Raw genomic sequence first — 72089 nt, forward strand, 5'->3', positions numbered from 1 at the left:
GCCCCCTTTTTATTCCCTTGCAAAATAGCCTCCAGTTATTTTTTTCTTTCAATTAGTTTCAATTTCAATATAAATAGATGCATTTATATTTATAGTCTGTCTTCCAACATAGTCATTTTGTTCACTTTTCTACCCAGCAACCAGAACAGTTTCTGACTTGTAGCAGACAGTATTTTTTGAATGAGAATGAATGAGCTTTGTTAACTGAAGAGATTTTTATAACTTTTTTTTGCTCTGTTCTAGCCAGGATACCACTTTGATTATGATTTTTCTTCCCACATAGCTTGATAACTAGGATAGAATGCACTGATCACTTGAGAGATAGATATCTCTGAGTTTAAAAAGTGATCTTCACAACACCTTTTCAGGATAAATATACACACACACAAACTAGGAATAGAAGGAATTTGTCTCAACATAATGGAAGCTGTATACTAAAAACAGGGTTTCCCAGGTGGTGTTAATGGTAAAGAACCCGCCTGCCAATGCAGGAGACTGAAGAGACAATGGTTTGATCCCTGAGTTGGGAAGATGCTCTGGAGGAGAGCATGGCAACCCATTCCAGTATTCTTGGCTGGAGAATCCCATGGACAGAGGAGCCTGGTGGGCTACGGTTCAAAGGGTAACAAAGAGTCTGAAGTGACTCAGCACACACAATGAACATCATCATGAAAACTTGAAAGCTTTTCCCTTAAGATCCAGAGCCAGGTAGGGATGTTTGACTAGAATTAGGAAGTTCTGTTGTTGTTTATTCGCCAAGTCATGTCCGAATCTTTTGCGACCCTATGAGCTGTAGCTCGCCAGGCTCCTCTGTCCATGGGATTTCCCAGCCAAGAATACTGGAGTGGGTTGCCATTTCCTACACCAGGGGATCTTCCTGACCCAGAGATTTAACCTGCGTCTCCTGCATCTCCTGCACTGCAGGTAAATTCTTTACCCCTGAGCCACCAGGAAAGCCCAGGAAGTTCTAGTCAGAGTAATTAGGCAAGAAAAAGACACAAAGGCATCCAAATTGGAAAGGAAAAAGTAAAATTATCTGCAGATTATTTGATTTTCCATGTAGAAAACTCTAAAGATTTCATACACAGAAGAAAAAAATTTACTATAATTAATAAATGCACTCAGAAAAGCAACAAAATACAATATCAACACTCAAAAGTCAGTTGTATTTCTATGGACCAACAATGAACAATCTGAAAAGGAAATTACAAAAACAATTCCATTTACAATAGCATAAAATAGATTTAGGAATGAACTTAACCAAGGAGGTGAAAGGCTTGTGCAATGAAAATTATTGCTGAAATATGTTGCTGAAAGAAATTAAAATAGATGGAAACACATCCCATGTTCATGAATTGGAAGGCTTAATTAAAACGTCAATACTACTCAAACCAATCTACAGATTCAATCACTATCAAAATACCTTTGACCTTTTTGCAGAAATAGAAGCAACTATCCTAAATTCATGTGGAATCTCACAGCATTCTGACTAACCAAAACTATCTCACAAAAGAACAACACTGGAGGATTCAACACTTTCTGATTTTAAGAACTTACTACAAAGCTACAGTAATAAAGGGTGATACCATATAAAACAGACATATAGACCAATGGAACAGAATAGAGAACCCAGAAATAAACCATTACATACGTGGTGATATTGTTTTGGACAAGGGGTTCAAGACCACTCAATGGGGAAAGGACAGACTTTTCAATAAATGGTGTTAGGAAAACTGGATATCCACATTCAGAAGAATGAAGCTGGATCCCATCTAACATCATATATAAACCTTAGCTCAAAATGAATCAAAGACCTAAATGTAAGACCTAAACCAATAAAACTCTTGGGAGAAAAAAATGTAGGATAAAATGTTTACAACTTTGGATTTGGCAGTGATACCATCTTGGATATGATACCAAATGCACAGGTAACAAAGGAAAAATCAGACACATTTGACTTCATGAAAACTGAAAATTTCTGTATACCAAAAGACTCTATCAATAAAGTAAAAAAGTAACCCATAGAAGAAAATATTTGCAAATCTTATATCTGATCCAGGATTAAGACCCAGAATATACAGAAAACTCATAAAACTCAACAGAGAACCAAACAACCCAATTTACAAGATGGGCAAAGGGCTTGAATAGACATTTTTCCACAGAAGATACACAAATGGCTCAGCAGTAAACAATTCACCTGCAAGGCAGGAGACACAGGTTTGACTCCTAGATCAGGAAGATCCCCTGGAGAAGGAGACGGCAACCCACGGCAGTACCCTTGCCTGGGAAATCCCAAGGACCGAGGAGCCTGTTGGGCTATAGTCCATAAGGTCCCAAAAGAGTCAGACACGACTGAACACGCACACACAACACACACAACAATAAGCACAGGAAAAGATACTTAACATCACTAATCAGTAGAGAAATGCAAATCAAAACTAAAATGAGGTAACACCTCCCAACTATTAGTGGGAGTGGTAGTATGACGACTACCAAAAAACAGAAAAGACAAGTGTTGGCAAGAATGTGGAGAAATTGGGACACTTGTACAGCACTGGTGGGAAGGTAAAATGAATATTCACTGGAAGGACTGATGCTGAAGCACCAGTATTTGGTCATCTGATGCAAACAGACAACTCAATGGAAAAGTCCCTGATGCTGGGAAAGATTGAGGGTAGAAGGAGTAGAGGGCATCAGAGGATGAGATGGTTGGACAGCATCACTGATGCAATGAAGATGAACTTTGGCAAACTACAGGACGTGGTGAGGGACAGGGAGGCCTGGTGTGCTGCAGTCCATGGGGTTGCAAAGAGTTGGATATGACTGGGCAGCTAAACAACAACAAAATGGTATAGCAGCAATGAAGAGTATGCCAGGTTCTCAAAAAATTAAAAATATAATAACCATATGATTCAGCAAATCTACTTTTGGACTTATGCCCAAAAGAACTGAAAGCAGGGTTTTGAAGAAATATGTGTACACTCATGATCATAGCAGCATTATTTACAACAGCTAAAACGTGGAAGCAAATCAAGTGTCCATCTACAGAAGGACAGATAAGCAAAATGTGGTATATACAGACGATGCAGTTCTCTCTCTCTCTCTTTTTTTTCTTTTTGGCTGCTCTACACAGCATGCAGAACTTTCCCAACCAGGGACTGAACCCACAGCCCCTGCAGTGGAAGTGCAGTCTTAACCATGGGATGGCCAGGGAAGTCCCCAGACAATGCAGTATTATTGTTTTACAAAAGAAGAAAATTCTAGATAAGTGAGAATTTATCATATACAGTTGAACCATGAATGACTCGAGTTTGAACTGTGTGGGTCCACTTACATGTGGACTCTTTTCAATAGTAATCACTACGGTACTATGTGACCTGTGGTTGGTTGACTCTGAGGGAACAAAACCATGAACATGGAGAAACCGAGTAGACAAAAAGCTGACTACGCAGATTTTCAACTGGGTGGAGGATCAGTGCCTCAGCCCCCATATGGTTAAAGGGTCAGCTATATATATTTTTTACATCTGCCCTGAGGTAATAAAGGAATAAAGAAATGATGCCTATACACAGATGTGACAAAAAGTTTACAGTGAGTTTTCAAAAATATTTGTATACAAAAATTTTTAACTAAAGTAAGCTTTTCTACAATGCTCACAAATTCTGTGCTTGTGAAATAGCTTGAAAAAAATTGTCATTTTTTTTTTCCTGTGTTGTCTGTAGAATAAAAATTGGCGTAAGTAGTAGAAATTGTTATTGCTCTGATATTTTGTAATTTCATACATTTTACCAAATTTCTATAATTTAAAATTTCATAAAATAATCTTTTCCCTCTTGGATACTTATAGGCTCATTTATTTTATGTTGAAGACAGCTCTACTTACATAAACTTATTGCTTAATAAATTATGTAACCTTACAAATAGAAATATAAGAATTCACAAAATAGAGAAAGTCAGAAAGTAAAAGTAATATCCCATATTAGTGGAATACATATAGTAAATTATGGAATATGAGGCACCAAGAATAGCAGGTTTTGAAAGTCGAATGTCAGAAAGAAGGTGATTCTCTTTAACAATCCTCAGTGATGCAATTTATAAGTTTTCTCCTTGATTTTATGTTGTTTTCTTAATTTTTCTTCCTTCAAATGTAAACCTCTCAGCCTATATAACATTATGGATATTGAAAATATTAACAGGTGTGAATAGCTGCAAATGACATAGGCTACCAGAGAATACATGTAATTTGTGGATCTCTGGAACAATATGTAGAAAACACTTCAGAGTAGTAAAAGTACACAGAATACACAGTTATTTCTAATTCAAAATACTTTACAGTTTTAAACCTGGTGTTTCTTGCATTAACACAGTAAAGAAAAAAAATGTGAAGTTCTGAGTGCTGACTTTCTCAGGGCCCAGAAATGAATGTTTATCTGAAACAAGTATAATGAATTATGCTATAGAACTGGAAAATCTAAAATCAAACTTTAATCAGGTTACAAGGAAACCCTGATGCTAGTAAAAAAAAAAACATTTTTTTTCTATGTAAGTAAATAATCCAATTATTCTTTAAACACTGCTTAAGCATTTTGGTAAAGACTTTTTCTATTCTTCATAGTATTTTCCTCCTTGAGAAAACTTATGGTTTCATTTTTATGTTTTCTGTGTTTTTTTCCATGCGCTAAAATGATTTTATTTTTTAAAACCCACTATTTCTTATTAGCAATATAAATGACTTTGTGCTTTTCGAGGACACCAATGTCGTGCTCCAGCTGCTTCATCTCTTCTTCCAGCTTCTGCTTGCGAATCTTCTTTGGTATGGAGTCAATGAAGACTGAGAGGGACTGAAACTCCTTATGCACCTCTTCCCAGTTCTTTTTCAGCCCCTGCAAATGGTAAAGAAAACTGTATATACCAAAGCAAACCACAGGGGCAGAGTAAATCACAAAGAAAATCGCACTGGGAGGAAAAATGTAAACAGGTAAAGAAAACTGACAAAAATAACTAAAAAATGATACGTGTTTATCAAGTTCTTGGCCACAGTAACAAAACAGACTGTATAGAGGCCAAACCCTGTCCTTGATTGTGTGCTCAATTCCCATTGGGAGTATTTATTTTCTTTGTTTTTCATCTTATTGTACTTGTTTTTGCCATCAAATACATGTATGTGGAATTATAAGTAGTATGAAACTAAGCTCTTAGCGTATGCTTTGGTAAAAACAACTTAGAACTGATATCCCCAAGCAAAAAAAATTTTTTTTTGAACAGGAAAATATTTCTTATAAAAATTTTAGTTTTTTTCTTTAGAAAAAAATATTATCCTTATTTTTCAACAGAGAAATCATCAAAACACTAGATTCTGACATACATGGACATGTTTTCTTGTCTCTGCCTAAATGCAATCATATAAAATGATGAAATTCAAATTAACAAGAGATGATCTTTTATGTGCTTTCAATATCAGGAGGAATTCTTCCCCCACATAGTGACGAGATCTATACTCCTCATTAATCTCTTCTATAAATGACTGAAATGTCATGCTAATTCAATAAGGTATGCGTGTGTGCCTAGTTGGTCAGTCAAGCCCAACTCTTTGCGACCTCATGGACTGCAGCCCACCAGGCTCCTCTGTCCATGGGGATTCTCCAGACAAGAATACTGGAGTGGGTTGCCATGCCCTCCTCCAGGGGATCTTCCCAACTCAGGGATTGAACCCAGGTCTCCTGCATTGCAGGCAGATTCTTTACTATCTGAGCCACCAATTCAATAAGGTAGTTAATGTTTAAAGTTCTCAGAAACCAACAAATTCAAATTTAGGAATCTTTTTAGGAACAATAATGGTTATTTCCATCTCTGCTTAGTTATTATTTCTTACCACAATGCACTAGAAGCCCCACTGACAAAATGACAAAACTAACTGAACTCATGCAATGAAATTTTATGAATTAATACTTTCTATTGTTCACAATGGGTACACTAATCATGGTATTTACACAAAAATGGAAAGTAAAACAAAATGGAATATTGCCTCGAAATTATGATCCCTGACACACAGATGGAAAAAGATATCTCATTCAAATGTAAACCAAAAGGAAGTTGGGGTAGATATACTTATGTCAGAAAAATCTGACTTTAAAAGTAAGACTGTAATAAGAGAAAAGGGGCATTACATAATGATAAAGCAATTGATACAACAAGAGTATAACATCTGTAAATATTTATGTGCCCAACATGTGAAGTGAATAAAGTGAAAGTCACTCAGTTGTGTCTGACTCTTTGCGACACTATGGACTATACTGTCCATGGAATTCTCCAGGCCAGAAATCCGGAGTGGGTAGCCTTTCCCTTCTCCAGGGGATCTTCCCAATCCAGGGATCAAATCCAGATTTCCCACATTGCAGGCAGATTCTTTACCAGCTGAGCCACAAGGGAAGCCCAACATAGGAGTGTCATAATATACAAAGCAAATATTACAAATTTAAAGTAAAAAACAGACAGCACTATGATTATAGTAGGGGACTTTTAATACCCTATTTACACTAATGAATAGATCATCCAGACAGAAAATCAGTAAGGAAGCATTGACTTTAAATGACAGGTTATATCAGATGGATTTTACAGAAATATAAAAAATTTTCCATCCAAATGACTAAAAAAGCACACTCTTCTCAAGTGTACATAGAATATTCTCCAGAACATTCTCGTATATTAGGTCACAAATCAAGTCTTAATAAATTTAAGAGGACTGAAATCATATCAAATATATTTTCTGATCACAGTGGTATGAAACTAGAAACAAATCATACAAAAAAATTAGAAAATTCATGAATAGGTGTAGATTAAACAACATGATACTGAACAATCAATGGGTCAAAGAAGAAATCAAAAGAGAAGTTTAAAAATACCTTGAGTCAAACTAAAATGGAAATATACTAATATTTATAAGATTCAGCAAAAGCAGTTCAAAAATGGAAGTTCATAGTAATAAATGTCTACCTCAAGAAACAAGAACAATCTCAAATAAACAACCTAACATTAAACACCTCTAGGAACCAGAAAAAGAACAACAAAGCCCAAAGTTAGTAGAAGGCAATAACAAAGATTAGAGCATAAGTAAATAAAATAGAGACTAAAACGACAATGGAAAAGATCAGTGAAATAATGACTGGTTCTTTGAAAGGATGAACAAATTTAACACAGCTCTAGCTAGATTCACCAAGAAAAAAAAGAAAGGACTCAAATAAATAAAATAAAAAATGAAAGTGGAGATATTATAATCAATACCACAGAAATACAAAGAATCATGTTGTCTATTATGAACAATTATATGCCAACACAATGGAAGCTTAGGAGAAACAGATAAATTGCCAGAAGCATACAATCTACCAAGGCTGAATCATAAAGAAAGAGAAAATCTGGACAGACCAATTACTAGTAAGAAGATTAAATTCATAACCAAAAGCCTCCCAACAAATAAAAAGTTCAAGACCAGACAGTGGATTCTACCAAACACTCAGAGAAGAATTATTACCACTCCTTCTCAAACTCTTCAAAAAACAGAAGAGAAGGGAACTCTTTCATACTCATTTTATGAGGCTAGCATGATCCTTATACCAAAATCAGACCATGGTGCCACAAGAAAAGAAAATTACAGGTCAATATCCCTTGGAACATAAGTGTGAAAGTCCTGAACAAAATATTAGCAAACTGAATTTGACAATCCATTAAAAGACCCATACATAAACATACTTTGGAGGTATATCAGGCTTGGTTCCAGACCACCTCAATAAAACAAATAACCTGCCCTGGCTCGGGATCTAGGGAGGAAGAAATGACAACCCATTTCAGTATTCGTGCCTGGAGAATTCCATGGACAGAGGAGCGTGATGGGCTATATAGTCCATGGGGTCAGGACATGGAGTCCTGAAAGAGATGGACATGACTGAACGACTGAGCACACACATGCACACTATATCATAATCTATTAAGTGTGCAACAGCATTATGTCTTAAAAAACAAATACTTTAATAAAAAAATACCATATTGCTAAAAAGTGCTAACCATCATATGATAGTGCAGGGTTATCACAAACTTTCCATTTGTAAAAATTTTAATGTCTGTGAAGCACAGTAAAACAAAGTACAATTAAACAAGGTATGCCGGTACTGTAAGCAAGTGGGATTTATTCCAGGGGTGCAACATCCACAAGTCAGTCCACGTGATATGCTTCATTAATAAAATAAATGACAAAAACCATATGATCACCTCAACTGATATAGAAAAAGCATGATAAAATTCTGCTCCCATTTATGATAAAAAAAACTCTCAACAAGTTGCACATAGAGGAAACATACCTCAACATAATAAAGGCCAAATATGAAAAGCTCACAGCTAACATCAGACTCAGGGTAAAAAGCTAAAAGTTTTTCTTCTAAGATCAGGAACAAAACAAAGATTCCCACTCTAGCTACTATTATTTAACATAGTATTGGAAGTCCTAGCCAGAGCTCAAGAGTGGCATAATTTAAAATTATTGATTACTAAAAAGAAAGAAAATGTAGTCCTTAGAAAGCATGGCTATACATTTAGATTTATGAGGGAATTAGAACTGTCTTCTATAACAATACCTTCATAATAAGCCCTCAGAGTACAATCTTGTAAACTTTCAGAGGATAAAGTGGTTTATTTCCATGTTAAGATAAAAATGACTACAGGATTGGACACACTTTATAGAGAAGATTCGTTGAGAAAAAAGGCTACTGATATTGAACATTTCATAGAAGGAAAAATATCTTTTAAATTTTAAGAAGAGGGGGATGGGTTAACACAGTTATTAATAGTGTTTGAGAAGTATTCCAAAGAGAAGTCTTCAAAAGAGTTCTATTTTTCCATAGCCTTTCATTATGAAATGGGAAATGTGTTTCCACAGTGCTCTACAGGGGTGCCCACTGCAGAGGTGAAATCTATGTATTTATACACTTTGAAATATCAAAGGTTTTTCAAAGCTCCTTGCATGATATTTTCCTATTACTTGTGGTCACAGCAGCTATACGTTAACAATATTTCTTTTTAAAGGAGAGTTTGTTTTATATTCTAGTTTGTACAATAACATTTGGATCAAAGTTAACTGCTAGGTATGGGAACTAAATGTGATTAATATTTCAGATTATATTGAAATAACCTCTTTGCTGTTTTTTAGATATTGCATCTAAAAAAATCTTTTATGCACTGCAGCAATACTGATTTCTCCTTATTTTTATGTCTTAATTTTTCTCCCTTCTGGTCTGATACTGAAGCAATATTGTTAATTTTGGAAAAACTTCATATAGGGAGAAGCTGTCATAAAATAGTGAGAAGTGTCTTCAGCTCCAGGCTCCTCTGATGCCACCCCACCCCCATCCATTTTTACCTTCCAGTCTTGCTCTGTAACTAGGGGGCGGGGGTTAGGGGTGGCAGTATTAATCCCTATGGGCTGCTCTTTCCCCAGTGTTTGCCCCAGCCGTTGCCTGAGTTCAGCCAAGGAGGGCACGGGTGGGAAGAAAGTGAGCTTGGGGCATTTCTTCCCCCTCGCTCGATGTCACCTGGACACGACTAGCCCTTCCATTTGTGACTGCAGTGCCCGCCAGGGACCCCTCTCTTCCAGGCTCCAGCTCCCACCTGGCTCTGGTAATGCTGTTTCCAGCCCCTGCCTTTCCAGCCTAGGGTGGTGGTGATTCCCACTGTCCCTAGTCCTGGGTGCCTCAGTGTTCCCCACTGGTTCCCTTAGCGCTGCTTCACCTCTGTAAATAGCTCCTTTGTAAATTCTCTTCAGAATCCCTGTCCAGCATGTTTTCTGAATCCCTGGTGGATAGAGCTTCCATCTGTTATACTCTGTGCACGTGTGTGCTATGTGGTGAGAAAACACCTGCCCGGGAACTGGCTGATGTGAGTTTTCGTCCCTCGTGTTGTTTAGTTGCTCAGTTCTGTCTGACTCTTTGTGACCCCACGGACTGTAGCCTGTCAGGCGCCTCTGTCCATGGGATTCTCCAGGCAAGATTTCTGGAGTGGGTTGCTATTTCCTCCTCCAGGGTATCTTACTGACTTAGGGACCAAACCTGCATCTCCTACATTGACAGGTGGATTCTTTACCACTGAGCCACCAGGGAAGCTGTCCCTCTTTAGCTAAGTTGATAATTTTTGAACCAGGGCAAATGTAAAACAAACTCCAAGCTCCTTGACAGTAAGGACCACATTTATTTTGCTCACAACAGTATCCTTTGGGTTGGGTAGAAGGCCTGGAACATGGTAGATGTTCAGGAGATGAATGGATGGATGGATGAACAAAAGAGTCCACTTAATATATTTGCATTTTATATCCTCACCTGGGAAATGAGAAGTTTGGAATCTTTAGGCTAGATGATTCCTTTCAGGATAATGGGACTGTAATTCTAAAGAACAAGCAGGGTGACATGATCCTCTACATAGAAAACCCTAAAGACTCTTCCAGAAAATTACTAGAGCTAATCAATGAATATAGTAAAGTTGCAGGATATAAAATTAACACACAGAAATCCCTTGCATTCCTATATACTAACAATGAAAAAACAAAAAGAGAAATTAAGGAAACAATACCATTCACCATTGCAACAAAAAGAATAAAATACTTAGGAGTATATCTACCTAAAGAAACAAAAGACCTATACATAGAAAACTATAAAACACTGATGAAAGAAATCAAAGAGGACACAAACAGATGGAGAAACATACCGTGTTCATGGACTGGAAGAATCAATATTGTCAAAATGGCTATTCTACCCAAAGCAATCTATAGATTCAATGCAATCCCTATCAAGCTACCAACGGTATTTTTCACAGAACTAGAACAAATAATTTCACAATTTGTATGGAAATACAAAAAACCTCAAATAGCCAAAGTAATCTTGAGAAAGAAGAATGGAACTGGAGGAATCAACCTGCCCGACTTCAGACTCTACTACAAAGCCACAGTCATCAAGACAGTATGGTACTGGCACAAAGACAGAAATATAGATCAATGGAACAGAATAGAAAGCCCAGAGATAAATCCATGAACCTATGGACACCTTATCTTTGACAAAGGAGGCAAGGATATACAATGGAGACAAGACAACCTCTTTAACAAATGGTGCTGGGAAAACTGGTCAACCACTTGTAAAAGAATGAAACTAGAACACTTTCTAACACCATACACAAAAATAAACTCAAAGTGGATTAAAGATCTAAATGTAAGACCAGAAACTATAAAACTCCTAGAGGAGAACATAGGCAAAACACTCTCCGACATAAATCACAGCAAGATCTTCTATGACCCACCTCCCAGAATATTGGAAATAAAAGCAAAACTAAACAAATGGGACCTAATGAAAATTAAAAGCTTTTGCACAACAAAGGAAACTATAAGTAAGGTGAAAGACAGCCCTCAGATTGGGAGAAAATAATAGCAAATGAGGAAACAGACAAAGGATTAATTTCAAAAATATACAAGCAACTCCTGAAGCTCAATTCCAGAAAAATAAATGACCCAATCAAAAAATGCGCCAAAGAACTAAACAGACATTTCTCCAAAGAAGACATACAGATGGCTAACAAACACATGAAAAGATGCTCAACATCACTCATTATCAGAGAAATGCAAATCAAAACCACAATGAGGTATCATTACACGCCAGTCAGGATGGCTGCTATCCAAAAGTCTACAAGCAATAAAGGCTGGAGAGGGTGTGGAGAAAAGGGAATCCTCTTACACTGTTGGTGGGAATGCAAACTAGTACAGCCACTATGGAAAACAGTGTGGAGATTCCTTAAAAAACTGGAAATAGAACTGCCATATGATCCAGCAATCCCACTTCTGGGCATACACACTGAGGAAACCAGATCTGAAAGAGACACGTGCACCCCAATGTTCATCGCAGCACTATTTATAATAGCCAGGACATGGAAGCAACCTAGATGCCCATCAGCAGACGAATGGATAAGGAAGCTGTGGTACATATACACCATGGAATATTACTCAGCCATTAAAAAGAATTCATTTGAATCAGTTCTAATGAGATGGATGAAACTGGAGCCCATTATACAGAGTGAAGTAAGCCAGAAAGATAAAGAACATTACACTATACTAACACATATATATGGAATTTAGAAAGATGGTAATGATAACCCTATATGCAAAACAGAAAAAGAGACACAGAAGTACAGAACAGACTTTTGAACTCTGTGGGAAAAGGTGAGGGTGGGATGTTTCGAAAGAACAGCATGTATATTATCTATGGTGAAACAGATCACTAGCCCAGGTGGGATGCATGAGTCAAGTGCTTGGGCCTGGTGGGCTGGGAAGACCTAGAGGAATTGGGTGGAGAGGGAGGTGGGAGGGGAGATCGGGATGGGGAATACGTGTAACTCTATGGCTGATTCATATCAATGTATGACAAAACCCACTGAAAAATAAAATAAATAAATAAATAAATAAAGAACAAGCAGGATGAATCCTATTCGGGGACATGTGAACATATTGTCACAGAACTACACGGAGCAGCTCAACCAGGGGAGGGAGAAGTGTTCAGGGCTTGTTAGAAACAGAGCCAGTGGCTTTGTTACCATGGCAACTACACTACTCAGGCTAATAAGGCATCCAAAGTGGGGTCAGCTATTGTCCATCAGAGTGTATGCAAAGAAACTGCATGACCACATTAGGAAACCAAGGGTTGCTGATCTACTACAGGGGTGCCTGAGGAAAGAGCCTTTTCTTTCCCAGGGAAGTTCTTCCTCTCTTTCCCTATCTTTCAGCATTATTTAGATACAAAATAGCTTTCACAAAAGCACATAAGTTTAAGAATGGCAGAGTCAGAAAGAAGGAGGGAAGAAAGGAGAGAAAGAGGGAGGGAGGGCGGGAGGGAAGGAGGGAACCTAGAGCAGAGCTGGTCTTGAAAGTGACAGGCAGCCATGTCTGCCAGCCTTCCTGCCTGCCTGTCCTCCTTTCTTCTCTCCAGCACACTATTATTAATCATCCAGGTTTACACTGGGCATCAGGTTAGACAATGCAGAGACTGCTGACCACAGAGAGACTTGGTTCCTGCCCTCAGGCCACTCCTGTCACGTGGGATACTCTCTTACTCTGCAGTTTAAGGTTCAGCTAAAGACCTACCTATATCTTGTAGTGGATGTTCATGCCTGGGAACCTTATAAAACATGATCAGTTCATAGACACATATCTCTGTATGTACACATATACAGAGCACCTCTCATCAACTAAATCACAACATTATTCAGAGCAGAAATTTTATCTTTATGACCCTTGGGGCTTAGCATGATACTCTATGCAGAACAGGTATTTAATAAATGTTTATTGGTGATTATGATGACACTGATAAAATGTTAAGAATTTATAACAGCAAATGAATCCATTTTTCAATAGAAATTAATGTAAAAATATATTTTTTTTCTTTTGTGAAAAGTTCACTAGAATTGGTTTTGTAGAAAGCTTTCACAGTAACAAAACAAGGAATAAAGTACTATTTTTACCTCTATAAGAGACAGGATGACTCTAGGAGAATATAAGTAGATGCTTACTAAATACTCTCTAAAGATGATTGAGCAACTGTGCTCATATCCCCCAAATATTTTAAATGCTTCAGATAAAAGTCTTACATTAAAAACTCCAACCTAAGTGCCTTTAAGTCTATTTTAGTCAAAATAAAGAAAACATAGGTAAAACCTAACACTTCATTATTTTAAAATCTATTTGCTTATAAGAAAGAAAAAACAGTTGGTCTAGGGACAGGGCAGTTTTAATTATTCTAGAGCTCCACCTAGTGAAAAATATCTATTTTATGAATATTATTTTTGAAAAATTCAGGGCCATGGAAATGGAAATAAAAATGCTTTTTTGCGTTATTTATGCATGTTCATTGAAGGAGAAGGTGAACTTTCTTATGACACTACTCACGAAAAAACAGAAGCTCACTCAGTTGGAAACGAATTATTATTCAACAATCCCTATATTATAACATTTTGCTCTCCCCAAAGAAACAGATTTGCTGCATGTAATTGTCACTGTAACTAAAAGACAGTGTTCTGATTCCAAAAATCAAAGTGCTGGCCTTAATGATCATTGATGGTAGGCCCTCCCTTCAGAAATGTTCCAAAGAATTCCACGCAGTCGTGAATTACAGAACGCTTACCTGCAGAACCGCTTCCCTTTCTTCATCAGATAGCCTTTTCATAGCTGCTTTCCTGAGGTTTTCCTGGATATAGTTATCGTATTCTTCTTGGGCTTTCTTCACTTCCTCGTTTCGCTTACATATATATTCAGGTGTGACACCGTAATCCTTATAAAGATTTTTCAAAAATTAAAAAAAAAAATCCTGAAAGTTATCTTGTATATGTGTACATACCAAGCAACAATTAGGAGCAAAATAAATGTTACAGACTTAAAAGCCTTTGCTCAAAACACTACAAATTGACAAGTCAGTGATTTTTTTTTCCTATTGGGAACTAGTAGCTTTTATCTTGAGCTCTCTTTTGCATAATTTCGTTTTTTTAAAAAAAGAAGTTAAATGCTTCTAATGCACTGTAAAAACTGACTCTTAAAACTACTAGGCACATCTGCTTTAAGAAAAAAAAAATTACTTGGGCCCCTAAGGTTGTTTTTGGAAATACAACATACAATTTTAGGTTCCTGGACTGCTTATAAGGACTGACAGTGAAGCAATCAGCTGATTCTTTCAAGTTAGTGAATGTGTTGATACTACCACTGTGCAGAGACATAGAACTACTCCCTGTTCATTCTCCAAAAAAACTATTTGAGGATGTACTTGGTGGTACCTACACTAGTGAATAAGAAAGGCAGTTTCTGTCTTCACAGAATGTGTTTTCTGTGGGGAAAAAAGCTCATCAAAAAGAGACTATAAAATAATATTTATAAATACAGTAAGAAGAAAGAGAGTCATGAGAGCTAACTGAGATAAAATGTTAGGGAAGATCTCTCTGAGGAAGCAGCTGTTGAGAGATATGAGTCATTGAAACTATGCACAAATATCCTGACTCTTCTCCTTGGAGGCAATACTTTCCTGCTCCCCTTTTAAGTAAGATGTAGCCATGTGACCTGCATTACCCCATGGGAGTGCAAGTAACTTCTGTCCTTTTTGAATCTTATGAACTAATGGATGACTTGCCATGTTCTTTTTCTCTCTGGTATGCTTTGGGATGCTGGGTCCTGGAATGAGGACTGAAAGTAGAGCTCCCAGCAACCCTCAAAGGACATGCAGCACAAGGAAGCACTAAAACTTTGTTATTTTTAGTTACACAAATTTGGGGGTTATTTGTTAGCCACAGCATAACACAACCTGATCTTGACTGAACAAGGGACAGAAACTATAGCTATTAATATAAATGTGCTCTGGAAAGTTGCAAAGCACTATACAGATAAACTCTAATTGCTCAGTACTCTGAGCATTTAGTTATTAGTACTCTGGGTAAATTAGTTCAATGGTAACCAGTTCAGTCCACTTCAGGAAACCCTGAGAGCAGCACCTCTTTTCAGCTCAGTACAATCAGTGAGGTTCATAATGATGATTCTGTGTCATCACAAGAGATTATATTTGGCATAGTCTGCTTAAGAAAAAGAACTACCTCACAGATGAGGAAAAGCTGCAGTGATCTGAAATATTCTCATGTGTTGAATCATTGAGAGCTAATGCATACTCTTAATATTAATAATTGCATGTATTATAATATCCACTCATCATTGAATTTTTACTAGGTGCCAGGTATTGTGTCAAGTGCTTAATGTATTTTATATCATCTAATCCTCACAATGCTGTGATAAATCTAATAACTTGTTAAAAAATTTATGGAGTTAAGTAAGTGGCAGAGTTAGAATCTGAAATGCTGTCTTACTGTTATCGCTGTATAACGCAGGCCAACATCCATGATTCACTGTGCTAACAAATGACCCTCACGGCACAAATGGGCACACGGTACTTTACTTGGAACTAAAACATGAGGTTCGCTCATTTTTAAAAAATGGCATCGCCCTAAAACGGACCTACTGTCTCACTTAACAATAATAGATTTTAAAACTTAACTCTGATAAGTGGAAAGTAAGTTGAGTTAGTCCTTCCTGAGCTCTGACTGCTTAGCCACCAAGAGTATTACTAGGAGCAGAGAATCTGCATTGCTTGGTAGACAAGCTCAGGTAGACTAACCTAGCATTTTTCTGTCTCTGTGATGGAGACTCAATGTCTTGTTCAAGGCAGAAAATGTATCAAAGTGGGCGGCTTATGCAAAATGTAGCCATGAGGAGGGGGCACAGGGTGGTGGTTTGCAGCATGATTGTCAAAGGAAAAGGGGTGTTTTTTTGTGTGTGTGTGAGATGGTGGAGAAATGATGGATTGGAAATGGTTTTAAAAAGCCAGGAGAATGAAATTTCTGCTTTTCCACACCCTATGGGACAGGAAGTCTGAGCAGCCTCCAGGGGCCATAGAAGGAGGAAGTATCAAAGAGAAGCTTGAAATCTTCATTGTCATGTGCTGCCAACTCCTAGACTCCTATTGAGGTGTCTTAGCCAACTGAGCATCAGGGGTTTCTCAGGGACTAAGTAGTTTTTCTCTAACAACGGCCTTGAGGCTCCTGTTTTGATTGTGAAAAGGCATTGGATTCATCATGGTGGATCACCGGATGACTTCAATGCAAGCCCCTCAAGCATCACTATTACAATTTCCTTTTTCCTCTTCCTTCTTCCTTTACTTTCTTTTTTGCCACAACCTATTATTAACCATAGGCTTCCCCGGTGGTTCAGAAGTAAAGAATCTGCCTACAAGGCTGGAGCCACAGGAATGTGAATTCAATCCATGGCTTGGGAAGATGGCCCTGAAGGAGGGCATGGCAACCCACTCCAGTGTTCTTGCCTGGAGAATCCCATGGACAGAGAGGAGGCTGGTGGGTTATAATCCACAAGGTCACAGAGAGTCGGACACCACTGAATCGACTGAGCACGCACACATTATATTATGTACTGGAGAAAGAAATGGCAACCCACTCCAGTATTCTTCCCTGCAGAATTCCACGGACCAAGGAGCCTGGCAGGCTATAGTCCATGGAGTCACAAAGGCTCAGACACGACTGAGTGACTGAGCATGTTCATTATTATGCATTACTATTCTTTAGAATTTTGTACTCATACTATGTGTGTTTCCAGCATTTTTGTGTTTCATAAACATGCAAAGTAAAATAGGTTTCATGTAAGGTACTTTTCATAAGCTTTTTAAACTTTCAACTTCTACATTTAAAGAGCTAAACCCATCCATGCTTCTATAATTTAGGCAATGAAATCATATGCTTATCTGATAAGCACCTTTTCAGATAAAAATGAAGGTCCTGAAAAGACTAGATTATTGTTCAGTACTTTCAAGGTCTGTTTTACTCCAAACCAAACACAAGTGAATATATTCAAACTGAAATAGTACTGTGAATTATTTATACTACACTGATAGGATGGACAGTTCTAAAGTTGTTTTCCTCTTCATTTCTCTCATTCTGTTACGAAGATAATGTAAAGTGGAAGAAAGTGAAAGTGAAAGCCACTTAGTCGTGTCTGACTCTTTGCGACCCCATGGACTATACAGTCCATGAGATTTCTCAGGCAAGAACACTGGAGTGAGTTGCCGTGCTCTCCTCCAGGGGATCTTCCTAACCCAGGGATAGAATCCAGGTCTCCCGCATTGTAGGCAGATTCTTTACCAGCTGAGCCACCAGAGAAGCCCAAGATAATGTAAACTAATAACTAAACCCTAGAATCTTCTGAAAGGTTATTCCTTCCAGATTTACAATAATGACTGTGCTGCTAGCGACAATTCCACCTCTAAAGTATCTTTAGAGAATGCTTGTTATAATTCTTAAATATATTAATAATTGAAATTAAGGAAAACAACTACAGTTTTCCTTTACTAAACTACATGTCATTGTTCATTCCAAATTGTCTGTACTTTCACCACACTAGATGTGGACCAAACGCAGACTTAAGGGGAATGAGAACTGATAATCTAGATAATTTGCTCAGTGAGAGCACTTTTTTTTTTTAATTGAAGTAAAGGTGATTTACAATAGTATATCAGTTTTAGGTGTACAACATAGTGGTTCAAAATTTTTATAGATTATAGATTATACACACCATTTAAAGCTGTTTAAAAATGTTGGCTATATTTCCCTTGTAGCTTACTTGTTTAATATATCCTAGTAGCTTATTTATTTTATCCATACTAATTTGAACCTCTTAATCCCCTCTACTTTTCCACTCCCCACTAGTTTGTCAGAAAGCACCATTAGTAATAATAGAATCTTTATGAATAATTTGAATATCAGGTCTTTTTAAAAATTGCAGTACTCAATTATATAACACTTTATTATTTTAAAATTTTCCCCATTCTGGTTTTAGCACTGAAAGCCCTGCATGTTGGGGAAACCTTTAGTCCTAGGCAATTGGACAGCTGGTCATCCTATGAAAGATCTTCTCTTTTGGAAGCTAAGACAAACTATAGCAGTAATAGGAAAAAAAGGAGAAATTACTGAACCATAACTTTGAAGAGGTTTTTAATGTGAAGAAGCATTATCACTTGAAGTACTGCTAATACTTTAAATTATAGGCAGCACTATGTGAAACACTGAGTCTGGGTCTCTGTAGACAAAGTCAGTAAAGTATATACATGAAGTTGCCATCTTAACTGATAGGGACAAATGACAAGTAAAGATATAAACAAATGATAATTATCTTATAAATAACCAAGTTTAGTGAGTTTGTTTGTTGTTTTTCGTGCACATTAGCTGTCAGCTTGCTAAAAGCTAACTATTAAGAGCTAACTAGCTAGTGATAGGTCAATCTATGCCAAGTCTTCACCTTGAATTTAGAAAAAATTCCATTTTCTTTCTCTATTATTTTTATAATTTTTTATTAGAAGGTAATTGCTTTATAATCTTGTGCTGACAATACTACTTAATTTTAAAGCAAATTTTTACTGGAGCATAGTTGCTTTGCAACGTTGTGTCAGTTTCTGCCTGACAGCAAAGTGAATCAGCTATGTGCTTACAAACATCCCCTCTTTTGGGGATTTCCTTCCCATCAGGTCACCATAGAGCATCAAGTCAAGTTCTCTGTGCTATACAGGAGGTCCTCATTAGTTACCTATTTTATACACATCAGATGTTGTTAATATGTCATAAGGCTACCTTTTTATTGATGTACTTCGGAACCAGTCCTGAAGTTTCAAGGTCATGCTTGTCTCCAGTTCTATTGTCAACATAAATTGGTTTAGGCTTTTTAGCCACTCCCATGATGACATCAGCTGCATTTGTATTTATAAAATTTTTTTCACTCTGTATTCCCATGACTGGATGGTCAGTCCTCAATGGCACAGGTGGCTTTCTGTGCTCATTCCATTCAAACTTTTTTTCTGTTAAACATAACATTTCCATTGTTAATGTTAAACCATAAACATGTCCACTCAGTATTATTTATAACATCCAGATGTTTTGCCATTAGTATATTAGAGCTGTATTAAAAATATATTCAAATATTTAAGGTAAAAATCAGTAATAATAAATGCAAAAAATTAAATGTGAAATAATCAATATGTTGAAGAATAATATAAAAATCTAAGGGAAGAAAATAAACTCCCTAAATCATATGTGAGCTAATACATTTTTACTAGCTATTATAAAAATATTTTCTTATAATGATTTCAACAACAAATATTCAGTTTGCCCATTGAATAAAAGTTCAAAAAAACATTAAAATGTTTTTCTGAGTACTTTCAATATTATGAATAATTGTTTTCAGAGGAAAGCTACTATAAAATCACCAAGTAAAGAAATCAAACGAGGTATTGAAAGTCCATGAATCAGTGAAATTTTTGCAGATTATTATTATAATGATTATCATTGATTATTATTACAAGGCATAAAAATCATTTAATAGCTGTGCATCCAACATGCAGCTTAAGAAACAAAGATTACCAATACTGTTGAGGTTTCCTATTCACTCCTCACTGATTACATCTCACCTCCTTAAATAACTACTATCCAGAGTTTACCTTATTTCTCTATTCCACATTCTCTTAATTAGCAGCAGATGAAAATGGCTGTTTCTACATAGTCTCTTTGACTTGACCATTCTGACTCACCTGTTCCGATACAGCCACATAGAAATGGTTTGTCAAAAAGCTAAAATGTAAAATAACTACATTTCCCAGAACCAAAGGAAACAACTATCTTGACAAAACCTTACTCAAATCTTAACCCCACACACATTTACTACTTTGTCTTTATTCATTTCTGTACTGTTTGAACTTTTAAATCATTTTATATAACTTTTATTATCAGAAAAAAACCAATATTTTATTATTGAAGGTCTATGAAATGGATTGATCTCTTGTTATGGGCTGAATTGTGTTCTGACCCCCATATTCATATATTGAAGCCCTAAACCCCAGTACCTCAGAATGGTACTGTAGTTGGACATAGTTTTAAAGAGGGACTTAAGTTAAAATGAAGTCATTACAGTGAGCCCTAATCCAATACAAGTGATCTCCTTATAAAAGGAGGAAATCTGGACACAAACACAAAAGGAAGACCATGTGAAGACACAGGGAAAAGATAGCTATCTATAAGTCAAGAAGAGAGGTCTCAGAAGAAATGAACCCTGGAAATATCCTGATGGTGTTTTTGTTTGTTTGTTTTTGGATGCATCTTGAGGCATGTGGGATTTGTTTCTCTGACCAGGGATTGAACCCATAACCCCTGCAATGGAATCACAGAGTCCTAACCATTGGACTCTCACATAAGTCCAGGAAACACCCTGATCTGGGATGCTAGCTCTCAGAATTGTGACAAAATTAATTTCTATTGAAGCTACTCTATGGGGCTTTCCAGATGGCAATAGTGGTAAAGAATCCACTTGCTAATGCAGGAGACAGTGAGAGACACAGGTTCGATCTGGGTTGAGAAGATCCCCTGCAGAAGGAAATGGCAACCCACTCCAATATTCTTGCCTGGAGAGTCCCATGCACAGAGGAGCCTGGCGGGCTACAATCCATAGGGTCTCAAAGAGTCAGACATGACTGAAGCGATTTAGCATGCACATACTTGTTATGGCAGCAGCGCTAGCAAACCAATATACCCCTGATAATTCTATACCCCCTGCAAACATTATAAAGGAAGTTTTCAATATTCACTTAGTCATTAATTCATGCAATATGTTTTTGTTGAATACTTACTATGTTCCCAGGTAGTGCTCTAGGAACTGTGGGTACAGAAGTGAACAAAAGAGACAAAGTCCCCTTTCTCATGGAGTTTACATGATAGTGGGGATGAAAAAATGTAATATGTAGACTATGATGTATATATTTGCTTAATATGTAAAATTGTTTACTGTTCTTGACCTACAAAAATAGTTATCTTCTTCCTATTTATCATACTACTGAGATGTTGTGAACATTGTCAGAAATTGAATTGTGGAGTTCTTACAAAGCCTGGAGCAGAGAATAAACCTGTTACAACCCAAATATTTCCCATCTATTAAACATACCCAAGTAAGGATGGTATAACCAGTTTGCCTAAAAATCCAGAAGCTTTAAAAAAATTAATTTATTTGTTTTAATTTGAGGCTAATTACTTTACAATACTGTAGTGGTTTTTGCCATACATTGACATGAGTCAGCCATGGATTTACATGTGTTTTCCATCCTGAACACCCCTCCCACCTCTCTCCCCATCTCATCCCTCAGGGTCATCCCAGTGCACCAGCCCTGAGCACCCTGTCTCATGCATCGAACCTGGACTGGCGATCTTTTTCACATATGATAATATACATGTTTCAATGCTATTCTCTCAAATCATCCCATCCTTGCTTTCTCCCACATATTCCAGAAGTCTGTTCTTTATATCTGTGTCTCTTTTGCTGTCTCACATATAGGGTCATCGTTACCATCTTTCTAAATTCCATATATATGTGTTAATATACTGTATTGGTGTTTTTCTTTCTGACTTACTTCACCCTGTACAATAGGCTCCAGTTTCATCCACCTCATTAGAACTGATTCAAATGCATTCTTTTTAATAGCTGAGTAATATTCCCTTGTGTATATGTACCACAACTTCCTTATCCATTTGTCTGCCAATGGACATCTAGGTTGCTTCCATGTCCTGGCTATTGTAAACAGTGCTGCGATGAACACTGGGGTACACATGTCTCTTTCAATTCAAAACCAGAGGCTTTTATATGTTCACATGAGAAATATTTAGAAGCCAAATTTAATTATGAGTTGAAAGTGCATGCCGATGACTTCCTTAACTATAGCTTTAGAAATGCATTTAAGAGGCAAAAGTGAATTCTCAGAAAATAAAGCAACAGTTTAGGAAGACTGATAACTCATTCCTAGTTGAGTAAGTAGATTATAAATCTTGCTTTGTGGTTGTGTGCTGGATAAAGCCTAAAGCCTACCCCCATCTTACTCTATGGTATATCTACCTAAGCATCATCTCATCTATCAACCCAAGAGTAGAGGATGGCAATGGGGCTGCTGCTTAGTTGCTCAGGCGTGTCTGATTCTTTGCAGACAATGGAGGAAGCTTTGGAAAAAGGGGTGAGAATGTCTAGTCACAAATTATTCCCCCTGATACCCATATTCTCTATGACCACAATTGACTGCCAAATCTGAAAGCCAAATGACTTGGTTTTTTTCTAGGCTTCCCTGGTAGCTCAGCTGGTAAAGAATCTGTCTACAATGCAGGAGACCCCAACTTGAATCCTGGGTCAGGAAGAGCTGCTGGAGAAGGGATAGGCTACCCACTCCAGTATTCTTGGGCTCCCCTGGTGGCTCAGCTGGTAAAGAATCTGCCTGCAGTGTGGGAGATTCGATCCCTGGGGTGGGAAGATCCCCTGGAGAAGGGAACGGCTACTCACTCCAGTATTCTGGCCTGTATTCTGGCCTGGAGAATTCCAGGGACTGTACAGTCCATGGGGTAGCAGAGTCAGACAGGACTGAGTGACTTTGACTTTCACTTTTCACTTTAGGCTGTAACAAAATGGCAATGTCAACAGGGTCTCATAGTCATGCAGATGTTCCACTACTTGAATTCAGAGAAATGTTCATATACCTGGTAGGTATTTTTCAGTGTGTCTAGCAAGTTCCTGTGTTCAAAATGGCAGCATATTCACAAAGAGACTGGTAGCTGTTTGGCCTATGTTACCTTCAAATTTGTTTCACTGCATGGGCTTTTATTTTCTCTTATTTTGATGGACCTTTAAAGCTCTTGCAAAACTCCCAATTTTTTATTATTAAGGCCAATGAATTTTTGTGTTTGTTTTACCTTATAATGTTTATAAGAAAGACAGACTTCATCTCTTTTTCCTTATTTGAAACTTAGGATTTACAGTTTGGTAGTTGTGCTATGTAACATGCTTAACTTTGGCGAGTATTCATAAGGACCCAAGTAATGTCACTGGTCCTAAGGCATTTAAGGAATTAAATTCTATTTTAAGATTTTCCAGTATTCTCCAGTGGTTGTGGGTTGCAAAATAACACATGAGGAAAAGACAAGAGACTTTCAAAGAACAGAATTTAAACATTAATATTGTATTTTCACACTTGCTTCTTTCATCTTTCCTAATAATGCCCTCATCCTTTATCATGGCATATGGGTTATGAGAGGATTGTGAGACACAAAACATTACCATAGGGAGAAGGAGTTATACTTTTGTCAAAAGGTGATACCCTCATTGGCATACTGTGTTAGTTCTTTGATCCAAGAAGATGGGAAGAGGCTAACTGTTTAAAAGACATAGACTCATTGCTCTCTTGAGTTTATTATCCAAAACCAGCAGGGAAGACATACTCAAGTTGGGAAGAAGCTGCTTCGTGCATACTTGCCACAAATCCTTTTTCATCTATTCTCCACTTTTCTGATGGCCTTTCCCCCAATATCCATATTCTCTATGACCATAACTGACTACAACATTTGTGAGGCTCAGCACAGATGAAAATGTGGGACTCCGTGATAAAAGGTTATTAGGAATTTCAAGATGACAAAAGCAGAGCATTAAACCAAGTGTGGGATCCTTTGAAGCACAGGGCCCAGTGTGGCTGCACAGGTAGCATGCCCAAGAAACTGATTCTCATTCATGAAGCCTCTTCCATCACATCCAATTCTTTTATTGTCCTAATGGTCTTCGAGATCTGAGAAATTTAAAGCCCATACTCAAAGCTAAAATGAGACTGGTCATTGCTTTGACAACTGATAGCAGTGGTTGTATTTTCATTTCCTGGAGAAAAGACTAGATACGGTTTAGAGTCCAAGCAATTTTGCCCATTTGGGGTTTAGAACTCTTATAATTGTTGCTTGTTATTGATGTTATATGGCTAGATCTGAAGATGGTGCTGGAGTTGGGGCTTTATCATATAGTCCAAGACGTAGTTCAAGATGCTTGCATTTTCAAAAGGAAAGTCTTTGGGGGAGGAAATTTAGCATTCTCTACTCTCTTTTTCTACTACATAGTAGGGTTTTTGAGATTTTTTTAAAATACATTTTTTCATTGTAGTGGATTTGTAATATTATATAAGTAACAGGTGTACCATACAGTGATTCAGAATTTTTAAAGGTTATACTCCAGTTATAATTACTATAAAATTTGACTATATCACCTGTTATACAATATATCCTTGTATCTTATTTTATACACAATAATTTGAACCTCTTTATCCCCTACTTTATTGCCTCTCTTTTTCCCTCTCTCCACTGGTAACCACTAGTTTACTCTGTGTTTGCTTCTTTTTTTGTTATATTTACCAGTTTCTTTTATCTTTTACATTCCACATATAAGTGATATAAAAAAGTTTACATCTTTGTCTGACTTATTTCCCTTAGTATAATACCCTCCAAGTCCATCCATGTTGCTGCAAATGGCAATAGTTCATTCTTTTTTATGGTTGAGTGGTATTCCATTGTATACATATACCACAACTTCTTTATCTGTTAATCTGCTGATGGGCACTTAGGTTGCTTCCATGTCTTGGCAATTATAAATAATGCTGTTAGGAATACTATGGTGGATGTACTATATTCCTGATTTCTGCTTTCTCCTAGCCTCTAAAATTCTGCTTAATATGAGCTAAAGTTGTTATTACTGTGAACATTTAATATTCACAGACAAAATAATTTTAGTTAAATTACCCATAAACACTTAAAATTAAAAAGTGATAAAACCTACTGGGTGGTAGAATTTTTTCCTTTGAATGTTTCTTCAGGAAATCCTTTGGAGAAGGTACTTCAAGTTTTGCTGGTCCCATAGTTTTCATTGCAGTTTTAAATTTTTGCATGTCATCTTTTACAGTTGCTTTAAAAATTGATACATACCTAAAATTTTAAAAAAAGCTGTAGCATTTATCTTTAATAAGAATCACATAAAGTTTTCAAAAGGATATACATTTCTAATTTACATGTATCTATATTCTATAATATATATCTATATTCACTTGGAGATAGTCATTAAGCATAATTATCTGAGCCCTGTACATCAGGCTTAGGCAAGCTAGATTAAAGTTTTACTCTAATAAAACAGTGCCAGGATAAAGATGATCATAGTATTTACTTACTACTCTTTGACCATCTGTAGCATTTATAATGATGTAACCTCTCTCATATCTGATATTGGTAGTCTGTCTCTCCTCTCTCTCTCCTTTGTTCTTTTTCTTTGGCTTATAAGTCTTCTCTTCTCTAACGTTCACATTTGCCATTTCAATGATTTCTGCATTGATCATTACTATATCTCATTATTTGGAGTTTTTCTTCTTCTTTTTAAGTTTCTTAAGGCGCAATTTTAGCTATTTGACTTTAAACATTTGTACTTATACCTGCTTCCTGAGAAGTCTGTATGCAGGTCAAGAAGCAACAGTTAGAACTCGACATGGAACAACAGACTGGTTCCAAATTGGGAAAAACAGTATGTCAAGGTTACTTATTGTCACCCTGGTTATTTAACTAACATGCAGAGTGCATCATGCACAATGCTGGGCTGGATGAAACACAAGCCGCAATCAAGATTGCCAGGAGAAATATCAATAACCTCAGATATGCAGATGACGCCACCCTTACAGCAGAAAGCAAAGAACTGAAGAGCCTCTTGATGAAAGTGAAAGAGGAGAGTAAAAAAGCTGGCTTAAAACTCAACATTCAAAAAATTATGGCATCTGGTCCCATCACTTCATGGCAAGCAGATGGGGAAACAATGCAAACAGTGAGAGACTTTATTTTTTGGGGCTCCAAAATCACTGCAGATGGTGACTGCAGCCATGAAATTAAAAGACGCTTGCTCCTTAGAAGAAAAGCTATGACCAACCTAGACAGCATATTAGAAAGGAATGCATTTGAGTCAGTTCTAATGAGGTAAATGAACCTAGAGCTATTATACAAAGTGAAGTAAGTCAGAAAGAGAAAGATAAATATCATACTCTAATACATATATACAGAATCCAGAAAAATGGTACTGAAGAATTTATTTACAGGGCAGCAATGGAGAAACAGACATAGAAAATAGACTTACGGACATGGGGAGAGGGGAGGAGAGGGTGAGATGTTTGGAAAGTGTAACATGGAAACTTACATTACCATATGTAAAATAGCTAGCCAATGGGAATTTGCTGTATGGCTCAGGAAACTCAAACAAGGTCTCTGTATCAATCTAGAGGGTTGGGATGGGAGGGAGATGGGAGGGAGGTTCAAAAGGGAGGGGATATATGTATACCTATGACTGATTCATGTTGAAGTTAGACAGAAAATAAGAAAATTCTGTAAAGCAATTATACTTCAATTAAAAAAAAAAAAAAAAAAAGCAGAGACATTATTTCACCGACAAAGGTCTATCTAGTCAAAGCTATGGTTTTTCCAGTAGTCATGTATGGATGTTGAGAGTTGGACTATAAAGAAAGTTGGGCACCAAAGAATTGATGCTTTTGAACTGTGGTGTTCAAGAAGACTTTTGAGAGTCCCTTGGACTGCATGGAGATCCAATCAGTCCATCCTAAAGGAAATCAGTCCTGAATATTCATTGGAAGCACTGATGGTGAAGCTCCAATACTTTGGTCACCTGATGCAAAGAGCTGACTCATTGGAAAAGACTCTAATGCTGGGAAAGATTGAAGGTGGAAAGAGAAGGTGATGACAGAAGATGAGATGGTTGGATGGCATCACCGACTCGATGGACGTGAGTTTGAGCAAGCTCTGGGAGTTGGTGATGGACAGGGAAGCCTGGTGTGCTGGAGTCCGTGGGGTTGCAAAGAGTTGGACACGACTGAGTGACTGACCTGACTTATCTAATAGAAGTCAAAAATATCTCCTAGGCATTGCTTCATAGCTGCATAGCACAAATTTTGATATGATATGCTTCCGTTTTCATTCAGTTCAAAAACCTTTTAAATCCCCTTCTGATGTCGTCTTCGTGTTAGAAGTTTGTTTAAATGTGTTATGCTTGATCTCCAAATATCTGGGGATTTTTCAGATAGCACTCTGATTTCTAATTAATTTCTATTATGGTTAAAAAAATATAATTTGTAAAATTTCAATCCTTTAAAGTTTCCTGACACTTGTTTTATGGCACAAAGCATAGTCTATCTTGGTAAATGTTCTATATACATTGGAAAAGGGAATTTACACTGCCGCTGTTGGCTGGAGTGTTCCATAACTGACAGGACAAACTCATTGGATACTATTTCAACTGACAGGACAAACTCATTGGATACTATTTTGGATACTATTTTCAAACTCATTGGATACTAACTGACAGGACAAACTCATTGGATACTATTTTCAAGGGTTCTAATAATCATTGAAAGGGAGATGTTGAAATCTCTGATTACAATTGTGGATTTATTTCTTCTTTTAGTTCTGTCAGCTTTTGCTTCATGCATTTTGAAGCTCCATTAGTAGGTGCACAGCCTTTAGAATTATCATACCTTCTTGGAAAACTGATCACTTCATTATTGTAAAGTGATACTCTTTATCCCTCTTAAAATTCTATAGTCTAAAATCTACTGTTTGATATTAATATAACCAATCCAGTATTCCTTTAATTTATAATAATACAGTATTTGTCTATTCTTTGACTTTTTTCTTGTGTCTTTATTTTTTAAGGGGGTTTTCTTGTGGAGAACATAGAATTTTTATCCTTTCTAACAGTTTCATTTATTTTGTTTGGACTATTGACATTTAATGTGGTTTAAAAAATGTGTCGGTATTTAAAATTTCCATCTTGCTATTGCTTTCTACATACCCCATTGCTGGTTCTTCCTTATTTTGTGCTGTCTTATCTTTTGTTTTTATTTTGTAGAAGTTCTAAGGTTTACAATACATATGTTTGCCTCATCACAGTCTACCTTCAAGTATTATTATACTACAGTATTATTATACTACAGGATATAAGAACCTCACAAAAGCATACTTGCATCTACCCCTCCCCCATCTTAATCCTAGGTTCTATGAATGTTATAAACCTGTAATTCATTGTGGTTATTTTCCCCTTAAAAAGCTAAGTATATTGTAAAGAAATTTAAAAAGAAAAAAACTAACATTTACCCATCTGTGTGCATGTGTGTATGCCCAGTTGTGTCTGACTCTCTGTGACCCTATGGGCTGTAGCCCACCAGGCTCCTCTGTCCATGGGATTCTCCAGGCAAGAATACTGGAGTGGGTTGCCATTTCCTTCTTCAGAGGATTTTCCTGACCCAGGGATCAAACTCTTGTCTCCTGCGACACTTGCATTGGCAGGTGGATTCTTTTACCATCGAGCCACCTGGGAAGCCATATTTACCATTTTATGTAATCTTTATGTCATTGTATAAATCCCAATTTCTAGCTCATACCACTTTCTTGTGCATTATGCACTTTTAAAACTTCTGGCTTCTTGTATTTTCTGATGAACTTTTTTGATGACCTTCCTTCTTCTTCTGTATGTAATGTTTCTTTTTTCCTTGGCTGTTTTTAGTATTTTTCTCTTTATTACTGGTTTTAGGAAAATTTATGTTAATTGCCCTTGGAATGGTTTCCTTCTTCTCTTATTATTCCTCCTCCTTTTCCTTCTTGGGGTTCATAATGATTCTTTGATTTGCGGATTTAAATATCTCATTAATTTTATAAAAATTTTGACCACTATTCAAATATTTCTTCTATATCAGTCTACTCTCCTTCTGGGATCCTAATTACACTTGTGTTAGGTTGCTTGACGTGGTCAACAACTCATTGATTCTGTTTTCCTTTTCAGTTTTTTTCCCTCTCATTTTCACTTTGTATTGTTTTATTAGTATGTCTTCAAATCCAAAAATATTTTTTCTTCAGTGTCTTAGCTATTATCCCCATTCAGTATACTATTTTCATTTAGACATAGTATTATTTATGTATTCAATGTAGATTTTTTTTATCCTTCTATGTCTTGCTCATGTTTTCATCTGCATTTGGAACACATGAAAATATTTTAAATAGTGGTTTTAGTGTTCTTGTCTACTAATTCTCTCACTGATATCGTTTCTTTGTCTGTTTGTATCGACTGATTTTTCTCTTGGTTATATACATTATATTTCTGGGACCAGCAGCTTTTAGTCCAGTTCTAAGTTGGTCTTATTTCTGAGCACTCCACTCAATCCCCTGTATCTTATGAGATTCACTCTGGTTGGTGGGAACATAGACTTTATCTGGCTCTGCTGCTTTCTGTAGGTTATTTCTCTGGCCTTGGTAGTTTCATCATACATGTGGACTGTCAACTAAAGACTTCAGGGAAATCCTCCTGTATACTTCCATAATTTTCTATCTATGCAGTTTTCTCCTCTATAGTACTCTGTGCTATGAATGGTACATGGCTTGCTTCCCTGGTGGTTCAGGTTAAAGCATCTGCCTGCAATGTGGGAGACCTGGGTTTGATCCCTGGGTCGGGAAGATCCCCTGGAGAAGGAAATGGCAACCCACTCCAGTATTCTTGCCTGGAGAATCCCATGAATGGAGGAGCCTGGTGGGCTACAGTGCACGGGGTCGCAAAGAGTTCGGATACGACTGAGCAACTTGACTTCACTCACTGACCTCCTCAAATTCTGAATCCTGTCACTTTAACTCAGTGAAACTGCTGGATTTTGTTTTAATTTCTCTTTCCTGAACTTTTGTCTGGAGATTTTCTCCAGGAAGAATATTGGGACAATTGTAGGCCTTGTTTCCCTTCACTTAGGGATGACCGTTCTGTGCTGCCTGTTGTTCAGTGTCTAAAAAACCATTGTTTTACATATATTTTCCTGGTGTTTTAGTTGCTTAAGGTGAGAGGGTAAATTCCATTCTTGACTGGAAGCAGAAATTCAGCTATATCACTTTCAGTAACTTGTATTCTCATCTTACTATGTAGATAAGTTTGTGTGGAGAAACATTAAATTTTTTCTTGCTTTTAGAAGACTTTCTTCAATCTTGAACTCAACAGCTATGAATTAATTACAGTCCAAAATGAATGAGTACATTAGATACCTTCAAGAAATAATGTTCAATCCAAATCTGTGCCTTCAAATTCCCACGGAAACTGTAATTAGCATATATGATCTCTTGACTAATAACCTTCTTTGAGGTAAAAAGGAGTGTGTATACTCACCTTTTTAGAAATTGCATCTTGTGATTCATTACACTATTTTGTGTGTGAACCAAAAGCTTACCATGCCATAGAAAACAAGATATTTTATTCTGTATGAATAATTTTTTTCAAAATTACAAATTTTTTAAATGATGAAACTAATATAATGGTGTATGTCAATTATATCTCAATAACACAAGAAAAAAGATCTATTAATAGGTTCCCTTAATCTCAATTTTCCAAAAAAATTTTTGTATCTCTATGTATGAATTGTAACTTGATTTTAACTTGATAATGTGGTATCTTTTCATAATTAATATATGTAAAGCTTACACTTTTTTTTAATGAAAGGCTTTTTCAATGCTATAGTGTTTTACAATTTTCAAATCATGCGAGTTTCACCCACATTTCATATAATTCCATAACAACCCTTTTGCCCCACCCTTGTATTTCCCTTCTCCTTCCCCCCCACCCCCACTGGTAACCGCTAGTTTGTTCTTTTTATCTGTGAATCTGCTTCTTTTTTATTTTATTCACTAGTTTGTTGTATTTTTTAGACTCTACATTTAAGTGACATCACAGTATTTGTCTTCCTCTGACTTATTACACTAAGAATAATGCTCTCCAAATCCATACATGTTGCTGCAAATGGGAAAATTCCATGTTTTTTTATAATTGAGTAGCAATTCATTGCATGTATATGTGTGTATATACATATACACACCACATCTTCTTTATCCATTCAGCTATTGATGAACACTGAGCTTGCTTCCACTACACTTTCAATAGTTGCATTTTACTCCATTTTCTAGATGGTGTGGTTTTATTGTAAAGATCTAGGGGTGACTCAGACAACTGGCCCTACTTTTTAGTTTTTATTAGATGTGGGCTATAGATTTTTCTAAAACTAAAGTTGTCATATTCAATAAACATACCATACTTATATTTTCTTGCCAACAGTCATGATATATTAAGTCATATTGAGTCTTTAGATAAACATGTCCATGTCAATTTATTTGAAAGTGACCAAAAGTTGGTACAATCTGATGATGTTTGAGTTTTTTTTTTTTTTTTAATCCTACTCGACTAGATGAACATCTGGTTAACTACTGCTATATGCTTGTTTTACAATTTCAGGCCAAAAAAAAATAAATAAATAAAATTTCAGGCCAATATTATTACAGCATTATGAAATGCTGTAATATGAAATCATGTAAACTTTAGACTGCTCATAGCTCACAGTTCAACTGGAAGAGGGTGTCCTTCATCACACTTTGATTTCATATATCCATTTTCTAAATTATCATTTAGCATCTGCATCTCTCATTAGGGTTTTCAATGATGTATGGTTTTATTGTTAACCAACACTTTAATGTTTATCTTTCAGTTCCCCAAGGAGACTGTAATCTCTGTGGTATGGGAGATCAGGTACCATCAATTGTGGTTTCCCCAAGGAATCTGCCTCTTTGTGAAAGCTGAACAATCATCTTCAAGACTTGCAAAGAGCTGCAGTGAACTTTCTAGAAACTAGGTATATAACTCAGTGATGCAAAGACTCATAGCTTAATATATTTCTTTCTTAGCAAGAATTCTTACTACTAATAAGTGGTTTGGGTAAGGGCAATTGTGTTACTGTGAGGGAAATTTGTGTTACAGTGGAGAGAAAGAATTGGTTAAGTGTTTTATTATGCTCTGTGGTTGTTGTTTTTTTTAATAAATAAAGTGTCTTGCAAGCATGACATCTTGTCAAATTAAAAACTCCTCTTGGTTGTTGCTGGCAGTGTAGGTTGACTTCACCCTAACACAAACAGTTCTTTGGCATCACATTTGGATGCCTTCTATTCTTTTCACCATAAGTTAGTTTTTCCTATTTATTTCTTCAGAGTAAACCAAGGAGTTTGAGCTGTCACTGCAACATTACCCAATGATGATATTATACATTTGCCAACTAAATAAAAGATTTTTCCTATAAAATTTCTTGAAAAAGCCACCTAGACACAGTAAACCTTTTTAAATTTACCAATAAACAAAATGCCTATTTAATAAAGTATCTTAAATTCAAATTCAGGATTCTATGAAAAATATAATCTGCCAGTGGGTTACAGAGGAGGAGCTTTTATCTTGTACAATATACAGGAATTTTTGACCAAAACTCCATTCAGCAATAGTTTATTTGAACACTTCTCATCAACTCTGAAACTCTACCAAATCTTACTTTGAATTCCTATTTCCAATCTCTACTTGATTTTGAGAAGCTAATGGAAAACAAAATAGGTATTGGTCTGGTTTAAAAAAGATACTCAGGCTTAAAAATGGAAGGATCTGTCCACTTGTTGACAATGTTAGGCACTCCAAGTAATTACTAAAAAAGATAATTGACAATTAGATCTAAAAGACCTTAAAGATTATCCATTCATGTAATTTGTTTTACAGATCAGAAAACAAATTTTAATAATGTATTAGAGATTACAAAACCAATCAGTTGCAGAGCCTAATTTTTTGTTTTTAGCCCAGTGCTCTTTCAATGTAGTTTTGACTTGGAACAAGAAAAAGGAGAAAGGTAAAAAGCTGCAAAATCCTAGGAGGAAAGAGATTTTCCCTATTCTTTACCTTTTTTTGTCCCTAGAGATTTAAGTAAGTGCTAAGTCCCAGGTGAGTAACTGAGACCTTTACTGTGTGGCTACCTTTTTGAAAATTTGGGGAACTAAAGGGGTTCTAACACCTATATAAAAATCTTAACTCTATCACATATTTTTGGGTCTCTGTTTTATCCATTCTTCTATCAACTATTAGATCAAAAAAAGACCTTAGGCACTATCTTGTGCATTTGCTTCATCAAAAAAAAAAAAAAAAAAGAGAGAGAGAGAGAGAGGCTCAGAAACAAATAGAAATAGATATTTGACAATACTCTTGGGAAAAAACTGGTATTATCTTTCTTTAGAGAAAGCAGTGTAGTCAGAAAGGAAACAGTGAACTCCTGAAACAAGATATCAAGTATCCTAACGCAGGATGATAAAATTGTGACTTCTCTTTTTTCAACACTAAGACATTTCAGGCTATGTTGTATACCACATCACACACGAACAATTAAATTACGAACAATTATACACGTATGAACAAGAGGCTGACATAAGAAAATGGCCCTCTCACAGCACCGGACCACCCTCTCTCTGAATTATGAGAAGCTAAATACTTATATTTCACAACTTCTCTTTAAGCAGCTGTCACCCAAGGCTACTTCATTGAGATGTTTTGAAAGCCATAGGATGCTTACTTAATCCTGAAATGGAACAATTCTCCATTCTTGTTTCAAATGACAATCGTTGCTTACCCACATACCTAGGAGGTTGTGAAGGCTCCTTCCCGTCACTGGGTATGAGGTTATAAATGCTCTCAGAAGGGCCCGTTGGATCCATGGCCACCATATGAATTCTGAAAACTACTTAGCTTTTTTCTCACTATAGCAGTATCTCCATCCCTTTCTTCACAGCTTGTCCTTTCCTCTCCTACCCTCTTGCCTTCTCAAGGAACTAACGTTTCTTTCATGCAATTCCCCCGTGACCTCTTCTTCGCGTCCTCTCTTGGCAAGAAAGTAAAATACCCCTTCTACGACTCTTGGGCTCGTTTAGCGTTGTTGACGGCACGACTGCCGTGGAAACAGTAACCAGGCAACGAGAAGGTGGCGTCGCAATCTAGTTTTCCAAACTTTCCTCTTGCAAAGGCTCCTTTTCTGTCAGAGAAGCTCAACGTGAAAATCACAGTTTTATGTACCTTTGGTTGTAAAGGGGTGGAAAATGGAGTCCCCTTAAAAATGTTGCTCTTTTCTCTGTGTATTTGGAAAAAAAACATAAATTCTACCACAGACAGACTGGAAACCGTGCCGCTGTGCAGGCGTCAAACAATACTCTCGTCCACAGGCGTCAACCCTATGGGGCGGGGCGAGCGACTGAGGCCACGCTGACGCACGTCCGACGTGAAGGATAGGACGAGGGAGGGCGGGGCCTAGGATCGAGTTGGTGAGGCGCAGGACGAGTAGCTTACCAGGTACTGGGCAGCTCGGCGGTGGGCGTGGCGCGCGAAAGGGGAGGCCAGCCCTTGCGCAGGCGCAGAGGCCGCTGCGCGAGGTGGGGCGAGGTAGACCTAGCGAGGCCTGGGTCTTGGGCTGTGGGCCAGCAGGGGCAGGAGTCCGAGGTGCGGGACTTTGTCCCGAGGCGGCGCTGACGGCTCCCGGAAGCTCCTTCCCATTTCCTTTCCTTCCCCCCCGTCTTCTCAGTGTGATTTCCTTGGTGAGTTATTAGAGGAGAAAGGGAAACTGTAGAATCAGTCCGTTCCCATCGCATGCCCTTTTCCGGTCCGTGTCTTCCCCTGTACGCTGCTGGGCGGTGATCCCAGCAATCTGGCCGCGCCCGCCTTCCCGGCCGCTTGCGTCTCGCGCTCAGCTGTGCGGCCGCCTGTGCGAGCGCTCAGGACCGCTCCCCTCGTCCTCCCCTCGGCCACCTGTCTCCCTTACTCTCGCGCCTCGCTCCTTCTCCCCCTGTTTACCTCTTTATCGGGCCCCTCCTCTTATAGGGCTTGACTTTGTTTTCTAAGCCAGCAGCCTAAACCAGAAGACTCCTTTTAAACAGGCCTTTGAATTTTATGCTCCTCCCTTTTTTTCTGGCGTCCCTTTTTGAAAATAGTCTTGGGAACCGTTTTATTCCATTTGATCCGTGTGGTCTTCCATGAACCTACTGATTCCCATATTGACTGCGGAAAGACTCTTATTTAGAAGCCTTTGCCATCCAGAGGCTCTGAAAGACATTTTGGCAATATGGTTCTGATCAACCTTATAAAAGCCATTCTGCCCAAAAGGAGTAAGGATGCTTGAAGATAAGAGGCCAGTTTTGGGCCTGTCACTGCCAGGGTGCCCGGTGGTGCAGACAAAGCAGCATGGTAGCTTGGTTGACTTAAAAGAGTTTATAGGCTCTGCCTTCTGAGATGAGCCATGCTCTGTGGAGTTTGTTTCTCACTAAATAAATCCAGTTCTTACCTAAAACAAAGTTTGCTGAATGTGTAGGTGCTTATCATCTTGGGCTCTTGGTGAATTTCAGACAATAAGAATAAACTTAGTTTTTTCTTATCCAGTTGGTCAGGTTTCTATTTTTTTATCCCAGGCGTTTAACAGACATTTTATTTCAGATGAATGGCACCTTGGGGTTGATGGTTCTGTTCTTCACATCAGATTTTCTGTTTACAAAATACTTGTATGTATATGCCACTTTGCCCTTTTTCTTTCCACTTTTGAGTATTTCATGTTTTTGGTTATTTTTGCTTAGATTGTGTAGAGAATAATTCTGTTCTCTATTTGTGCTAAGATTTGAACTGAGGACTTGAAAGGATAATAGTTAGCCAAATGGACAGTCCTTGGCCAAAGTTTATAACATGTCTAATTAGACATTAAGGACTCTTTATGTTTATCAGTTCCTAAAAGAGCCAATAAGGGCAAACTAGATTTCTCTAGTTAGTAAGTACCCACTGGCCTCAGCTTGTCTTGACTTTCTGCTGTTACTGAATACAGTAATTTCCCTGATGTCAGTATATTTATTATGGTTTTAAAAATACTGAACAGAATTTAAAGTCTCGCTGTAATGTATTTAGTATACAGTCTTAGTGAAGTTGTTAAATCATTTGGAAAGGAACTTTTTCCCCCTTTAGGTATTTATCTGTAATTCTTGGCTTTTGAAAGCATGTTTACGAAGAATATGTTTCTGATTTTTATAATTCACTCAAAATGGCAGTCCTGTTCAAGGAAATGCCTATGTTCAGTATGTCCATAGAGAATTAGTACTGGTATGCCATCAGAGGTAGTGAACCTTTTCTGTAAATGGCAAGATAATAGATATTTTGGGGCTTTGCAGGCCAGATATATTCTTTTGAAACTGCTCAAGCACTACCATTATAGCTCCAAAGCAACCAAAGACAATACTTAAGAAATGGGGGGGAAAAAATGAATGAGCAAAGTTTTTTTCCCATGAAATATAATTTACAAAAACAGGAGTGAGCTACAGTTGGCCTGTGGGTAGTAGTTTGCATAAACACCTTATATGAATGGTTGTACATACTAATTAGTTTTTTTTTTTTTAACTAAGGATTATTTCAATCTACTTAGATGAATAAAATCTACTCTACTCAGAGGTGGGAGTAGAAATAGGACAACTGGGAAGAAAATAAGCCGTTTCTTAAGACATAGTTTTGACAATATTTTTCTAAGTTACAGAATTACAAAGAGTACTTAATCATTTGAATTAGATACTCAAGACCTTTAAGATAATATTTAACAGCAAAAGACTAACAACAGAAAAGGCTTAGTTGCTTTTGATTCTAAGATAAAGGCAAAGATGAGAGGTGAATTTGGAAAATGCTTTGATTGTAAGATCCCTGTGATTACCACGTGGCACTGAAGTGTGGGCCTTCCACCACGCTGTTTCAGTCAGCTAATTAACTGGAGGGCTTGTTTAGAGGATTTTTATGTATTAAAAGCAAAGCTTCTAACCTTCTGGTTAGTTTATATCCTAGTATATTTGCATTTTTTCTTATTACTTATGGGAAAACAACATTGCTGTAAAAATGCAGCAATTTTAAAGAATATTTTAAAACCTTAGAATATCTTTCTTCATAAAATAGTGGACTAGATTTAGTCATTCTTAGAAATTTAAATAGAGTTTGTATTAAAACAGGATGACAAGGATAATCATTGCACAAATATTTTCAAAAGTTCATTGAACTTCTCATCATGAAATAATTTTTGAAGTACTGTGTCCTGTGTTTTATTTTGGGAGAGTAATAGCAAATATTTTAAATGGGTGACAAATGCTAAGTCATTTTCACTAAATAGGTTTTGAAAGTTTACCATTAGTATTGAAAACTAGGTAATTTTATAATGGAACTGAAATTTTCTGGACTATTTTGGAAGTAAAAATTGATGCGCTTATAATTTCAATTACCAATCATCTAGTATAAGCATAGGAAAATATCACTGTGAATACTTTGCTAAAAGGTAATATGTATTTCTGGTTTAAAAATGTACCTTTGTTAGTATTCTTAGAAAATAATTTAAAAATGTGTTAAAAGTGGTTTCTGTACTTTCTTTCCCTTGAAGTCTATATTCGGTTTTGATCAGCTTGCCACAGTAAAATTGTTAAAGTTCATACCTTGAGGTCACACAGTATTTAATATGTACATGTGGACATTCTGTTTCTGTTTTTTAAAGTTCTTGCTGTGATAACTGACACATCACTACCTTTTCATTTGTCTCTGACAAGGTCTTTTATGTCTAAGAAGTATCTACTGGAACTAGTGGATCAAAAAACTACACTATAAGCGACTAGTAAGAAAACCTGTTTAAAAATTATTAATGTGTAATGGAGTGGTATACATCTTCCATCCCCTGAGGAACTAGAGAGTTTACTAAAATACTTTTGTGTAGAACTTGGCTCTGCATCAATTATTTGCAAACATCAATGATTGAGTAAAGCCTGAGTACTTTAAGGTCAAGAGATTTGGTCTTTAAGTACTGGTTTTGTTTCTTGACTCTTACGTGATTGACTCCCATTTTAATTTGAAGTAGTTCTGTTCTTGGGCTGAAGAAAAATTGCCTATTCATGACCCCTTTACTGAAAAACATATTAAAATATAGGTAAATGAAAAACATCTAATAACATGGCTTTGAATCATAAAGGAAAATGATTTGCAGTCGGTCCTCACTTTTCACAAGTTCTCTATTTGTGAATTCTACTTGCTCAAGTTTATTTATAACCCCAAATTAATGCTCACAGCACTTCTGCAGTCACTCATGGCCACATGCACCATGGTGAAAAATTTGAGTCAGGAGGTATGCCTGTTTCAAGTTGGGGTCAAGCAAGGTGATGCTCTGCCTTCTTGTTTCAGCTTCTACTGTAAACAAGGGTCTTTTTTGAATTCTATTTAAGTGCCACATTTTTTGCATTTTTGTGCTTCCGGTTGCTGGTTTTCTTGTCTAAAATGGCCCCCAAGCAGACGGCTGAAGTGTTGCCTTGTGTTCCTAAGGCAGTGAGGCCACCAGGTGCCTTGCAGAGAAAATGTATGCGTTAGGTAAGTTTCCTTCAGGCTTGTATTAAAGTCTGAGTTCAGTGGTAATGAATCATTATGTATATATTAAATAAGATGTCTGTAAGCAGAAACACACATAAAACATTATGTATTGATCAGTTGGCAAAAATATTGTAACCAGAGGCTCACAAGAACCTAAGAACAGTGTGTGCTTCTCCCAGAAGCAGTGGTTCAGTATTCACTAATTCGTATTCATGGTGACTTAGATAGACTTAACTACCATGAATAATGAGAACTGACTCTGTTACCTCTTAAGTAAAAATTCAGTTTCCAGATAAAAATTATATGCCATGGGCATTATTCCATCTTCTCTTGCCGTTTGGTTTGCCTACAGTGGATGTCGAAACCCTAAAATTAGTTTGTGGCTGAATGTTACAAAACAAAATTTAATATGTAACTTCTTTAATTTTCTTTAAAATGATAATATTTGTTACATGTTAAAGCACTTTATAAGCTAGTGTCAGGAAGATTTTTATGGTGAAATAATATTGATACTGAATTGATAAATTGAACTGTCACAATTTTCTACTTTGAATTGGTATAAAACAAAGGAAGAGTAAGGTTACAAAGGAGAAGGTGAAGTTAACATGCATTAACGCTTGTGTTAGTCTTTTGCTTTTAATGGAGTTGGTGTTAAGCATTGTAGCAACCAACCTAAAGTGGAAAAGATCAGATAAAAAATTTAGTGTCCATAAAAACAAACCAGCTACTCAGGTAATACACAATTATTACCAATACATATATCAGAAATTTCTGCATTGGGAACTAAAAGAGATGATACTCTGTGATATTATAAGCAAAAGCTACCTGAATAGGAGGTTAAGCAGGCTGCTTAATACAGTGTCCTCAAAATAATTAGTGTTAAAGAATAGTACCAAAATAAAAGTAGTTTAATAAAAGAAATTGCTGATGGGGTTAAGTGTATAGTTCTCTGACCCTTTGTTTACTTCAGGGAAAGGACTAACCTGTGCACAATATGGGTGAGCGCCCCTTGTTTTCTCTGAAGGTTTATAAACAAGGGCTTCCCTGGTGGCTCAGATGGTAAAGAACCCACCTCCAATGCAAGAGACCTGGGTTCAATCCCTGGGTCAGGAAGTTCCCCTGGAGAAGGGAATGGCTGCCCACTTCAATATTCTTCCCTGAAGAATTCATGGACAGAGTAGCCTGGCGGGCTACAGTCCATAGAGTCGCAAAGAGCCAGACACAACTGAGTGACTAACACAGACTGACACTAGCCCCTTGTTTTCTCTGAAGGTTTATGAACAAACCAAACTATTTAAAAAAAAAAAAAAAGGCCTAGTTTTTTGCCTACATATTCTGATTCAATTTATATGTTTTTAGTCTTTTAGCACTGAGTGACAGTGGTTAATATTACTATATAAGTGAATATTCTTATGTGCCCATCACCACGCTATATGGTTTGAATTTATTATAAATCATTTAAATAACCAAGAGGTACCCATGTGTGGCAGACACTTTGTTTGCACTTTTTATAGGTGATATTACATCCAAATCATGATTCAGATGGATAAACAACCTAAAAGAGTAATTCAGATACTTATTCATACTTTTCAGTCCACTGATTTCTTTCCACCTGATCACTGAATGTACAGTTAAATCATTAAAATTTTAGGTGTCATTGTGTAAACTTAGATTTATCATTTCATTATAGTATCTTGTATATTACTTGATGGCAGAAATTCAGTACTGTTTTAGTAAAATTCTTTCTTATCATAAGATACATATATTGGAAAGTAGTATCTTAATCTTTCAATAATAGCTTTAGAGAACCATGAAAAGGGTCAGTTTATTATTTTTCTGTACTTAAAAAATTCCAATTGGACATTTTAACAATAGACTATATGTGGAATTTTATGATATGGTATGCAGTTATGATTAACTTCAAATTTTTTCCATTATAGACTCCACTTTTTGCAAAGACTGAGTTTGCCTCAGCATCTATAAACTCTTCACCTCAGATTGGTTCCTGTGTGTTTTCTGTTTGCAAGTCAGTGGGTGTTAAGCATATACCAGCTGAAAAGCCAGATAAGGAAATGCATTCTTTCGCCCAGCAATTCTAAGTTAACTTGTAAGTTAAATTCAGTGTAAGCTGAAAATGGTTTAAATGTTTTGTTAGAGAACACAGTTTGAATAGCATGAATGATCACAGTAGTAAATAATGGAAAGTTTTCAGAACATGTCTAAACACACCATCTAACGTTTAATACGGCTTAGTTGCTTATTGGTTGTACCACGAAATATGTGGAAAGTCTCACTACATGCCTGTAAAGTTACTCCAATCACTTTAAATAAATATCGTAGCAGTTATTAAATTGTACTTTACGTATGACTAAACGTCTCACCTATCTGGCACACATCTGGTGTTGTAATGGTGAGTGTATTTCCAAAGACAGGAATTGATCAGTATGGGGAATTACAGGGCTTCTCCAGATGCCCGCATGAGTTTGTCCTCTTATCAGTGGAAACATTCCTGAGTTGTTTTGCTATCACTCTGGAGTCTGGGATTTGAGTTGTGTCTCCACTGGTGATGTTTATAGGATAAAAATGAAAGTGATGGTCTGAGTCAGAGAAAGTTATAGGTCTGTAGCCTTTGAGTTTGCTGTCGATTATCCATTTCCCTTAAGTATTTACATGTTATATCTTTCACTAGCTTTTTTTTTAAGCTAGTGAAAAACATGAAAGAATTATTTTTAACAGTATGCATGTAAAAGACATATAAGAAAGAAAAGGTCATACCTTTGGTCTATAGTTTGGAAAATTGTTTAAGCATTGTATATAAGCAGATATTTTATTCTGGTTTGTTGTGAATTCTTTGACTAAGAAAATTGTGAGTAACATGATAGTCTATCAACATGTTCATCTAACTAACGAGAAATATGGAGATTATTCAGCTTTTTGAATTGCAAGTATATAGCATCCCAACTCCAAGTAATCCTTATTTACTTGGGTTATGAACCATGAGACAATTTTCATTATAGGAAAAGAAATAGTAATTTGATTTAGTATCTTTTTAAAAAAAGCATCTATGATACAACATTTTTGGAATAAAGTTTCTGTTGCTCATAGTTACAAATTGTTAAAGTTTTGATTACTCATTGTCTTGAGACTTGAAAAGATTACTAAAAAGATAATATGCAGTATGTGAGAATTTAGGTTTGAATAATTTTTTAAATCCCATATAAAATTCAGAAGAATTTTAAGTTTATGTACTATGGTCATGATTCTACTTAATCCTATTGGTATGTTAAGCCTATTGAAATTAGTAACCAAATGTCTTTCCTTGTCTTTATGTTTTGAAAAGGACCAAAGCCAGTTTTTCTGTTGGCTTGGGCAGCAAAGTGAAAAGAGAATGCTCCACTTGAAGCAGTGTTAGCATCTGAAACAGATAACTCAGAAATGCTTGTCTTGCATCCATGTGAAAACAGATAAACATCCACAGCTATTTCTTTCAAGAGCCTTTACACTTACGGAATTAAGGAGGTCATGGCATTCCATCTACTCTCTTGTTGGAGACAAAAATATTATCCTGATGGGACCTCCCGGTGCTGGGAAAACAACAGTAGGCAGAATAATAGGCCAGAAACTGGGTTGTTGTGTCATCGATGTGGATGATGATATCCTTGAGAAAACCTGGAATATGAGTGTGTCTGAAAAATTGCAGGATGTTGGTAATGAGCAATTTTTAGAAGAGGAAGGAAAAGCCGTGTTAAACTTCTCTGCATCTGGAAGTGTGATTTCCCTTACTGGGTCCAACCCAATGCATGATGCTAGCATGTGGCATCTAAAGAAAAATGGAATAATTGTTTATCTGGATGTACCTCTACTAGATATAGTCAGTCGTCTAAAATTAATGAAAACAGATAGGATCGTAGGTCAGAATTCTGGAACCTCTGTGAAAGACTTACTTAAATTTAGAAGACAGTACTATAAGAAGTGGTATGATACTCGTGTTTTTTGTGAAAGTGGGGCTTCCCCAGAGGAGATAGCCAACAAAGTGCTGAGTGCAGTTAAAAGATACCAAGACGTGGATTCAGAAACATTCATTTCCACAAGACACATTTGGCCTAAAGACTGTGAACAGAAAGCGCCAATGAAGTTCTTCAGTGAAGCTGTGATTGAGGGCTTAGCTTCTGACGGTGGACTTTTTGTTCCTGAGAAGGAGTTTCCAAAGTTAAACTGTGGGGAGTGGAAAAGCCTGGTAGGAGCAACATACATAGAAAGAGCACAGATACTTCTGGAAAAATGTATACATCCTGCTGACATACCTGCTGCCAAGCTGGGAGAAATGATTGAAACTGCTTATGGGGAAAACTTTGCCTGCTCAAAAATCGCCCCTGTCAGGCACCTGTCAGGCAACCAGTTCATCCTGGAGTTGTTTCATGGACCAACAGGATCATTTAAAGATCTCTCTTTACAGCTCATGCCCCATCTTTTTGCACACTGTATTCCACCAAGTTGCAATTTTATGATACTTGTAGCCACCTCAGGAGACACTGGAAGTGCAGTCTTAAATGGCTTTAGTCGTCTTAAGAAGACTGACAAGCAGAGAATAGCCGTGGCCACATTTTTTCCTGAAGACGGAGTCAGCGATTTTCAAAAAACACAAATAATTGGCAGTCAGAACGAAAATGGATGGGCAGTAGGTGTCAAATCAGATTTTGATTTCTGCCAGACATCTGTAAAAAGAATTTTTCAAGATTCTGATTTTACTGGCTTTCTTGCTGTGGAATATGGAACCGTCTTAAGTTCAGCTAATTCCATAAACTGGGGCCGACTGCTTCCCCAAGTAGTTTATCATGCTTCTGCATACCTTGATCTCGTTAGCCAAGGATTTATTTCTTTTGGAAGCCCAGTTGATGTGTGTATTCCCACAGGAAACTTTGGTAACATTTTAGCAGCAGTGTATGCCAAAACCATGGGAGTCCCTATTCGAAAATTTATCTGTGCTTCTAATCAGAACCATGTTTTGACTGATTTTATAAAAACAGGACATTATGATATAAGGGAAAGAAAACTAGCACAGACCTTTTCACCAGCAATTGATATCCTCAAATCTTCCAACCTGGAACGACATTTACACCTGATGGCTAATAAAGATGGACAGTTAATGAGAAGACTGTTTAATCAACTAGAAGAGGAGCATCACTTCCAGATAGAGAAGATCCTAGTTGAGAAACTTCAGCAGGATTTTGTGGCCGACTGGTGCTCTGAGGGAGAGTGCCTGGCAGCGATTCACTCCACCTACAACACTTCAGGGTACATTTTGGACCCACACACTGCTATTGCGAAAGTAGTTGCGGACAGAATGCAAGACAAAACTTGCCCAGTGATCGTCTCCTCTACAGCTCATTACTCCAAGTTTGCACCTGCTATCATGCAGGCTTTAAAGATCGGAGAAATCAACCAGACTTCATCAAGTCAGGTTTACTTACTAAGTTCATACAATGCCTTACCTCCACCACACGAGGCTTTACTAGAGAGAACAAAACAGCAGGAGAAGGTGGAGCACCAGGTCTGTGCAGCTGATGTGAATGTCCTGAAGAATCACGTGGAAAAACTTGTACAAAATCAATTCATATGAAAGTTTTCTGAGTAAAAGAAAATTTCTGGTGAAAACCATGCAGTAATAAATCACAAAAGTTGATTTTGAGTACAAATAACATTTTGTTTTTTATATAAATATGTAGGTCTATATCTAGATGTTATCTTTTGGAATTTCAATAGCCTCGTCTCTAGGTCTGTCCATTGTCCCTGCACATGCTCCTTGGATCCTTAATCTAGAAGTGACAGAAAGTAGCATAATGCATAGACCCTTGTGCTGTGTTCCACACCCATGAGGGATATTTCAGTTTCTCCTCCTTCACCCCCACTTTTAAATGGACCAAAATGTCTGGTACTCTGACATGTAAAATATTTCAGCATAGTTGTAACATAGTATATCTGTAACCATTATTAGTTCTTTATTGACTAGAAAGATAATTTACACTCTAATGGTTAACTTATTTGAAAGAAGTAGTAAGCTCATCTATTAAGAAATGGCTGGCAGTTTTTACTCTCCTCAGATTCCATTTTGGACTATAATTAATTAAGTGAATCCTACACCATCTGGATTAGATAAGTGTTCCAGCTTTCACTCCCCTTGGGGTGTGTATAGTTAAGGTGATGCAGTTTGAAAATCAAGACCCAAGATTTAAATCTGATGTGACCATCAACAGAACTACCTAGTAGTAGATATAGAAATAAAATTACATATCTGTTTCAAGAGAAAAGCTTTCCAAACTTCAGAGTAGTTTCTCTTAAGTTTCCAAACTTAAGAGAAGTATGGTTATAGTTATAGCAGTTTTCTTGTATTATTTGGACTCTATTCCTATATAATTTGTCTGTTTTTTTTTTTTTCAGTGAACATTGTCTTTTGGCAGCTAAAACCGCATGCAATTGATGCACATATTTAGTGTTTCCTTTGTAGTAGCAATACATTATAATCATGATTTCCATTTGTGAATTTCTTGGATGTTTTATTTCTGAATTAAAAGATTGTCATTGAAAGGACCTGTTAGTGTAATGGACTACTCTCAACCACAAGATGGCATTCCTAACATAATTTGTCTTTACTGATAACATTCTGCTTCATTTTCTTGGAGAACTGCCTCCATAAAGAAACATGTTGCAGGTTGTCAAGAAAAAAGTTGTAAAAGTTTAATGAGCAGAAATGATTCATTTAAAAATTTAAAAAATTAAACCAACTATATTAACTTTGGATCTCCAGCTTCTAAAAAGTACATTCTAAAACCAAAACTTGAAAACCAAGAGCAGTTACAAGAAAATAATGGAGGATTCAAAATTCACTTATTCATGTATGTCTTAGTTATTTTATCATATTTTTTTAAGGATAAGTGTTTCAGTAGCCAATATGTTTAGAAAATACATGTAAATTTTCCTATGTGTATGAAAATGCACTATTTTTCTGAAAGTGGGAGGAACAGTTTTGTTTTTAAAAGACATGATTTTTGCCCACAAGACTGTACTGAAGGAGACAACGTGTAAAATTGAATCAGGTTCAACATAGAAGTTATTGCAAGACAGTTCATGAGAAAGTAAAAAGTAAGGGATATAGTCAAGAGCTGTCAGATTACCATGGGCCAATCAGAAAAGGCATCACAGAAGATACAAGCTGCAGTGAGTCCTGAAGGATGGCAAGATTTTCTAGGTGAAAAGGAAGGGGAAGTACATTCTAGGCAGACAAGGGAAATAGTTACAGTGAGTTGCTTAAGAGAGCACATTCCTTTATCTCCAGTTGGTTTGTTCTCTTATTTCATGCTTTCACTTTTTCTTAATACCAAGTCTAGCCCTTCCCTCTCAGCTAATGACCTTGCCTCAGTCAAGAGGAAATAAGCCATCAGTGAAGACATGGCTTCCTATCACCAAGTGTCTGAATCTGCTGTGCCTGTTTGTCTCCTCTCCTGCTCCCCACTGATTGAATTGGGTGATATTCCTTCAGGAGTGTCTTGGCTTCTGTTCCTGTCGGAATACTCCTGTCACTTGCTTCATCAGCTATCTCCTCTAGTGCTGCTTCAGCTTCTCCCCTCTGATGGGACCTTCCTTTCTATACCATTCAGATGCTCTCTTTTCACATCTTAAAAAGTATAAGAGCAAAACAAGTCAACAGCCACATTCCCCCACCATCTACTCTTTTACTTATGTTCCGTTCAAGACCCAGCCTCTTGGAAAAGAGTTGTCTACATGTGTGGTCTCCACTTTCTTGCCTCTCATGTTCTCCAGAATGTGTAAAGTACATGTACTGTTCAGGGAGGAGTAATAAAACAGAACACACATGTGCTGCTCCCCACTTTGCTTTAAGAGTAGAACATACCTCGTGTTTGACATCTACTGTGGCTCCTGTTTGATTACATTTGCTTCTCTCCCTCAGAAGTAACCACTATCCTAAATTTTCTCTTTATCATTTCCTTGTTTGTATGTACAGTTTTGCCTCTCTTTAAATTTTATGTAAATGGAATCATACTATACATATTATTCCATGACTCTCTTTTACTCAATTTTAAAATTTAACCATGCAGATGACAGAAGGCAGAGTTCATTAATTTTAATTACTGTATAATCTATAGAATGAATGCCACAGTCTATCCATTTATGTTAGTGGACATTTAAATGGTCTAATATTTATCTGTACTTGCATCCAATAGGTATACTGTTTCATAAAATTTGTATTGAAGGCTAGTGAAAATGAACTTCCAAACATCTGTGATTCTTTCTAATGGTATATAAAAATGTATTTCATATCTTAGCTGTATTAAAAATGTGTGGTTTGTTTATAATATGAAAAATTATCAGTTCTTGAGCAATGGTTGTAATTTCTTGCTTCTCCAATCTTTGAAATTATTTTACAGTGTCAAAAATATGGTGAATTTGTAAGATTTTTAAGAAAAAAGAAATGAGATTTTTAATTGGATATCAGTGAAAATAGTAAAAATTTTTTTCATCAAAATAGAGTTTAGGAGGTAATAAATTGTTCTGTTTGAAGTTTTTGTTAGATTTTAATAGCAATTCACTTCCAAAAATGATCATGGCAAATACTGTTTCTCTCAATCCATTAGATCATTTAAACATTTTGTAATTCAGACTACTTAAAACATCAAGAAAAAAAGTAGCTGTTTTCACATGAGCCTCAAACTCATGGGAACATAAATAATAGAGTTTTGTGTAGGAAGATGATTAAAGCCTAATGATTAAAACCTGTGTATGAAATAGTTATTGGTGTGGGCCCTGCCTGTGTACTCCAGCCACTCTTTGAAATTTTAACAACTTAAAAAACAAACAGCCTCCTTTAAAATCAGAGGTAGAATAAGCTCCTCTGGTTCAAAGATGGCAAAGTCAAGCAAATTGTTGTGTTATGGAGAAGGGACCTGTCAAACACAGGAAACCAAACCAACATCATATACAGCAGTTCTCTGCTCAGTTGGCAAGATTTAGACCAGAGGCCTGTATCAAAAAGTTGTTTGCTTCCTACAGAAGGTGTATTACTCAGTTCAGCTATTTTTCTATCTAAACTCTTTATTGCTGTCTGAGTTCTTGGGTCTTTATTTCAGTGGTGGTAACAATTGTCTTGAGCTGAGGTTCCATGTTCAGATGTGGCGCTACTTGTTCAGTTATTATCATAGACTTTATCGGGATTGTAATGGCCTATACGATGCAGGGTTGCTAATGGCACGTTTAGTTTCACTTACAAATATTAGGAGGGTTTGTAATTTTAAATTACTTAAATTCACATGAGGTTATTTTAAATCAATTCTTATATTTGGTGATGAAGCCCTGAAATTATTTGTTTTGAATTTTATTTACAAGGCTCAAATCAAATAGTTGAAGTTTTCAGAAAATAATTTTACTTGCTCTTGATGCTACCTTTTTTTCCTGGAACTCTCTCCAATCTGTTTGAGATTTTAAATATAATTGGCTGACATAATTTTAGGAAAAGGAGTACATCAAAGGCTGTATGTTGTCACCCTGCTTATTTAACTTATATGCAGAGTACATCATGAGAAACACTGGGCTGGAAGAAGCACAAGCTGGAATCAAGATTGCCGGGAGAAATATCAATAACCTCAAATATGCAGATGACACCACCCTATGGCAGAAAGTGAAGAAGAACTAAAGAGCCTCTTGATGAAAGTGAAAGAGGAGAGTTTAAAAGTTGGCTTAAAACTCAACATTCAGAAAACTAAGATCATGGCATCTGGTCCCATCACTTTATGGCAAATAGATGGGGACACAGTGGACACAGTGACTGACTGTATTTTCCGGGGCTCCAAAATCACAGCAGATGGTGATTGCAGCCATGAAATTAAAAGACACTTGCTCCTTGGAAGGAAAGTTATGACCAACCTAGACAGCATATTAAAAAGCAGAGACATTACTTTGTCAACAAAGGTTCATCTAGTCAAGGCTATGGTTTTTCCAGTAGTCATGTATGGATGTGAGAGTTGGACTATAAGGAAAGCTGAGCGCCGAAGAATTGATGCTTTTGAACTGTGGTGTTGAAGAAGATTCTTGAGAGTCCCTTGGACTGCAAGGAGATCCAACCAGTCCATCCTAAAAGAGATCAGTCCTGGGTGTTCATTGGAAGGACTGATATTGAAGCTGAAACTCCAATAGTTGGGTCACCTAATGCAAAGAGCTGACTCGTTTGAAAAGACCCTGATGCTGGGAAAGATTGAGGACAGGAGGAGAAGGAGATGACAGAACATGAGATGGTTGGATGGCATCACCGACTCAATGGACATGAATTTGGGTGAACTCTGGGAGTTGGTCATGGACAGGGAGGCCTGGCATGCTGCGGTTCATGGAGTAGCAAAGAGCTGGACACAACTGAGGGACTGAACTGACTGACTGACATAATATTTAAACAACTGCCAATTCAAGGTGAGTCATTACCAGAAAATACATCATTTCTTGTAAATTTCACATCTGTGTAGGGTTCTTCTCTATTAAAGTCATGTAATTTAATCCTAAAAGATTTGAATAGCGTATTTATTCACAGTATTCTGTATATTTTCCAGAAAAAGAGTCATCAGGTCAAAAGGTATCCCCTTTCCCCTTCAGTGTTGTAGCCTACTATGAAGAAATACAGAACATCTTTCTCTTGAGAAAAGTTGAGTATAACTATTTTACTGGCAGCAGAAAGAAGGAAAATATTAGCTTAAATTGGGTCAAGAGGATAAAATTTTTACTGGCCAAAAGTCATACCAAAATAAAAAAAAGTCATACTGAAATGAAACAAAATTTTAGGGAGAAAACAAAGCTAAAATATCCTTTGAAATATGCAGGTCTTTCTTGTCAAAAAGGGGAAAAATCACATGTAGGAGATTTGTGATTTGTAAAATGATTACAAATTGTTTGATTTTTCCCAAGGCCTCAGAAAGGGAGAGAGTGCCTAGATGTGGTCTCCAGAGTGAGAGGTTCAGAAATTAAATTTTTTTCATGTACACAAAGTTGCACAGATTTACAGATTTTATCTTCTGTTAATCACACTTGTAAGAGTTATATAAAGTAAAATGTACATTTATTGATTTATAATTGTTGATGTGTTTTTCCAGTGACCACAGATTTGGTCTTTTCTATCCAAGATTCTTCATCCCTTACATGAAGATATCTAGGAGACAGTAGTTCATTTGGCAAATATGATGTCAAACCACAGAGAGAAGGATAGTTTTCAGGGATATTTCACTCACAATTATCTGATTTATCAAACAACATAGAGTACCTCTTGAGTAAACAGAATATTCTTCCCTGTTTGACCCAAAGTGATTCTTCTGTGAACAGTGCTAAATATATACTGCCAACTTTTGATCTTTGGATCATTACCCTGCAAGATCACACACTCTGGGTGAATATGCACCTTTTCCAGATTTGTTACAAAGCAAAAGATTCATAGTCTCAATCCCTGAGAAGCTTATGGAGAATTTAGGCAAGTAATTCAACTTAACTAAAAGAGCATACAGTAAATACAATCATTAGGACCAGCCAGAAACTTGGTGTACCCTGAGAAAGCTAAGTTAGATATTTGGTTAGATATTTGGTTCCCATTCAAACTGATATTCTCTAAGTATGTGTTGCACTTTTCTTTTGGAGCATGACTACAGTTTTCTCACAGACCCCCACGCCACAAACACACTGCAGGGAAGGACAAAGAGGGACACCTTCTGGCAGAGGTTATCCTCTCCTGTGCTGTCCTAAGCAGCTCAGTTCTGGCAAAGAGAAGTGAGTGCAAGTTGCTCAGTTGTGTCCAACTCTTTGCGACCCCATGGATAAACCTTACTAGCAAAACAAAAACATGGAAACTAACCAAACTCAACCTCTTTGAAAGGCAGTTTAGAAACCCTTTATTGCTACTCAAGCATATTCTTGGGTCTTCTCACCTTCTAATTTCTAGAAGCTTGTCAGTAATCCTAAGCACCAATGGTATTGATAAACACTATCTTTTCTTCCCGCAATATTCCTGTGTGTATGTGCTCAGTCATGTCTAACTCTTTGCAACCCCATGGACTGTAGCCCACCAGGTTCCTCTGTCCATGGGATTTCTCAGGCAACGGTACTAGGGTGGGTTGCCATTTCCTTCTCCAGGGGATCTTCCCAATCCAGGGATTGAACCCTTGTCTCTTGTGTCTCCTGCATTGCAGGTGGATTCTTTACTGCTGAGTCACCAAGGAAGCCCTGCAGTGTTCCTAACAACATGTAAAGCTTTTTGAAGACTGGTGCCCTGGACCACTGCCTGGCTTCTCGCTCTTCCCTAATCCACTTCAGGCCATGGTCATGTTTTAGACCTGGGGCTATGGGATGGAAGTAAAAAAGACAGACATAGAGATCAGACTGAGGGATCAAAGAAGGCATTCTAGAGGAGAGGCTCACAGGTGAGTCAAAGTTTAAAGGTTAGGTTACAGTTGATATAGGTGAATTGGTGAGCAGAGGGAACAACATGGTGGGGAGTGCTGGATGTATCACTCAACTTGCCTGGAACAAAATGTGTATGTATGGGTTTGTGAAGATGAAGCTAGAAAATCAGGCATGATCCATGAGTTTTCATGTGTCTGAAAGCTAAGAGATATCACTTATGGTAACATAAGTTTACTTGCCATAAACTTACAGTAAGTAGAATACCATAATCAACACTTGATTTAGAAAGATTGTGCTGGCAATTGCGTGGGGTAGATAGAAAGGAGTAGACTCGCAGACCTAAGACTCATAAGGAGGCCAGAGTATGGACTGCAGTGGTGGAACCTGAAGGAGTGAGCAGTTTCCAGAAATATTTAGGACATTGCTTTATAGGATTTGATGACAGATTAAAGGAGAGGCGCATGGAGAAGGATTAGGGTTTATAACCTAGTGGGATGGTTTTACTATTCACAGAAATCAGGAATATAGAAAGCTGTGCAGAATTTGTGATGAACAGAGTGGAGAGGAGTTGGTGATGGTTTTTCTCATCTCACTGGACACTTAATTTTCACTCTAATATTCCATCACATCTTAGTCTCCAAACCCTCGTTAAAGAAGAGAAAGTAAACTGACTCACTCACTAATGGAAGCATGTGGAGATTTGAACTTTACCTCTGAACAAATGCATCTCTTATTTTTCCCCTAACTCCCAAACCTGTTTTGCTCATCTTTCCTCCTGTCTTTTCTTATCATGTTCTACTAAAAACATTCCTAAATCCTACCCATGTATTTGTTAGCATTTTCAATTCTCAAATCAGAATTTATTTCATTTAAATTATCCCCTGAGCAACCACCATTCTTGTTCATTTTAGCCTTAGCATTTATATGTTCTTCTGTAGTTAACTCGCTAAAATACTGTTTTGCTTTATTATAAACATTTATCATTTAAAAATTTAATTATAAATTTCTTTATAAGGTTAAATTCTTTGATATCTGACAGAGTTTCAGTACATTACTGTCTAAAAGATGAAGTCTTAGTTAATTGAATTCTTGGTATACTTCATTCACCTCATTCTGATAATGGACAATAGAACAGATATCACAATAAATGATTGAATTCTAAGCTTGTTGGGCAGCCTTCTTCACATAATGTAACATTTTGTCTTGCAGTCATTTCCTAAGGTGCATAGTATTATAGGATATTTCAGTTTCTTTGTGGGTACCATTTTTAAAGATCTCGAATTTTGTTTTATCTATTTATTTATTTTTTTGGTGGCACCATGTGGCATGCAGGATCTTAACTCCCAGACCAGCGATCAAACTCGTGCCCTGGCACTGGAAGTGCTGAATCCTAACCACTGGACCACCAAGGAAGTCCCTGCGGGCACCATTTTTGTTTAATATCTACTCACAAATTTTTTGTTTGTGTTCTAGGGTAGAGTGTCACAGGAAATGGTTTCCCTTTGAAAGGAGTTATCTTAGTGTTTTGGTTATCACAAAAGATGACAGAAATCTGATAGATGGCTTAAAGGTTCCCATGAAATTTGTGCTCTGAATGGACTTGGAACAGCCCTGTGTCCCCACTTCCCGTGTCTCAGTGCTGCCTACACCCCACATGTCGTGATCTCCACTTCCAATAGTAAGAGAACTAGGCATTAGACATTTGTTTAACTCTTAGGGTACTTAAGCTTACGTTTAAAAGATACTCTTATTAGAGTATCAGTGAGTACTTCTCTCGTCTGTACAGGCCTCTCTTTTTTAATCTATTTTGTAATCTCTTAATCTTAAAATTGGTATATGTTTGTTACAGCGATCTAATAAAATGATGTGTGAGAAGATTTTTTTAAGGTGTACATTATTCTTAGAGTGCCATTAAAAAAAAAGACATCAAAAAAACAGGAACTTCCCTGGTGGTCCAGGGGTTAGGACTCTGAGCTTTCATTGCCATGAGCCTGGCTTCAATGCCTGGTCTGAGAACTAAGAACCCAGAAGCTGTGTGGTGTGCTTAAAAAAAATAACAACTCTTAGGGTGCCATTACTGATACTGTCTTAAATTTTGAGATAACTAAGAAAAACACTGATTTTTTTTTTTTTCAGTAATAGTTTTCTTTCCTGTGAATGATTTAATGTATTCATGAAGAATCCCTGCAATCCTTTTAGGTTGATTTCTGAAATGAATGCAAGTTTTTGACACTGAAATTGAATGGGACAAGATGATCTTAATGCACACTTTTGTTTCAAACTATGTTTTTTTTTTGTCCTAAATAGTTCCTGAATGGTATCTGTGTCTCATGATGTCAGTGATGTGGAATGACCTGGACATTATATCCAGAAATTGTTTCAGTCAATCTTTGGTTTGATTTGGCACCGATTAAAGACTTAACAGATGCTTGCTCCTTGAAAGAAAAGCTATGACAAACCTAGACAGCATATTAAAAAGCAGAGACATTACTTTGTCAACAAAGGTCCATCTAGTCAAAGCTATGGTTTTTCCAGTAGTCATGTCTGGATGTGAGAGTTGGACCATAAGGAAAGCTGAGCAGCAAAGAATTGATGCTTTTGAACTGTGGTGTTGGAGAAGACTCTTGAGAGTCCCTTGGACTGCAAGGAGATCCAACCAGTCCATTCTAAAGGAAATCAGTCCTGAATATTCATTGGAAGGACTGATGTTGAAGCCGAAGCTCCAATACTTTGACCACCTGATGTGAAGAACTGACTCATTGGAAAAGACCCTGATGCTGAGAAAGATTGAGGGTGGGAGAAGGGGACAACAAAACATGAGATGGTTGGATGGCATCACCAACTCAATGGACATGAGTTTGAGCAAGCTCTGGGAGTTGGTGATAGACAAGGAAGCCTGGTATACTGAAGTCCATGGGGTCGCAAAGAGTCAGATATGACTGAGCAACTGAACTGAATTGAACATCTTCTCAAATGGGCTTCCCAGGTGGCTCAGTGGTAAAGAATCCACCTGCCAATGCAGGAGATGCAGGAGACATGGTTTCAGTCTCTGGGTTGGGAAGATCCCCTGGAGAATGAAATGGCAGCTCACTCGAGTATTCTTGCCTGGAAAATTCCATGGACAGAGGAGCCTGATGGGCTAGAGTCCAGGGGTTTGCAAAGAGTTGGACATAATTGAGCAACTGAACAACATGCATCTTCTCAGCTTCCTTTTTGTCAAGAGTAAAAGAATTGAAAGGAAAAAAAACTGCAAGAAGATGTGGAGAAGTGCTTTATCAATGCTATGGAGGAGGGTTTATTAATTATAATGATTTGATTCATCTCTTTTCTCTCCTTCACTGGGGAAATAAGAGATTTCCTGGTGGTAGGATCAGAATGATACATTTTGCTATTTCTTTGCAAAGCCAAAATGATCTATTAAAAGCCGAGGTATGTTGTATCAAGTCCAGAATTAACCTCACTGACAAAAAGGGGAATTCATAATCAATAGAATCATAGGCTTTTGATGAGCGTATTATGTCAAACATTAGAACTATCACCTCCATTTTCTTGTGTGGCTGGTAAACTCTAATTCTATAATTTAAAGGTTTACTTGCATCTTACCATCTTTATAATATCCCAGAGGTGGAAAACCTTTCCATATGCTCTATGGAGGCAGTTCTGTAACTAGATCACCTGTATCCAGGCCCTGGTTCCAGTACCAGCTATAAGATCCTGGGAAAGTTACTCTATATTCCCGTGCCTTGGCTTCTCATCTGGAACATATGAATTAAATACCTGCCTGGTTGGGTTGTGAGGACAGTATGCAGCAGTCTTGCAAAAGGGAAAAGTTGCTCAGTCGTGTCCAACACTTTGCAACCCCATGGACTCTACAGTCCATGGAATTCTCCAGACCAGAATACTGGAGTGGGTAACCTTTCCCTTCTCCAGGGATCTCTCCAATGTTTAAGTAGAAGCTTTATTTAGGTGGGGCAGGGGGGAATGACAATTTGTCATTTGCAAGTCTGGGCCAAAACAGTAGGCTCTCACTTTCCTTTTCACCAACTAAAATTAGTTTTTGGCAACAAGATTCAGGGTTATTGACTCTGAAGCTGCTGGCAGTTTAAGTTTTTAGTCTATCCAAATTCTTTTTTTTTTTTTTAAAGTGGACATAGCTTTATTATTTTGCTTCCATTTATAAAGTCATGGCCATGTGGAAAATTTCAATAATTAGAGAAAAGAATACAGAGGCAAATGAAACACACTTGGAGATGTGACACCGAGTGGCAACTACTGCACTCATTATTGTGAAAATTCTTCTACACCAGCTCAGTTCAGTTCAATTCAGTAGCTCAAGTGATGGCCGACTCTTTGCGACCCTACGAACCGCAGCACACCAGGCCTCCCTGTCCATCACCAACTCCCGGAGTTCACCCAAATCCAAGTCCATCGAGTTGATGATGCCATCCAACCATCTCATCCTCGGTCGTCCTCTTCTCCCCCTGCCCTCCAAATTCTTACAGTTCAGAGAACAGAAAACCCCAATTTCTCCTCTTATAAACTTAATCCAATGTGAACACAAACTTTCAAGGTTCGTTCAGGGATGCTAATTATTTTCGTGTTCAGTTTTTCCGTGATGAGGCCCTTCTTGGATGTCAGTGAGCAGGATTAAACCCCAGGAGCATGTGAGGCCACCCTAAAATGCCTCATTGTCTTCCAGCCTTTCTGGGTCACTCAGTATTTGATTATCCAGACTAATTGTGGGCAAGGAAAGCGTGAATAATCAAATTGTACAGACAAGCATTAGTACCTTATTTTGGCCGACGACTTCATCCTTCTTCTCAAAACTTTTTTTCCAAAAGAGCTAAGAAGGAAAGTAGAAGCTTTGTTTCCTGTCTTTGCTCTACTTCCTCTGCCCTTTCAAAGAACTATTGACAAATGACAAGTTGTCTTCCTCCCAAGAGTCCCCTTCCTTCGGCCGTAAAGAAGTGGTATCAACAATATATCTAGGTAGTCATTCCCTGAGAAGGTGAACTTGCCTGTTTCTAGAACTTTCTGGTATAAAAAAGGAAGACAGAACTTGAGCCTGAACTTGGCTTCTGGCTTTTTCTTGATCATCTTCCAACAATCTTAAAGGTCAATTTTTTCTTTTTTTCCATTATAGGATTTTTGGCACCTCAGAAGTAATAATGGAAATAAACATTTAACAGATGGTCCCAGCAGCTTCCCTGACACACAAGCATAGCACAAAAGGGAAGCATGTATAATAGAGTTGATTAGATCTTATTTTAATTTACTTTATTTCTTACAGGATATTCTCCTGGTCACTTTTCTAGTTTTCTTTCTTTCTTTCTTTCTTTTTTTTTAATATGCCTTTTATTACTGGGGTCCCTTACACACAATTTCTGAATTGTTTCTCAAAGTCAAGACCCTGTACCTCCCTCAGCCGCCTTCTGCACCACAGAGAAACGCCTACCTTAGTGTTAGCACAAATGGCTTTGCTCCAGCAACTCTGCAGAGGTTCTGCAGGAAGACTTAGGAAGTGTTCCCTAAACTGCATCTGGTTCTCTTGTGAAACCAGTGGTCACAGGGTGGAAGTAAGCCAAGGAAATATTAGCAACAAGGAGAAGAAAGAAAAGAATTGAAAGAATATATTAAGGTTTTCCACTGCTAAGTGCCAGGGGTGGGGGAAACCCTAGGGTAAAAATGTCAGCCTCGGGTTAGAGGGACAGCAAATAGTCCTGGTGAAGTCATCTGTGTTTTCATATTCACACAAGACTCTGCGGGGTCCTTTCCTGAAAGTTGGGGAGAGATCACTAATCTGTTGACATGAACAGAGGAGAAGCAGTGGTCTTGAGGGGCTGAGAACAAACCCAGCTCACCTTTCTGCTTAGAGACCTGTCCTGGCAACCCTCTGAGAGGAGGGTTGTAATTCACCATTGCGACACCTAGTGGCTGGCATCCATGTCTGTATCAGCAACATATACATTTATAAGATGTTATTTTGGATTTTAAAAAATGGAAAAAACTTACCTTGAACTGCAAGATCACCGTTTAACCACCGGAGAACAGAGCAAAAAGCCAGTTGTATTTAATCATTGACTTGAAAGTTACATTCCTTAGGATTCTTAGATAAGATGTGCAGAAGCAGGTGAACAGAAATATCAAATCCTTGGCAAGGTCCATTACAACATAATATCAGTCTTACGGGCTAGTGGAATAAGTGAGAAACTGTCCCCTGAGTTTCACAACTTGATAAGAGGAAGGAAACAGGAAGTCAACCTAAATCAAACCTTCTCATCTGGAAAGGAAAGAGACAAGTGTGCTAAAGAAAGGCTAAGTTTTGTAGATCTTGATAGTGGTGACCTCGCTTGGGCCTTTCAGGTGTTTCCTTCTTCATATCTCTTTGTTTAAGTGTTAAATATTCTTACATGTTATGGGCTGATGTGCAATACTAACCGAACATTTCTAACTCCTCAGGAATACTCATCTAGTGAATACATTTAGACTGATCATAGCCTTAACACAGTACTGGAGAAAATGAAGAAGAATCAAGTTTTCAATTAGGTGTGAGCTTTCTATCATCTTCCACCCTCAATGGTAGAGGCAGAGGCTCGTTCAGCGAAATGAGGTGATTCAGGGTTCATAGGACGATCATAATAATATTAATATTATCCTCCCTTTTTTACTGTGCCGTAACTTATTAAACCAATTTTCTTTTGTTGGACACTTAGTATACATACTTGGCCACACGGAGCAGCATGTGGGGTCTTCCCTGACCAGCTTCGAACCCATGCCCCCTGTAGTGGAAGCACAAGGTGTTCGCCACTGGACTACTAGAGAAGTGCCCTAGTTTAAAATATTCTGACTATTGCAAATAACCGTTTAATAAGCTTCTTTGTGCATAATCCTTTGTACCCAGCACCGATACTTTGTTTTAAAATTATAATGAAATATTTAAAGCATATAAAATACACAAATCATTTTTAAAAATACCTGTGTACCCACGGTCCTGCTTAAGAATTTGATCTTTAACAATATAGTGGGAGCCTCTAGGCATTCTTCTCCATCTTACATTGGGATAAGTCTCTTTTCTTATCCCAATGTAATCTTGTCTTGATGTCACTGTGTAACACTCTTCCATATTCCTTTATGCTTTCAATACATGGTGTGTATTTCTAAGCCACACATATATTAACTAGTTAATATAACCTTCTCTGATTGCAAATTTAATAAATGCTCATTGTGGAAAGGCTGGCAAGATAATGAGGTATAAAGAGAAGTATAAATAAGAATTCAAACAAAATTATTGTCCTAAACACAACAGTATAAATACCATTGTTAGTATTTTGATCCATTTTGTTCCTCTTATTACATACTTCACAAAATCGACTGGGTTCAAAACAATTGCTTTAAAATGAATGGGGCTTCCCTGGTGGTCCAGTGGTTAAGACTCCTCTTCTACTACAGTGGGTGCAGATTCAATCCCTGGTTGGGGAACTAAGATTCTATTTGCCACTCAGTGTGGCATAAATAAAAATAAATAAAAAAAAATAAAATAAAATTGATGTGGCTGTTTCATTTACAAGTGCTTTTGTTTCCCATGGGCTTCCCTTGTGGCTCAGCTGGTAAAGAATCCACCTACCATGTGGGGGACCTGGGTTTGATCCCTGGGTTGGGAAGATCCTCTAGAGAAGGGAAAGCCTACCCACTCCAGTATTCTGGCCTGGAGAAGTTCATGGACTGCATAGTCCATGAGGTTGCAAAGAGTAGGATACAACTGAGCAACTTTCACTTTTACTTTGTTTCCTATCTCACTCACTGAGTTCCCTGTGAGGTCAGTGATGTATTTTTATCTCCATTTTTGAGATAAGGAACAGAGGTCTTGAGAGATAAGACAGTACCTCGAGATCTCTCAGCTCTCAAGTGAAGGAATCAGGACTCATATCTGGATCTTTGGATTCAGAGTCGTGTGGTTTTTCTGTTGAAATATCCCAGGGTCACCACCATTCTCCCCCACTGAAGTAAATGGTGGCCCTTCCTTCTCATTTTGTCTCCGTGCCTTCTCATGATCTCTTCAATTTAAGTGCCAGCTTGCATCTTTAATTTAAATCGATTTTGCCTGTGTGTAAAAGTTGACTGGGGAGAAGAAATACAGTGTCATTTACCTTAGAGGACACATTTTTTTAAAAAAAACTATTTTTAATTGAAGAACAATTGCTTTACAATATCGCATTGGTTTCTGTTGCACATCGACCTGAATCAGCCATAGGTATACGTAAGTCCTCTCCCTCTTGGACCTCCCTTCCACTTCCCACCCCTCTAGGTTGTCACAGAGCCCTGGTTTGAGTCACACAGCAAATTAGAGGTGTAATCTTTAAGAAATGGTCCTGGTTTTCAGCTGTTGCCGCTCTGACTCACCTTTCTTCTGAGCTAAGGCCTGTATCCTGAGTAGAGGCATGGCTTTAACTTGTTGTTGTCAGAAAGGTCCACACTTCCAAAATGTGCTTAAACTGCTCCTGTGTGGTAGAATCTCTGTCCAAGGACAGGAGCTTCTGGGAGCAAATAAATTGGCAAAAAAAAGTGTGTAGGGGGGGGGGAGGTGGCAATTTCCATTAAGATGACTCTAGATTTGGCCTAAATTGGAATGTTAATTTTGTCAGAAGTTTCCATAGAAATACTGATGATCAAAAAATTATCTTTTTTTTTTTTTCCGTGTGGTGGTTTAGTCACTAAGTTGTGTCCAACCCTTGCAACTCCACAGACTAGACTGCCAGACTTCTCTGTCCCTGGGATTCTCAAGGTAAGAATACTGGAGTGGGTTGCCATTTCCTTCTCCAGGGAATCTTCCTGACCCAGGAATCAAACCTGGATCTCCTCATTGCAGCAGATTCTTTACCGACTGAACTATATTCTTTTTGAGTGGTTAACAAAAGGACGCAGTGAAGCTCTTTTATGTATCTTTTCAGCTACTCTTCTTTTTTTTACTTTCGTTGAGGATGTCTGCAAACATGATTCATCTGTCTATTCCTGCAGCACAGCCAACCTTCTTTTTTATTAGAGAAATTCCAGCCACCAACTAGAGCATCTCTAGCATAGCAGTTGTGAGGGAGACTTTGGAAATTCTTAACTGTTTTCTGGTGGTGTCTGTTTTATTACATTGCTCATGCACAGAAGCTGAAGATGTTACATCATCACCCACCATCATCATTGTAACACGGGTCAGACGGTACAGCATAACTACCATATTCCTGGTACTATCTTTAGAACTCCTTTGAGGTGACTGTTATCTCCATTTTGCAGATGAGGAAACTGAGGCTCAGGGTGGTTAATCAGGTAGCCTGAGTTCACTTTGTTAGTAAGAGACAGAATCAGATTTTGAATGCAGGTCTGTCTGTAATCAAAGTCTGAGTTCTTTAAAGAGCGGTTCGCTTGTGGAACTTCTCTAGCCTCCATTGGTTAAGACTGCGATTCCAATGCAGGATCTTGGGTTCAATCCCTGGTCAGGGAACTAAGATCCTGCATGCCACACAGCACAACCAAAAAAAAAAAAAAAAAAGTGATCCATTCATGGGGCACTTCTGTCACTTATGTACTATGTACTCTAAGTTATGCAGAGGTGACAACACCTGCCGGTTACCCCAGGAGTTTCCAGTTCAATGGAAAGGAAAAAGACACACACAGAAACAATTACAGTGCAAACCCAGCGTGTGGACTGCTATTAAGAAGGACTAGCAACACATCGTGTGAGCCTAGGGGAAGATTAACTCATGTTTAAGGAAAGATGAACTCATTTGGGGGAAATGAGGGATTAGAGGAGGGTCTTGAAAAGGTACAACTTCTTCGGGTGTCACTACAGAGTAGTTCCCATGAATACAACATTACTAATGTAAGTCTAATGTTGTAAAAGTGTGTCATTGGGCTTGATAATTATTAAGTGGCTACTGCTAGCCCCTTGGTCTGTCCTATATCATTCAACTTTAAATACAGCAGGGATTGGTTCTCACCTTTGATCAAATTGTACCATAATTAGAAACAAGAGAGCAGACTAAGGACAACGAAGGCAGCCAGCAGGAAAGCTGTGTCTGGCAGGTTGGGGGAGGTGGGGGCACATGGCAGGGACTACTGAGGCTTATAGCACCCCAACCGCTCTGAGAAGCCCCTGCCCACTCCCGCCCCACAGCCATGCTTCCATTGCTGGCTTCCCCTTTGTAACTTATTTTTCTATTTAAGAGGATACTTGATTGATATTCATTTTGTCCTGGTATCTGTAGAAAGTATAGAAGAAAATGTATATAGCAAATATCATCTTCACTGTATCACCTCCACAATCTGGACCAGAGCCTGGCACACAATGCTTGGCCATAAAAATGTCAAGGGACGTTTACTGCATGAAGGTCCGTTTGGTGGGAATGGAAGGATGTGCTGGCCAGTGTTGACATAAGGAGAGATGCAAAAGTCTTGGATGAATTGGATGTGTTTCACCATCTTGCTGAGGGCAGCCTGGTGTGAGTTATTTGTAGGAATGGAAGTGTCAGACCCTGTACCAATACCAACTGTCCCAGGGGAGTGGGCATCTCATCTATAGAACCCTTTCATCTGCCCGGGGCCTCTCTGCTTCAGAAGGTTAGGCGTCTGCAAGGCCTACCTGTCTGTCCATGGAGAAACCAAGGTTTTAGAATGCTGCTGAGTTTAATGCAAAATGATACCAAGAAGAGAACTTAAGGTGACTCAGAGTCTAAAATTGTATTGTACAATCAGCCAGGGTGCCAGGCTTCCAGGTAAGCTGGCTAGACTGGGAAAGACTAGGGTTGAGGAAAGCTGACCTCTACTGTCCACACACCCTCCAACAAAAGGCCAGAGTAAACCTCCACCAGAAATGGGTCCAGGCTGCTCTCATTTCCAAACAGATCGTCAGCAGAAACACAGTGCTCATCTTCAACAAGGTCTACCGAGGAGACATAACACTGAAAGTCTCTGAGTACTGAAGGAACTGAAGAACTATCTGCTCCCCATGAACGAAGACTCACCACACTGAAACCATGGGGCCATCTTCCCAGAAGGAGATCCTCCAATTTTTGTGGTCCTAAGTCACAAAGCTTGGGTGGTGGCTGAACCTGAACTGAATGGTAGGCAGTTCACCGTGTTGGCACAGGAGACAGCGCCCCTGGGATGTGAGGATGTAATGCAATGATTATGTCAAACACCACCCCCCGCACCCACCACCGTGTTTCTCTTAATGAGACAAGGGGTCTCCTGGGTTTCCTGATATGGACTTAGCTGCCCAGATGCAAAATCTTTGAGCCCAAGAATGTCAGTCTTTCCTGGGGCGCCACCTCCAGCCACCTGCTCTGTGGTGACTGGGTGCCCCGGGAAGCTCACGGGTGTCTGAGCCTGTTTGTGACTGTGTGGCGGACGCTGCCAGACACTCCCGGCTGAGGAAAATAAACCTGACCCCAGGCACCGCACTGAGAACCAGGTCAGGGCTCCTCATCCTGCAGCCACCTTCCCTGTTGCGGGCGGCGCCTTCTCTGTACCTGGCCTCTGGCAGAAGGAACGCGGTCACTCCTAGCAGGAGCAGACACCCTGTTTCTCCTTCTGTTCCTCTCCGTCATGCTAGTCTCGTGTTTCCCGTACGTTTCCGGCTTCACACAGGAGAGGAAAAAGCTTTGGGCAAGCTCTCCTTCGGCCTTTTTATTCTTTCCTCACATTCCCATGAGGGTCCTTGGGGAAGGGACAAGAGAGGTAATTAAGCCAGTTTTTTAAATAGCTATTTTGGAATCGTTCGAGGAAAACCTTGGGCTTTGCATGGCTGCTTCCCATCTGGGAAGTCTCAGGTCAGAGTCTCTTGAAGATTTTTCTCCTTCTATTTTTTTTTTTTTTTTCCTATTTTCTCCTTCTATTTTTCCTCTTCGTGGCCTCCCCGCCCCAACCCCCACCCCCGAGGGCATTGTCCTGTTTTAGGAGGCAGGAATCTGTCTGCAGACAAGGTCGCAGAGGTGATGGCACCTCTGGCGGGTGGTGACACAGCGGGCCTGGCCTCATCTGTTACTAACTGCTGACACTTGGTCCAGAGGAAGACGTTAGGAACAGCGCTCACCTCCAGCAGGCTGCTCTCGGGCGTGGGCAGAGAAGACAGGCAGTGACTCACAGCGCGGGGGAGAGACCCAGTCACTGGGCCTGCGGGAAACAACGTGGAAGGACAGGCCGGGAAAGGAGGGCGTCTCTCTCTTCGTCCCCCCAGGTCCCCGCCACCCCCAGCCTCCACCCAGCCCCAGTCTCTCCCTGAAACAGGCTCTCAATTCCCACCTCCTCACAGGCTCTGGCCCAGGGGAGATGTGTCTGGCTCTTTATTTTGTTTCTTTGTCCTGTGAATTCCTCACAGATTTATTGTTTGTCTAAAAAGTATAAAAGCTGTCTGCTTTGGTTACTTCTTTGGTCCCATTTCTATGAGAGACTGCCATGTACAAGAACTAAAATGGGTCCTGTTTTCTTTGTTAACCTGTCTTGTGACAGTTTTACTATGAGCCCAGAGACAAGCACTCAAGGGGTGGAGGGGGAAATTTCCTCCTCCCTAGCAGATGCTTCAAAACGGAAGTTCACAGGCTCTTAAGGGTTGAAGGGCCCATATGTAGGGCATCTTGCCCGATCGTCCATCTGGTACAGGAATCCCCTCTTTAGCATCCTTGCCAGGAAGCACCCAGCCGTGGCCAAACATTACCAAGAGTATGGAAATCAGGGTGCTTGTTGTCACTGTCGGCACTCCAAAGACCAGACAATTCTGTCTTCATTTTGAATCTGATTTGAAATGAGATGAAATTAGAGAAAAAGTCTTTACTTTATGGTGATATTTTTGCCCTCCAAAACAAGTCTATCTTAGGTGGCCCTGAAAGACACATAGTACTTTAAAAAAGGGGGAGGGCCATATTCCTCTTGAAATTACACCCAGAATCATGGGGTATGTGTCTATATGCTCTTTTACTGTTTTTCCGGGAATGGGAGCCAGAGGTTTTACGGGATTCTGTCAGGCCAAGAGTCCCGCAGGGCCTGTGCCATTTGTGAAGTGCTGTGTTGAGTTGATTTTGTCGTACACCCGAGGAAGACAGACGGGCTCTTGCTCTGATCTCACACACCGATACCCCAGCCTGGCTGGTTTGTTGCAGGGGTGCCAGAACCCAGAGACCACGCCGCTACCTCAAGGCCAGCCACACAGAGACACGGTGCCGTTGGAGCCTCCGTTTCAGCTCATGCTCCCAGTTCTCAGGTGTGTCAGCCTCTCTGCCTTGACTTCACATCCGCAAGGCCCAGTTCTGGAAAAGGCGTGAGGGATATGGGTCATGATTGCAGAGCTGGAGGGTGTCATGAGGGTTTTCCGACAAAGGGGTACAGAGGCTCATGCGTTCCTAAGTCATCATCCGCACACCTGATCAGGAAAAGGAAATGACTGGGAGCCTCGTCACTCAGAGCGTGTCTCTACTTGTCCTCAACACACACACACACACACACACACACACACACACATAGACACAAAGGGACCCTTTTCTCTTCTGTTTTTAGCAGCAAGCCCTCTCTAGGGGTTATGTTGTCTCTATGTTGATTATTTTAAAAACATTCTGGTGTAATCTACATCCTGAGAGTAGTGAGGAAATAGCTGAAGTGTCTTAATCAGGCATCCACATTCCAAAGGTGGTTAGTTAGCATCTGAAATGTACTAATTAGGGATTGACACTTCAGAGTGCAGGGAGTGACTTGGCATCAAATATTATTACTGACGTCTACACCACACAGAGTGTGTTCATGAGCAGAATGGATGTTAGGAGTAAAATTTTCAGTGGTGGAATGGATGGTATTTAAGTCATGCAAACTGGCAGTACAAGGTTTCAAATAAAAATAAACAAACTAAAGCCTCCACATGTAAATATTCTCCTTTTTTGCCCCTGTCCAGTGTGGATCCTTCAGGAGGTTTCATAGCTATGGGATTAAATCCAAAATATTTAATTCAGCAACTCCGCATGACTTGGCTGCAGCTTCAGACATAGAGTCCCACCTACGAGGCTCACACAGGCAGCTTGTTTCATATGCTGTTTTCTTGGTGGGAAGCTCTCTGCTACTTGCTGTGTGAACTTGCTTAAGGCACTATATTTCTAAGCCCCCACTTTCTCATCTATAATATGGGGGAGAAAAACCACTCTCTACAATATTACTAAGGATGAGATTACATCTATAAGAAGTTCAGCTCAGTGCCTGGCATATGGAAAATGGGATCACTATGGTTTTTTATTAGTCACCTAGCTAACTCCAACCTGATGGAAACTCATCTCAGGTGAGTTCTTTTCTAAGGGTTTTTCTGGTCACCCACCCATAAAACCAAGATAGTATCTCTGCTCTTGGCTTTCACAAAGCCTGGTTAACCTCTGTGTGTGTACACACCATACTTTATAGCAAATTTCTTTATATGTACCTATCTCTACCTAAAAACCATTAGCTCTGTTAGAGCTTTTTTTAATGTCTCCAGTACCTGGTATCTAATAGATACTCCATAAATATTCAATCAACGAATGAACAAGGGCATGAGCTAATTAGAGATGTGTGACCCTCTGTAGAGACAACTGGGAAGGAGCTGTGACGATTAGCATCCAGTGGTGGAACAGGAATCATGTGGAAGGAAGAGGAGTAAGCCAAGCTTGACTTGGATACTGTAGTAGAATTCAGCTTAATATATGGAAGTACTCCTGTGACTTGAAAAAAATGGAAGGAGCTGCCTTAGTGGTAGTTCTTTACCAAAGTGATTTCAACAGAAGCTAATAATAAGCAAAGTGAATTTACCTACGGGATAAAGATTTGTCTGTAAGGTGCTGCCTAACGTTTACCTGACATTCTATGACAATTCCATATGAGAAATAAAACATTTTTTTATTTTGTGAAACATTCCCAAATGAATATTTAGGCTTTATTCCATACTGATCCTATAGCTTAATATCCTTAACTTTTCTCCTAAGTAGACTTTTTAGTTTTCAAATGATCTGTATCTCTGCTTGATCAGTTCGAATATTATAGACTTCCCAGGTGGCACTAGTGGTAAAGAACCCACCTGCCAATGAGGAGACATAAAAGTTTAATCTTATGTTAATAACTGCGTGTTCAATCCCTGGGATGATGAAGATTCCCGGGAGGAACCCCGGGGCAACCCCCTCCAGTTCTCTTGCCTGGACAGAGGAGCCTGGAGGGCTACAGTCTATAGGGTCACAAAGAGTGGGACATGAATGAAGAGACAGCACAGCAGCACATTATTATAGAATATAATACTTCTATATGTACTTATCCTATATATAGCTAATATTAAGACCTGTCTTATTGATAGGATGATATATTCTGTGAGACTTTTGCTTGATTTTGGGGGAAAACAGGTAGAATTGTAAGTTATTTATATCAAATTGTTGGGTTTTTAGGTCCACTTACTGAAAGCACAGGAGTGGCTGAAAGAGGCCATTTTGGCTTTAAAACCAGAATGACTTTAAACCAACAAGGGCTTTAAAACCAAAAATCAAGGAAATCTTGTTTCAAAAAATCAAGTAAATTCACAGTATTAGTAAATGTCAAATATTTTTTTTAATTTCCAGAAAATAGTCAAACTTCAGATAAATCCAAAGCCTGAGTTACTTTATCCAATTTGCAGTAACCAATCAATCCTTGAATGGGGAATATTCTCAAGCTATAGCTTGTGTACAAACTTTACATAACCAGGAAATTCCCATGTTGCCTCTGGTGCAGGTCTTTCTTTAGAAGGTATCCACTAAGTAGACACTTTGTGACTAGGTTAAAAAAAAATAGATCTAATCTAGCCATCTAGAAGGAGTTTGTCTTTTTTTATTGGCAACATTGGGGCTAAACATGTGTCAATTTTTTTCTGGCCTTTTTTTGAAAAGCAGAGACACTCACATTACTTTATGAAAGAACCAGATTACTTCAACTATTTATATTTTGTGATTGTGCTCAGTCACTCAGTTGTGTCCAAGTCTTTTGCAACCCTATGGACTGTAGCCCTCCAGGCTCTTCTGTTGTTGGGATTTCCCAGGTAAGAATACTGGAGTGGGTTGCCATTTTCTCCCCCAGGGAATCTTCCCAACCCAGGGATCGAAACTGTGTCTTCTGCATCTCTTGCATTGGCAGGTGGATTCTTTACCACTGAGCCACCTGGAAACCCATTTATATCTTAGAAGAATTTTTTCTTCATTACTTTATACCTTTTTCTCTGCATCCATTGGGCAAGTGTCTAGAATAGGATAAAGTTCAGATCAGTTGCTCAGTCGTGTCCGATTCTTTGCAACCCCATGAATCGTAGCATGCCAGGCCTCTCTGTCCATCACCAACTCCCGGAGTTTACTCAAACTCATGTCCATCGAGTCGGTGATGCCATCCAGCCATCTCATCTTCTGTCATCCCCTTCTCCTCTTGCCCCCAATCCCTCCCAGCATCAGGGTCTTTTCCAAGGAGTCAACCCTTCGCATGAGGTGGCCAAAGTACTGGAGTTCACCTTCAGCATCAGTCCTTCCAATGAACACCCAGGACTGATCTCCTTTAGGATGGACTGGTTGGATCTCCTTGCAGTCCAAGGGACTCTAAAGAGTCTTCTCCAACACCACAGTTCAAAAGCACCAATTCTTTGCTGCTCAGCTTTCTTCACAGTCCAACTCTCACATCCATACATGACCACTGGAAAAACCATAGCCTTGACTAGACGGACCTTTGTTGGCAAAGTACTGTCTCTGCTTTTTAATATGCTGTCTAGTTTGGTCATAACTTTCCTTCCAAGGAGTAAGCATCTTTTAATTTCATGGCTGCAATCACCATCTGCAGTAACATTGCAGCCCCCCTCAAAATAAAGTCTGACACTGTTTCCACTGTTTCCCCATCTATTTCCCATGAAGTGATGGGACCAAATGTCATGATCTTAATTTTCTGAATGTTGAGCTTTAAGCCAACTTTTTCACTCTCTTCTTTCACTTTCATCAAGAGGTTTTTTCAGTTCCTCTTCACTTTCTGCCATAAGGGTGGTGTCATCTTCATATCTGAGGTTATTGATATTTCTCCTGGCAATCTTGATTCCAGCTTGTGCTTCTTCCAGCCCAGCATTTCTCATGATGTACTCTGCATATAAGTTAAATAAGCAGGGTGACAATATACAGCTTTGACATAGTCCTTTTCCTATTTGGAATCAGTCTGTTGTTCCATGCCTAGTTCTAACTGTGGCTTCCTGACTGCATATAGGTTTCTCAAGAGGCAGGTCAGGTAGTCTGGTATTCCCAACTCTTTCAGAATTTTCCACAGTTTATTGTGATCTACACAGTCAAAGGCTCTGGCATAGTCAATATAGCAGAAATAGATGCTTTTCTGGAACTCTCTTGCTTTTTCAATGATCCAGCAGATATTGGCAAGTTGATCTCTGGTTCCTCTGCCTTTTCTAAAACCAGCTTGAACATCTGGAAGTTCATGGTTCACGTATTGCTGAAGCCTGGCTTGGAGAATTTTGAGCATTACTTTACTAGCGTGTAAGATGAGTGCAATTGGGCAATAGTTTGAACATTCTTTGGCATTACCTTTCTTTGGGATTGGAATGAAAACTGACTTTTTCCAGTCCTGTGGCCTCTGCTGAGTTTTCCAAATTTGTTGGCATATTGAGTGCAGCACTTTCACAGCATCATCTTTCAGGATTTGAAATAACTCAACTGGAATTCCATCACCTCCACTAGCTTTGTTTGTAGTGATGCTTTCCAAGGCCCACTTGACTTCACATTCCAGGATGTCTGGCTCTAGGTGAGTGATCACACCATCGAGATTGTATGAGTCGTGAAGATCTTTTCTGTATAGTTCTTCTGTGTATTCTTGCCACCTCTTCTTAGTATCTTCTGCTTCTGTTAGGTCCATACCATTTCTGTCCTTTATCAAACCCATCTTTGCATGGAATGTTCCCTTGGTATCTCTTTCTTGAAGAGATCTTTAGTCTTTCCCATTCTGTTGTTTTCCTCTATTTCTTTGCTTTGATCACTGAGGAAGGCTTTCTTATCTCTCCTGGCTATTCTTTGGAACTCTGCATTCAAATGGGAATAGCTTTCCTTCTCTCCTTTGCTTTTCGCTTCCCTTCTTTTCACAGCTATTTGTAAGGCCTCCTCAGACAACCATTTTGCCTTTTTGCATTTCTTTTCCATGGGGATGGTCTTGATCCCCGTCTCCTGTACAATGTCATGAACCTCCATCCATAGTTCTTCAGGCACGCTGTCTATGAGATCTAGTCCCTTAAATCTATTTCTTACTTCACTGTATAATCGTAAGGGATTTGATTTAGGTCATACCTGAATGGTCTAGTGGTTTTCCCTACTTTCTTCAATTTAAGTCTGAATTTGGAAATAAGGAGTTCATGATCTGAGCCACAGTCAGCTCCTGGTCTTGTTTTTGTTGACTGTATAGAGCTTCTCCATCTTTGACTGCAAAGAATATAATCAATCTGATTTCAGTGTTGACCATCTGGTGATGTCCATGTGTAGAGTCTTCTCTTGTGTTGTTGGAAGAGGGTGTTTGCTATGACCAGTGTGTTCTCTTGGCAGAACTCTGTTAGCCTTTGCCCTGCTTCATTCCGTACTCCAAGGCCAAATTTGCCTGTTACTCCAGGTGTTTCTTGACTTCCTACTTTTGCATTCCAGTCCTCTATAATGAAAAGGACATCTTTTTTGGGTGTTAGTTCTAAAAGGTCTTGTAGGTCTTCATAGAACTGTTCAACTTCAGCTTCTTCAGCATTACTGGTTGGGGCATAGGCTTGGATTACCATGATATTGAATGGTTTGCCTTGGAAACGAACAGAGATCATTCTGTCATTTTTGAGATTGCATCCAAGTACTGCATTTTGGACTCTTTTGTTGACCATGATGGCTACTCCATTTCTTCTAAGGGATTCCTGCCCACAGTAGTAGATATAATGGTCATCTGAGTTAAATTCACCCATTCCAGTCCATTTTAGTTTGCTGATTCCTAGAAAGTTGGCATTCACTCTTGCCATCTCCTGTTTGACCACTTCCAATTTGCCTTGATTCATGGACCTAACATTCCAGGTTCCTATGCAATATTGCCCTCTACAGCGTCGGACCTTGCTTCTATCACCAGTCACATCCACAACTGGGTATTGTTTTTGCTTTGGCTCCATCCCTTCATTCTTTCTGGAATTATTTCTCCACTGATCTCCAGTAGCATATTGGGCACCTACCAACATGGGGAGTTCATCCTTCAATGTCCTACCTTTTTGCCTTTTCATACTTTCATGGGGTTCTCAAGGCAAGAATACTGAAGTGGTTTGCCATTCCCTTCTCCAGTGGACCACATTCTGTCAGACCTCTCCACCATGACCCATCTTGGGTGGCCCCACATGGCATGGCTTAGCTTCATTGAGTTAGACAAGACTGTGGTCTGTGTGATCAGATTGGCTAGTTTTCTGTGATTATGGTTTCAGGGTGTCTGCCCTCTGATGCCCTCTTGCAACACCTACCACCTTACTTGCGTTTCTCTACCCCACGTCCAAGGTAAGAGAAACCCAAATAAGACGGTAGGTGTTGCGAGAGGGCATCAGAGGGCAGACACACCGAACAGGATAAAAGCTATGCCTTTAAGACTAAGTGGCTCTTTTCACCACCAAGTAGAATAAAGACAACAGCAAGCAGCTGAAATGTGATGCTTCCTGTAAAATAGGTTTGAATACATTTGAGAAATATTTGGCTCCCTGTTTTGGTCAAATGAACAGAACATTGGTTATATATTGACTCTACTTGTGGTCATGTTGATGGGGTTTGTTTACGTTCATTCTTAAGAATTTTCCTTGGCTTTAACAAAATGGAAGTATGCTATGGACTTCCCTGGTGGTCCAGTGGTTAAGACTTCCTATGCAGGGGGTGAGGGTTTGACCCCTGGTTGGGAAACTAAGATCCCAAATGCATATGGTGCAGCCAAAAAAAAAAAAAAAAAAACTCACTGAAAACAAAAACAAAATGCAAATATGCTATTGTTCCTTTGATGAATGTGACAATTCGTCATGCCTTTTAGGAAGACTAAACTTCCTGACAAAAGCCCATGAATCACTAAGCGGCATCACAGCCACAGACAAAAATAAGTCATTACAAGTTTTCTGCAGGTATTTCATTATTTGAGAATAGGCACCATACAGTGCTTAGGACAGACTCACGATATAGTTCTCTATGTTTCTTAAAAGACTTCATGTTGTGTAAAGCTGGTAAGATAATAACAGTCTCAATCTCATTATACTGAGATTTCATTTTATTTTTATTTTCTAATATGCCATTTCAATAATAAAGTGAATAAAATGAATGATAGCAAACATCTCAACAGCTGGATGGTGAAATTAATCTTATAAGGTGCCTCACTCACAACTATATGTCATTATGATTGTTTCACAGAATAACTTTAAGGAATCCCAAGGGATTGTCAGGCTCACAATGTTTTTAATAAAGGAAACAGTGTGGACTTCAGAAAATTCCCACAACTGCATTTTATAAATTCTCTCCTTTTTGGCATTGGAAGCACTTAGAATTTCATTTCTTGTTTAAAAGATTCCATGCTTATAAAGCTGGAGGAGGAGGAGAATTGCCAACAGTTAAGTCTGGCTGAAAATTAACCTTAAAATCCTATAATTCTATATGAATCATAATGTTTTGTTTCTGAATTTATAACAACTTCCCTGGAGGTAATCTTAAGAGGCTAGAATTTTCTTAGATTAAGCAATCTCGGGAGAATTCTAAAATACTGGCAGCTGTGAGAAAGTCAAGTCTCTGAATTACTTACCATGTCCCCTAAATACTGAAATCAAAATAGCCTTGAGCTTAAAGAAGATATTCAGAAACCG

General features: G+C 38.3%; 2 protein-coding genes across 2 annotated transcripts; one reads left to right on the forward strand and one right to left on the reverse strand.

Moving 5' to 3' along the window:
* Positions 1 to 1089: 1089 nt before the first annotated feature.
* Positions 1090 to 34554, reverse strand: ENKUR (enkurin, TRPC channel interacting protein). Its single transcript, XM_065921108.1, has 5 exons — positions 33995 to 34554; positions 25274 to 25419; positions 19237 to 19460; positions 14196 to 14342; positions 1090 to 4883 (listed from the first exon to the last, which is right to left on the reverse strand). Exons 1-5 carry the CDS (start codon positions 34078 to 34080, stop codon positions 4707 to 4709), a joined length of 780 nt encoding a protein of 259 aa, XP_065777180.1. The 5' UTR covers positions 34081 to 34554; the 3' UTR covers positions 1090 to 4706.
* Positions 34555 to 42152: 7598 nt separating this feature from the next.
* THNSL1 (threonine synthase like 1) lies at positions 42153 to 49302 on the forward strand. Its single transcript, XM_065921107.1, is given in 1 exon segment — positions 42153 to 49302. A coding segment is annotated over 1 exon segment (2232 nt). The 3' UTR covers positions 44385 to 49302.
* Positions 49303 to 72089: the final 22787 nt, after the last annotated feature.

This window comes from Muntiacus reevesi, chromosome 2 (assembly GCF_963930625.1).
Source record: "Muntiacus reevesi chromosome 2, mMunRee1.1, whole genome shotgun sequence".
NCBI lineage: Eukaryota > Metazoa > Chordata > Mammalia > Artiodactyla > Cervidae > Muntiacus > Muntiacus reevesi.

Excerpts from the sequence above, each read along its gene's own strand:
- ENKUR (XM_065921108.1), bottom strand. The coding sequence starts at position 34,080 with ATGGTGGCCATGGATCCAACGGGCCCTTCTGAGAGCATTTATAACCTC. Across the intron at positions 25,420-33,994 it reads GAGCCTTCACAACCTCCTAG|GTATGTATCAATTTTTAAAG; the intron begins GTATGTGGGTAA and ends TTAAAATTTTAG. Across the intron at positions 19,461-25,273 it reads GGAAAAAATTCTACCACCCA|AAAAAAAGTTTGAATGGAAT; the intron begins GTAGGTTTTATC and ends TATGTTTAACAG.